This window comes from Erpetoichthys calabaricus, chromosome 11, assembly GCF_900747795.2.
Source record: "Erpetoichthys calabaricus chromosome 11, fErpCal1.3, whole genome shotgun sequence".
Classification (NCBI taxonomy): domain Eukaryota; kingdom Metazoa; phylum Chordata; class Cladistia; order Polypteriformes; family Polypteridae; genus Erpetoichthys; species Erpetoichthys calabaricus.
This window is the reverse complement of record NC_041404.2, coordinates 138,643,767-138,715,855: the sequence shown is the minus strand read 5'-3', so window position 1 is coordinate 138,715,855 and position 72,089 is coordinate 138,643,767. Positions and strand designations below refer to the sequence as shown.

The window sequence follows — 72,089 nt, the reverse complement described above, 5'->3', positions numbered from 1 at the left end:
CCTTACATAATACGCTTACTCACTGTGTACTTAAAGCATTCGAGGCCAACTGTACAAAGAAAAAAGAAATGGAACATTTCTTAAATCAAATGATGGAAAGATGTCATCCATCGGCCTTTATTTGTTATGGTCCCTTTTACAAGCAGTTCTATCAAAGCAATCAAGACCACCGTTATAAGTTGTGAGTGCCATGGAGGACAGACGAGCATCCCGGCTGGACAACGGCACGACCACTTGCCAAGATGGAAGGTGCCAGGGGCAGAATGAGCAGAAACTGGAAGCCAGGAGCAGTTCTGCCCACCATACGTTAGGTGGTAGTGGTCCACTGGAGGCATCCCAGCTTGGACACCCGCAGGGGTTCGTGGGAAATAATGCCACCTCGCCGCTGCCACAAGAGGGTGCTGTCGGTGGAGCACTTAGTGAGCACCAGTTCTCATGAACCCCTGCAGGTGTCCAAGCTGGGACGCCTCCATTGGACCACTATCACCTGACATAAGGTGGAATGGAAATGCTCCTGTCCTCCGGCTTCTGCGTGCTCAACCACTGGCACCTTCCATCTTGTCAAGACGCCCGTCTGTCCACCAAGGCACTCACAAAGTAGAAGGGAAATGTTACACTGATTCAGAATTTGTTAAAATTGATATGAAATAAACAAGTTTTTGATTCATATTTTGTTTTTTATTTCGCCTTATACAATAAAAAAATTGTATTAGGAATTTTGGTAGCTGTCGCGTACCCCTTGGGGTCAGAGCACAGGGTCAGCCATTGTACAGCGCCCCTGGAGCAATTGAAGGTTAAGGGTCTTGCTCAAGGGCCCAGCAGAGTAGGATCTCTTTTAGCAGTGACGGGGATTCGAACCGGCAACCTTCTGGATACCAGCGCATATCCTTAGCCTCAGTGCCACCACTCCGCCCAAGCGCCTGTAAGAGCCAATCTTAATGCTTTAAGTTAAACTCATACTACTGTTTGCTTACTTTGAATAGAATATCATTTTCTTTCATAGTCATAAGACAATTTTACCCCCCGTAAGGTAATAGAGAGAACTTCCTTGCTATAACTAAGATACAGGGTGTTGATGGAGTTGGTTAACTGTTAACACTGTTGTTGTTGTTAGTGCAAGGTTACACCTCACCTGATGAAGGGGCCTTACCTGCCTCGAAAGCCTGCATTTGTAACCTAGTTAGTTAGTCAATAAAAGGTGTCATTTCACCCTAGTTGGCACCCTGTCCGGGATTGGTTCCTGCCTTGTGCCCTGTGTTGGCTAGGATTGGCTCCAGCAGACACCCGTGACCCTGTGTTCGGATTCAGCGAGTTGGAAAATGGATGGATGGATGGATTTCACCCTATTTTCTCCTGTATCAATCTATGGCTAACACGGTACAACACTCTACTGCTGTTGTTAGTGCTAGCAGGGGCAGCATGAAAACGGGATAGGCATAGAGTTTTAGAAAAAGTTCAACTGTAAGCAAACTTAAATTACGATTAACATCATGATTATATCTCGTCTGAAGAAGGGGCCTAAGTTGCCTCCAAAGCTTGCATATTGTAATCTTTTTAATTAGCCAATAAAAAGGGTCATTTTACTTGACTTCTCATTACATTCCTAATGGCTAACACGGTACAACACCCTAGTACAGAAAACTTAAAGAAACGAAACAAGCTTTAAAAGCTTTAAAACACAACTTCTCTTAAGCAAGAACTTTTCATTTTAATTTTCTCTTTTTTGTGTGAACTGTTTTAATTTGAATTTTTACTAAAGCTTTTGCATTTCGTAATCTTTTTAAATAGCCAATAAAAGGGGTCATTTTGGTTGACTTCTCACTACTAAAAAATTGTAATTTTTGTGACTCAGGTGCCGCCGAGAGTGGCAGCCTTTTCAGCAGCTCCGTGTATGTGAATTTCCCCTTGGAATTAATAAAGGGCGGCATGGTGGCACAGTGGGTAGCGCTGCTGCCTCGCAGTTGGGAGATCTGGGGACCTGGGTTTGATTCCCGGGTCCTCCCTGCGTGGAGTTTGCATGTTCTCCCCGTGTCTGCGTGGGTTTCCTCCGGGCGCTCCGGTTTCCTCCCACAGTCCAAAGACGTGCAGGTTAGGTGGACTGGCGATTCTAAATTGGCCCTAGTGTGTGCTTGGTGTGTGGGTGTGTTTGTGTGTGTCCTGCAGTGGGTTGGCACCCTGCCCAGGATTGTTTCCTGCCTTGTGCCCTGTGTTGGCTGGGATTGGCTCCAGCAGACCCCCGTGACCCTGTGTTGATTCAGCGGGTTGGAAAATGGATGGATGGATGGATTAATAAAGTATCTATCTATCTACAGTATCTATTTATCTACTAAAGCTTTTAAAAACGAAGATAATTTGTCTGTGGAATCATTTCAACGCATCACGCTTTTGCTGAACCCCATTTGTAAACCAGAGCTGCTGAACTTTGGCCATTCTGGGTAAGCGCAGCTACAGCGCCTTTCACCAAAAACCCGATGACAGTTTTGCGTAAAGCAGTCAAGATAAAAATGAATAAAGGAAGGAAAAAGGATACCCCGTATTTCTGAAAATAAATAAGTTAAAGAGGTCACCTGTTAGTCTTGATCTTTATATGGCGCCTTTCACAGTGAGCTCATTCACCGCGTATTTAAAGCACTCAAGGCCTTGAAGGGTGGTGATATCACAAACGAGCCAAACTTGCTTACCTTGAGAAGGGTGGCAGGGAAGATGGCGCTTATCCCAGCCAGCATAGAGCACAAGGCAGGAGCACGCCCTGGAGAGGGTGCACACACACACACACACACACACACAGTGGGGCCGGATGGACTGACGTGTCTATGGGCTGTAGGAGCCTGCAAACTCCATGCAGAGAGTACCCAGGCCTATGTCACCCTAAATACAAACAAGAGGATTGTAACTGGTAGTCAGGGAATCCCCATTCCGTCAGTGAGCATTGGGATAGTTCCCAGTGTCTGGTGCCCCCCCTTCCTCCAGCATGGGTGGGCTGCCTGTGATGTCACTTCCAGCCAAGGTGCTAATGCTGCTCTCCATAAGTGGAAACCAAAAAGAAGGAGTGGGGGAGGGGAGGTCTTCCTACCTATATAAGCTGGCTGCCTTGCTGCGCTAAACTCCCCCCCTTCCCCCCCCCCCACCCAATAGGGGGTTCTGGGGAAATAAGATAAAGAGGAGGTCAGAAGGAACAACAAAAGGGAAAAAAAAAACGTCTTATCTTCAACTTTTTATTTTACGTCCTCTGCAAACCCACTAATGATAATTAAAAAAACGCAGGCCTTCTTCCCGGGGCAACAGAGAATTGCCAGCCGGCTGTACTTGTTGACCATATAAGGTCAGGTTATCTCAAGCTGACAAGGCAGACAACAAGGACGGCTAATTTCAAAACAAAGCCCTTATAGGGAATGATATGCCTCCGCATCCTACGCAGCCGACCGGGACTCCCAGCAAAGAGAGAAGGCCAAATGAGAAAACTGAGGAGCGAGCAGCGGGCACCCTGGCCTTCTAGGAACAGCCGAGCAGAGCCAACCTGGCATTCTCGTGAAAGGGAGTGGCACCGAATGTATTCCTGGCAAAATGGAACAAAAACAAGAAAACAGGTCAAATCAGTAAAATTCAGCCTCTGATGCCAGGTGTGCTCCTCACTTCTTGGCATCCTGCAGAAGAGCCCAAATGAGTTCAAGCCAGTACTGCCGCTTGGCCAAAACATCCGATTTCCACGAGCCTCAAAAAAGACCCCATGGGTATAACCAGTGAAGTCCTGTGCATCCTTGAGTCAATGGCTGTGTGGCCCTGTGGGTAAAATGTTGACAGCCAACGTCCCATCACTCCCTTGTACTGCTCAGTTGAGACAGTATGACCTCAACTCATTAGGACTGCTAGCTAGGCCCTCTGTTCCAAATCAAGCCCCCTAACAAAGAAATGGGTGACCATAAAACACGCAGGATGCCAGTCCAGGTTCTGTCTACCTCCTCATCATTTCATGGCTAAAACCTCTAAAGTGTTTTCCACCGCCGAAGGCCTCTCACCCTTTTACGTCCTTAGTATTTTAAAGAAGGACACTCCTAGTTTTGCCCCCTAATCCATGTCAGTACCCACGTTAAAAGGAATGGGTGGTCCCCCCCACAGGAAAAGGGCATGGAATTCAGATGATACCAATGACCTCCTCAACACCTCATTACGTCATGCCTAAAAACTCAAAATTGTGTTCCACAGCCAAAGCCCTCTCAGCCCTTTATATAATTAGTAGTTTTAAATTAGAGGACTGCCCATGAAGCCGCCAGTTCACATGAAGTACCCAAACTAAACAATGGATGGCCCGCTGGGTACACAGCATTAATTCGGGGGCTGACACCAGACACCAGGGGTAAAAACTCGGGAAGGTATTTCAACGCCAAAGTCTCATCACCTCCTTGTGTTGTCCTGGTGAGGCGGTATGGCCTCAATCGGTTACAAAAAGCGGACTGCTAGTTAGGCCAATGCCCCGTGTTGCATTGTGTAACTAACAAATATGGGGGGGTAAAGAGTGCCAATTCAGAATCTGACTACCTTCATGTCAGAAAGCTGAAACTCAGGATGATATTTCAAAAGCCGAAGGCCTTGCACCCCCACGTGTTGTCCAGAGAAGGCAGTATGTCCTCAAGTTGTTAAAAAAAAGAGGACTGCTAGGAAGCCCTAAGTCCATGTGATGTTCCTAACTAAAGAATGTGTGCCCATGGGTAAAGGGTGCCACTTAAGACACAGACTACCATCTTACCTATAGGAACAAACCAAGAGCCTTATTTTGAAACCCAAAGTCCCGTCACCAACTTGTGTTGTTCAAATGACATCTTCTGGGTCCCGAAGTAAACAGAAAATGGTTTAAAGTTCCAGTTCCTTACCCACTTGGCTACGCTGCAGGACTCTCTTCTGATGCCAGGATGAGTGACCCCAGTAACCCTGACCACCTCTGACTCCAGTCCTTTAATGTGTCAGGTTGTCTCTTGCTGATAATGCCTATTTTTTGAGGCTCCCATCCTGACCACTGAGCCTTCAGCGTGTGCAGAACACTCTGTGACTTTGGTGGGCTGTCTTATCAGCAACATGTCCTCTGCATGTCTACTGACACCATGATATCATGCAGAATAGCTTGGACATCTTGAGCATGTGTCCTAAAATCAACTGCAGAGAAGGTCCAATGGCTCCAATAAGCTCAAACTTTGGAGGTTCCCTTCTTGGCTCTTTGTCTTGAGTGTGTCCATACAGTGAGTCGTAACCTCTGACCTCCCAAGCATCTTGCAGAACATGCAAAGTGGCACCAGTAAGCCTGGACTTTCAAAGCTCCCATTTTGTCCACCACCCCTCAGATGTGCCCAGAAATCAAGTCACTTCAGGCTTTATGTTCTGCAAGGAATGCCTGATGGTTCCAGTAAACCTGAACTTTGGTGGGCTCCCATCTTGATCACTGACCCTCTGGTGTGTCCAGTAGAGGACATTATGTGGCTCCAGGAAGCTTGGACTTTTGAGGTTCCCATCTTGATCACTGATAATCCAATGTTGTCTATAAATCAACTCACTTCACCCCTTGTGTTCTGTGGGGAATGCTTAATGGCTCCAGTGAACTTTGGGGGCTCCCATCTGGACCACTGATCCTCCAGTGTGACCTGCAGAGAACATTGTGTCGCACCTTGGACTTTGGGGAGCCAACCTATCATTAACTTGCCCTCTGCACATCCACAAGTCACGTCTTCCAATTCCTTGATGTCTTGCACATTGGCTCCAGTAAGCCTGGATGTCAGAATCTCCCACAGTTAAGTACATGGAACCCAATTGTATTCTGCAGACAATGTTTAATGGCCCCTGTAAGTTTGGACTTTGGGGGGCACTTATTCTCTCGGAGTCTATAAGTTGCATCCTCTGCCCCTTTGTGTCCCAATGAGCGACTCCAGCCTTCTCGTAAAACTCTGGTCATTTCATTGTATGGATTTCATCTTGATGGCCGGTGAAGGCGAGATTGGGCAGGAAGAAATCTTATCATATGTGGATAATTTAACATTAAGGGGGCCGGGGGTCCAAATCCTGGAATGATTCAAATCCCTCAACCCCTTTACTGCTCAACTGGATAACCCCACAGGAATATTCTAGAAAGGCTCCCCTTAAAACTGCAGGGCCAAACTGACGCAGTGGCAGCCCAGCTTCTCTGCAGAAGAATGCCGTCCTCTGGTCCGACGAGTTCAGATGCCCATATTTGGGAAAAGTGCTTTTCTTTGCCTTTTTTCCATATTTACAGTAGTCCTCTTTGTAAACAGAAATCCGGCTGAGCCGGAATGTCACCTCATCCATCTTTTCTATACATTACATGACATTTAATAAACTTTCTAAGCTATTTCTAGGAATAATGTTGATCTCGAAGGGGAAAACTGAATGACGGTGGACGAGGGGCTCACCTAATGGAAGTATAGAAAATATAGAGACATACGGGACGGAATACTCGAGTCCTACAAAAGTCTCATTCACAAAACAACTGTTTATTTCAATAAGAATAAAAAAACCCAGGGCATGGAATGGATGGGCCGCCTGGCCTTGGGATCAAACTAACAAATGCAGGAGGAAATCAAATGGAAAGTAATGTCCAATAAAGAGAAGAGGGAAGCACTGACAGACAAAGGGGGGCACTTCAGGATGAGCAAATGAAGAGGTTGGGATTCGGTGAAGAGGCCATTTGAGCAAGAAGAGCTCTGTCACATCTCACTCAGCCTGTCACTCCCTCACACGCATGTATGAATCCAACTAAACCAATCCATCCATCCATTTTCCCAACCCACTTATCCAGGGCAGGGTCACGGGGCAGCTGGAGTCTACCCCAGCATGTATAAATTCATTGAATCCAAGATAAGGTCAAGGGTTCCTACATTGGACCCTGAGCAGGATGGCAGTTCACCTCAGGGCTGACTCGTTCAGAACTGCCAGTTAACCTGACCTGATGTGGGAGGAGAACTCACAAGGCCAAAGGGAGAACATGCAAACACCACATAGGCATGTCTAGGAGTCTAACCTTATCTTGAACGCTGATCCCTGGTTTGTCCTAAAATCAGATCACTTAACCCCCTGCAGAGAAGGTCTAATGGCTCCACTGAGCTCAAACTTTGGAGGTTCCCTTCTCAGCTACTTGTCCTTAGTGTGTCCATAAGTTATGTCCAATGGCCCCTAGGTATCTTACAGAATATACAGAGTGGCCTGGATGTTTGAAGCTCCCTTCTTGATTACTCACCTACAATGCATCTAAAAGTCCAATTTAGAGTTATGTAGGCTCATGGGGGTCTCTGTACTGGACCCCTGGACTGGATGCCAGTTCCCCTCAGGGCTCACACCAATTCACCCAACCTGCATACCTTTCAGATGTGAGAAGAGAACTCACAAGGCCAAAGGGGAAACATGCAAGCACCACAGAGGCATAGGTCAGGCGGAGATTCTAACCACATAACTGAACTGTGCTTTTCTTAGAATTAGTTTATGTATTTAGCTTCAATGAAAACCATCCATCCATTATCCAACCCACTATATCCTAACTACAGGGTCACGGGGGTCTGCTGGAGCCAATCCCAGCCAACACGGGGTGCAAGGCAGGAAAAAAACCCCGGGCAGGGCGCCAGCCCACCGCAGGGCTCGCACACACACACCCACACACCAAACACACACTAGGGAAATTTAGGATTGCCAATGCACCTAACCTGCATGTCTTTGGACTGTGGGAGGAAACCGGAGCGCCCGGAGGAAACCCACGCAGACTCGGGGCACATGAGAAACTGAATCTGAAAATGAATAATTAAATGGTTTGTCTAGTTCTGTAAATACATCCATCCATCCTCCAACCTGCTGAATCCAAACACAGGATCACGGGGGTCTGCTGGAGCCAATCCCAGCCAACACAGGGCACAAGGCAGGAACCAATCCTGGGCAGGGTGCCAACCCACCGCAGTCTGTAAATACATTTGAATTGTATTTCCTTGTTTTACGATGATAAGGTCGTGTCATGACGACACGCCAACCATTCAGCAGATGGTTTCAGTCCAGAAAAGCTGGTCGCCTGCCAAACATCTTTAATATAAAGTCAAGGAAATGACAAAAATATCAGAGAAGGCTTCACTTATATATAGCTTAGAATAACAGGAGGCTTCTCTAATATAGTGCCTTTTGCAGCACCTTTCATTAGAAGGGTTTATCAGTGCTTCAGTGAAACACACAAAGTACCTGCAAGTATGTGGGCTGAACAATTTAGCAGTCCACCATATGAGGCGCTCCGCATCCCCTGGCAGAGGATCTAAAGCGGGAGAAGAGACAGCCGCCTTCTAAAAAAGGAAGAACGGCACAGAAAGCACATCCTGCAGATGTCGGGAGATGAAGCAGCAGGAATTTGTGAGCTTTCAGCCTACACTGGACCCAGGACGGGATGCCAGTTCAAAACAGAGCATGTGAGAAGGGACAGCTAAACAAGGTGGTCAAGCACAGAATGAGGAAGGTAGAAGAGGATCAAATTCGGAATTCACAAGGCATCACATCTCGTAAAAACACAGAAAAAGACACCAATGAGCCTCTGAGAGGAATACGTATAGTCGTGTGTGAGAGAGAGAGAGACATGCTGAAACTATCTGTGACATGTGATAGAGGGATAGACAGATGGATAGATAAGGAAAGGCACTATATAATATACTGAACACAGGCAGATAAGAGAGGTACAGCGTGACAGATAGCTTTGAAGGACACTATAACAGAAAGATGAATGGGTGTGAATAGGGATGCACCGATACCACTTTTTTGGAAAACAAGTACGAGTACGAGTACTTGCATTTCAGTACTCGCCGATACCGAGTACTTAATAAAAACATGATTTAAATTTACAGGTAACAGCTTTAGTCATATAATTTAACAAAAAAAACAAGAAACTCTCGTCTATCCACTGGGAGGTTAGGCTAATTAGCGACACGGGGCTAACACTGCTTGTCCAAATATCCGTGGTGAAACTAAACGCAGAGGAGGCTTGCAGTAGGCTGTAGATATGTTTTTTCACTGAGTCGTGTAGTTTAGGCAGCTCCGTGTCAGTCATGTAACGGTGGCTTGGGACATCATATCTGGGCTCCAGAACATGGAGGAGACGCAGGAATCCCACATTTTCTACCTCCGAAAGTGGCTGGTCACTCAATGCAATGTACTCGATAATTGCCTGTGTTATTTTCACAGCACATGGATTGTCTCTGGACATTTTCTCTCATCTTGCAAGAGTTTGCTGCAGCGTGGGTTGTGTTGGTTTAGAAGCGTGGGTAAACTCTTTGTACTCGTTGTCGTGTTGGGATTTTAGGTGCTTGATTAAATTACTTGTGTTAAATGCGCTACCTTTTGAGCCTCCTCTGGACAATTTCGCTGAGCACAATTTGCAGTCTGCCTTTGTTTTGTCGTCTTCATTTACTTTGAAATAGTTCCACACGGCTGACATGTCTCGCCTCGCCTTCTCCCCGCTCTGAGCTGCAGCCGGGGCCTGGGGGCGGGCACTCGGCGCCTGTGATTAACCCCTTACACGCCGCTCAAACATAGACATTTCTCAGACCGTGGTATCGGTCCCCGGTATCGGGGGACTTTTAACGAGTACGAGTACTTTAGAAAATGTGGTATCGAGGCCGATACCAAATACCCGTTTCGGTATCGATGCATCCCTAGGTGTGAAAGACACTATGTGTTAGATTTGGAAGACTCTGTATAATAGATCTAGATTTCAAAGGCACTGTATAGTAAACACATATGAAAGGCACAGTATGGTATGCAGATAATGAAAGGCACTATATAATATACCGCAAACAGACCTAACAAGCCTGCTATCACACTGAGCCACTTAATGTGTCAGTAAAAATGCTAAAAGTGCTCTGTGCGTCTTTTAGTGTTGACCTTTTTTTATAGCACCTTTAACAGCCATTGCACTGCCGTTTTTCACCCGTACAGGAACAGAGCAGATGTCTGTCCCTCCGCAATTACTGAAGTTATGTCACTAAAACAGGAAGGAGCAATTCAAAACAAACTCAAAAGCCATCCGAGACCCGTTTAGATGAGTCATGCAGACAGGCAGTGCGAGGGTAGAGGAAATCAGAAAGACAGATGAACACCCGGGAGGAGCCGAGAGACAGAAAAACACTTCTTTTTTTTTTTTTTTAAAAATGTTTTACATTTTATTTTTTTTACCCTTTTCCACATGTGGGTGTGGGTAGGAGCCGAGCAGAAAGAGTTAAATCCCTAGTCCAGAGCAGGAGAAGAGAAGCTTGCTAAAAGGCACTGATCCCCAAAGCCCGAGAGGCACACAGGTGAGCAGAAGAACCAGAGAGTGGAAACAAGCCAGAGGATGTCTGGCCGGCCGGCCGGCTGAGGAGATGGATACTCACAAGAGTGGCTGGCTTGGCTGGGCTTGGTCTGAGCAGCTGCAGATTTGGACAGCCTGTTCCACAGATGAACAGTCCAAATTATCATGTTGAGCTCTCAGTCGGGGTATTTCAACAGGGGAGGGGGCGGGGCTGAGGAGGGGGCCCCTCCCACCAGAGGAAGCCAAGTCTGGGCTAACATGCCGTTACTGTATCAGCCCCTAAGCCGAGACTCTTGCTGCTTTCTGTGAATGACATTTCAACCCTGTAAGGCACTATATCATCAGTCTTAATAGTCTTTCATTCCTTTTTAACTGTAAGACGTTTTAAACTTCACTATACTTCAAAAAAAAAAAAAATCAAACCTTTTAATTTCTGGTCATAAGAAAAAAAAATCTAAAATTATATGTAGTAGGAATGGAAAAAGACCTCCGTCCTGCCCTGTACTGGCTATAAGAACTTTGTGCTGCCTTACCTTGACATGCTAGAATCTTCTCTGTTTGATTCCCCTCATTCAGGCTGACCACTCCATCCTGCCCTGTATTGTTTTTGGATACAAGACCTTTGCATTAATTGCTTTGTATGACGACTGAAAGGCACTATATCATAAGTTAGCCACAATAACACATTGGCTTTCTGCTGTCTTTCTTTACAAGTAGGGCATTTCTTCATTTCAACATTGTTCTGAACCTCTCCATTCTTTCCACCGTTGCCACCCCCAAATATCAACTTTATGAGATTACGTACATCCAAATATTTTTATACTGGTGTGTTGCTTCTGGACCCAGTAACTCTGGCTCGTGAAAGGCACTATATACAACACAACCACAACAGTAAACTGATTTGGTGTTGCTATACCTTGACATGTTAGAATCTTCTCTGATTCAACAATACGGTGATTCCCCTCATTTGTACTGAACACTCCATCCTGCCCTGTTTTGCTTTTGGATGTAAAACTTTAGCATCAATTGTTTTAAATGACTACTGAAAGGCACTATAGTATATAAAAAAGACACAACAATAGCTTGGCTTTTTGGTACCTAATCTGTATAAGTAAGGCTTTTCTTTATTTCAACAAGATGTTAATTCCTTTCATTCAAACTGACCCCTCTATTTTGTCCAACCTCCAAATGATACCTTTTTGGGTTTAAATACAAATGCTTTTGTATTTGTTGATGCTTGTTGCAAGGCACTATATATAACACAACCACATTAGTATACTGACTTTGTGCTGTCTTACCTTTCCATATTAGAATCTTCTCTGTTTCAACGATACGCTGATTCCCTTCATTCCTACCGACCTCTCCATCCTGCCCTGTGTTGCTTTTAGACACACAATCTTTGCATGAATTGCTTTGTATGACTACTGAAAGGCACAATATCATAACTCAGCCACAATAATGCTTTGGGTTTCTGCTGCCTTTTCTTTATTTCAATAATATGCTGATTCCCTTCATTCAAAATGTGCCCCTCCATTTTTGCACCGTTCCCACCCCCAAATATCACAATTTATGGGTTTACGTACATGCAAATATTTTTCTACTGGTGTGTTTCTTGTGGACCCAAGAACTTTGACTCCTGAAAGGTACTATGTACAACACAACCACACGATACTATAGCGATTTTGTGCCACCTTACCTATACACGTTAGAATCTTTCAATACGCTGATTCCTTTTCATTCATACTGACCATTTGGATTCATGCATCAATTATTTTGTATGACGCCTGAAAGGCACTATATTATAACACATAGACAATAATGCTTTGGCTTTCTACTACCTAATCTTTACAAGTAAGGCTTTGTCTTTCTTTCAACAATATTCTCATCCCCTTTATTCAAACTGACCCCTTCTTTCTGTGACAGATTTCTGGTTTGTAAATGCAAATGATTTTCTACTGGTGTGTTGCCGATGAATCCAAGAACGTGGACTCCTGAAAGGCGCTATATACTGCACAGCCACAATCCTGTACTGATTTTACATGTTAGAATCTTCTGTGTTTCAACAATATGCGGGTTCCCCTCATTCATACTGACCACTCCACCACACCCTGGATTAATTTTGGATATTAGACATTTGAACGACTCCAGTAAGGCACTATATTATAACAGAGCCAAGTGCTTTCCTAATCTTTAGAAGTAATGCTTATTTTCTTATTTTTTTTAAAGAACGATTCCCTTCATTCAAACTGACCCCCCCCCCCACCCCCATTCTGTCCAAAGACACCTTTTGGAGTTTATGTGCAAATGGTTTTCTACTCTTGTGCTGCCTGTGGGTTCAAGACCTCTGACCTCCAGTAATTTGACTTGGGATTTGTGCCGTCTCCGTTTCGGTGTTATTCAATATACGCTGATCCCTCCATCGTATCAAACATTGGGGTTGAAGTTCTGATGTTATCCTATTTCTCTTTCTTTTCTCTGGCTACTTGACTGAACTCCCATCTCTGCTCCTCACCCTCCTCCATTTCTCTCTAGCGGGATAGGGCAGGCTCATCCCTCCTATATAAGGGAAAGGCTCCCGTTTTTTGCTATAAATCACCCGCAGATGTTTGTTTTTTGTGTGCGTGTTTTATTTTTTTTTTTTTCCAACACTCCAGGTATGTACTCAGAGAAGCAGACGCAGCAGAGAGGGAGAAAGGGCAACGATGGAAAGCATCGGGGATGTCTGGTCCTTGTCATGGTACGATACAAAGGGAAGATCCTGCCTGTGGAGTACCCATATAAGGGAAATGAGGGCCGACAGAGAATCCCTCGGCATTCTGGCAGCGGAGCAACTGCCTAAATATGGTGTCACTCCTCCGATTCCTTCACTCTTGTCGCCTCAATGCCTGCCTGCCTGCCTTTCTTTCTTCCTTCCTTCTACCCCACAAGCCAGTAGCTCCATGCAAATGAGCGTGCAGGCCATGGCCTGGGGTCATGTTACACGGTGCGGGCACCCCGGTCTCTCTAGTTAACAAATGATGTGCAGAGACGTGGGAAGACTTGCCAGCACATAGCACGCCCAAAAACGGCATGCTGGTGGCAGTGGCACGGGAGATGGAAAAGCCGGTGATCCCTGTTCAGCTACTGACCCTCTGACTAAATCACTCACTACTCTTGTGCCCTTCAGGAGTTCATTAGAGCCAAAAGGTGAAGGGTTTAAGACCTGACGGATCTCGGCTCAATCACAGACCATTTCTATACCTGACCAGCTGAACAGTTTTTGATTGCAGGTTTGAGAAGCCCCTCACCATCACTCAGGAAATCAAACCATCTGATTGATCTTTCTGTCAGTCTGACTGCACCTCAGGGCCGTCTTTACAGCATTATAGCCCCCCGGGCAAAGCAGTGCACTGGGGTCCTTACTACACAACCACTCAGCAATCCCCAACATATATAGATTAGCATGAGGCCCTCTATGCTTGTGGGGCCCCCGGGCAACTGCCCAGAGTGCCCATGTGTTAAGAAGACCCTGCGCACCTCCCTTCTCCAGATTTCTATGCATGAAGTCCATTTGCTCTTCTGGAGACAGAAATATCATGAAACTCCTGGTCTGGGCAACATTTCTCCCTCCGCACTAAAGGCTGATTTGTCTGCGTCAAACCTACACAGTCAAAAGCAGTTTATACTTCTGCAAAGACACAGGCCTGAACCTTGTAGCGTGCAACAAAAGTGAACGATCCATTATAATGCAGGCACTTTTCGCCCTCCAGGATCACCCCCCTCTCTTGCTACACATTTTCTTCCATAGGCAAACGTGTTTGTCCCTCACCTTTTTGCACCTTTTCATAAATTTGCCAACTTCCAAACTGGAAGATGAACAAAAATGCATTTCAGGAAAGGCGTAGTTACCAAACTGGCCAATCAGAGTGGTAGGGGCCTGTGTAAGGTTTGCATTGATGCTACACAGAGTCATATTTTTGAGAAGATGCGCCTCAGGCTATGCCATAGACAATGCAGACTACGGTGCAGGCTCGACACAGAAGTATAAATCAGCCTTTATACATTGTTGGCTCGTGTATTTGCAGAAATTGTCACTCACTCTTTGACTGAATACAAACTTCCTACCTGTTTTAAAGAAGCCACAATCATCCCTGTACTGAAGAAGGAAAACACTTACTGTACATGAGACCGCAGTCATAATGAAGTCATCTGAATGTCGGATTCTTTAGAGCAGGGGGTTCTCAATCTCGGTCCTGGGGACCCCCTGTGGCTGCAAGTTTTTGTTCCAACCAACTTCCATTTTTCATTGGACTCTTAGCCTAATTAAGTGAGTCGTTATTTCCCAGTTTCTGTGTTTTGGAGTCAATGTAGAAATTACAAAATAAGTTTTGGTAGATTTTTATTAAAATGTAATAAGCTCTTATATATGGGTGTGTGGGGGGGGCGGCACGGTGGCACAGTGGTAGCGCTGCTGCCTCGCAGTAAGGAGACCTGGGTTTGCTTCCCGGGTCCTCCCTGTGTGGGAGTTTGCATGTTCTCCCCCGTGTCTGCATGGGTTTCCTCCCACAGTCCAAAGACATGCAGGTTAGGTGCATTGGTGATCCTAAATTGTCCCTAGTGTGTGCTTGGTTTGTGGGTGTGGTGGTGTGTGTGTGTGTGTGGTGCCCTGTGGTGGGCTAGTGCCCTGTCCAGGATTTGTTCCTGCTTTTTGCCCAGTGCTGGCTGGGATTGGCTCCAGAAGACCCCCTGTGTCCCTGTGTTAGGATATAGCGGGTTGGACAATGACTGACTGACTGACTGTTATATGGGGAATATGTAGGTTTTTTTAAGTCGTTAACAGTATTTTGAACTTAATTTTCATTCTGGTTATTTCATTGATTATTTACTAATTAGCAGGTCTGACACTGAAGTCGTTGCAGCTTTCATCATCCCAGGTGTCTGCTGTGCTTGTCGTTAATTGTCACTATTAGGGTTAAATGAAGGGAGCAAACTACACAGGAAAAGGGAAAATAATAGGAAAACAGCAAAAGAGAGTTAAGTATTTAATAGCTTTAGAAAAAAAAAAAATATTTCTAAATGTCTTATAAAAGTGAAAACCATACTGTTGTGTTTTTCTGAATGCAGAATAAGAGAAGAGTAAAAAAGACCAGCTAATTAATGAGATCAGTTGTCATCGATTATTATCACCAATTTGGTGAACCTGGTAGGAACAAAAACCTGCAGTCCACAGGTAACCACTGCTTTGGTGTATAAGCCTGTCACAGATTCTCTGCTTGACCCCCCCCCCCCCCGTTTGCTTACCGTGCCGACAGGTTGAAGATGCAGTGAACATGGATCTCCCACTCCAGCTTGTAGAATTTAGACACCTCATCTACTTATGCCAGGGTCTTACTTGTGGATTTCTGTTCTGCATGTAACCCAGTCAGACCAGAGCTTCTCCATAGCCAATTTCTCAGGATGAATGTGGACGATGCCACGTGTCCTGGATCTCTGACTCTAAGGGGATGAAATATATATATATATATATATATATATATATATATATTTATTAATGTATTAAATAAAACTTGTAATTTTTAACTTGTGGGCGGCACGGTGGCGCAGTGGGTAGCACTGCTGCCTCGCAGTTGGGAGACCTGGGGACGCTTCCCGGGTCCTCCCTGCGTGGAGTTTGCATGTTCGCCCCGTGTCTGTGTGAGTTTCCTCCGGGTGCTCTGGTTTCCTCCCACAGTCCAAAGACATGCAGGTTAGGTGGAATGGCGATTCTAAATTGGCCCTAGTGTGTGCTTGGTGTGTGGGTGTGTTTGTGTTTGTCCTGCGGTGGGTTGGCACCCTGTCCAGGATTGGTTCCTGCCTTGTGCCCGGTGTTGGCTGGGATTGGCTCCAGCAGACCCCCGTGACCCTGTGTTCTGATTCAGCGGGTTGGAAAATGGATGGATTGATATTTAACTTGTGCATTTTTATTTTAGGATAATTTAGGTAAGATGTAGCTTTGGAGTGTATAAACTATTTGACCAAGACTATAAATAGATTATACAACACAAAAGGGGAGACTAGCATTACATTTAGCTCAGTGACATAAGCTGTCTGTGTGGCACCACAGGCCGTCTCCCCACACGAGACATAAAAGATGGGCTTATGAAGGTTTAGAAGGAAAAGTTATAGAAAACAGTATGGGCCAATTTTTAGACTACAGTAAAGTGACGTGCAAAGACCTTTTGATGTCATTTACGTTAGGTAGAATGCCTAGAGGGGGCTGGGTGGTCTCGTGGCCTTGGGACCCCCTGCAGATTTTATTTTTTCTCCAACCGTCTGTGGAGTTTTTTTATTTTTTCTGTCCTTCCTGGCCATCGGAATTTACTTTTATTCTATGTTACTGTTCTCTTATTTTAGTTCTTATTTTGTCTTTTTTTTCTCTTTCTTCATCATGTAAAGTACTTTGACCAACATTATTTGTATGAAAATGTGCTATAGAAATAAATGTTGTTGTTGTTTTGGTGGGCAGTGGCTCACAAAAAGGAGAAGCAACACTTTACAAGACAGGGTTTTTTTTTTACATTTTAATCATGGACACAAACTGGTGCCTACCTTTACTTCTATGTTTTGTTTTTTTTATTGCACTGGAAATTTGGATGCATTGATGGGGGGCCTTGGCAACAATATATGTTCATGATCATGGATTATACCGGATTATCAAAAATGACAACATAACCCTTTAATTTTCTTAATATAATGCATTTATAAAAAATAATAATAATTTAAATTCTATGCATAAATAATTTATTTTTATGCTGAATGAGTTTTAACTTAAAGACTGAATGAACAGAATGTTATGGGACAGCATTGTCATATAAGTTTACAGAATGAACAACATTTTCTGCTGCCACAGAAAATTTAAGAAGTGAATTGTTTCAGGACATTATTCCATTATGCCAAGACCAGCTGTAGGTGTAACTGTATGTCTGTCAGGCTGCTATGGCTATGTCATTCCAACAGAAAGCGCATCACAAACATGTGTAAGAATAAAATGTATTACTAAAAATCATTTTTATTGTGCCATCTGTTGAAATCTCTGTTATATGCAATTTGGTATGGGATTCATAAAAACTGTGTTAATGTTTATGCTGTCTCTTGGAATGGCAAATACAATTTGTTTTATTATTACAAATGTTTGTGATGCGCCATCTGCTGAAATGACAGAGACATAGCAAATGGACAGACACACAGACATTTATCCTTTTATTAAGGTGGACTTGCTGTGCTACCCGTCTAAGATGGGTGGAATCTACATAATCAATGCTAACTCAACAGTAATGCTTGCAGTGCACTATTTTATGTGCATGTCATAATAAAATGCATTGCATTTGTCATTCCAACAGATGGCACATTACAAACATCCATCCATCCATTTTCCAACCTGCTGAATCCGAACACAGGGCCACGGGGGTGTACTGGAGCCAATTCCAGCGAACGCAGGGTGCAAGGCAGGAACCAATCCCGGGCAGGGTGCCAACACACTGCAGGACACACACACACATACACACCCAGACACCAAGCACACACTAGGGCCAATGTAGGATTGCCAATCCACCTAAGCTGCATGTCTTTGGATAGTGGGAGGAAACCCACACAGACACGGGGAGAACATGCAAACTCCACGCAGGGAGGACCCGGGAAGTGAACCCAGGCATTACAAACATTTGTAGTAATAAAGTGCAATGCCTATGCCTGAAAACTATGAGGACTGATTTAGGTCATTTATGTTAGGTAGAATGGGGGCTGGGCGGGTGGTCTCGTGGCCTCGTAACCCCTGCAGATTTTCTTTTTTTTTTTTCTCCAGCCCTCTACAGTTTTTTTTTTTGTTTGTTTTTTCTGTCGTACTGGCCATCGGACCTTACTTTATTCTTTGTTACTTAGTTTTGCCTAATCTTATTTTTATATTTTTGTTTTTTCCTTTATTTAACTAGTAAAGCACTTTCAGCTACTTATTTTGAAAAAAAACATGCTCTGGAAATAAATGTTGTTGTTGTTATATGCAGTTTGGGATTCATATAAACAGTGTTAATGCCTGTGATGTGCCATCTGTTGCTTGAAGTTCTGGTACTGTATGTGTTATACTGATGTATTAACATGAACAGCAGTAGGCGTGCACAGCAGTAGCTTCAAGTGTCGCAACACAATTTCTGTGGCTTCCCCATTTGAAATTCTAGCAGCACAATCTAAGACCAATGTTGGGTGTTGTGAGATTTAAGCTCCCTGATCGGGCTTGGTCAGTCCTTGTTGTACTGTAGTTTCAGCGCTGTGACTAGGGGCTGGAAGTCTGCAGATCAGAAAAGATAATCAAGATGAGAGTCGGTATACATCTATGAGTGTCAGCAGTGAAAGCAAAAAAAACTGCACTTGCTTACCATTGAGCTTTGCATCTCCCTTGAGCCTCGCCAAACTCCTTCCATTTCACGACGTGATCACGTCTTCCCCCCACCCCCGTCTCAGACATGGCCCCGCCTTCAGGCGTCTGCCCTCCCTATTGGTTAGTGATGATATTCGTGTGGCCTGTCAATTACCTCTGCTCCATCCTTCATCTGCATAATGCCCCTTTTCAGTGCAGGGCATGTATGGTAGTGTAATATTACTAAATGTTCATAAAAGAAACATTTACAAACAAAAAAAAAAAAAACATTGCTGGGCTAATTGTCATTTTTCTATAGCACTACCAAACTTCAGTCAAATCAGTCAAAAACAGTTTTGAGATTTTGGGGTATTTAGTTTTTCTTTTGTGCAGGTTACCCCCAAAAATTGTCCTTTCTTAGCAGATACCTACTGACTTGGATGTACCATCCTGACAAATTTCAACTTTTTAACTAAATGGGAAATGGTGTTCCCTGCGGTGGGCTGGCGCCCTGCCTGGGGTTTGTTCCTGCCTTGCACCCTGTGCTGGCTGGGATTGGCTCCAGCAGACCCCCCGTGACCCTGTGTTAGGATATAGCGGGTTGGATAATGACTGACATGACTGGGAAATGGTGTTTGTGTTGAGTGAGTCAGTCAGCCAGTCAACTTTGCATTATTTATATATATATATAGATTAGAATGTTTATGTTGGAGCTTAGATAAACTAGCCAGTGTGTATATGTTTGTGAGAAGATGTGAAATAAGTGCTTCAGGGGACTTTGTTGTTTAACTTACATCTCATAATTAGCCTAAAATAACGTCAGGTTGACAGGTAGCAAATACAAAGGGAAATTCTCAATCGTCCGATTTTTGACTGATATAACTTACGAAAAATATTATCTCACTGAAACTTGCCATGTTTATTGATATCATCTGCCGGAGTGTGCTTGTTCAAGTGATTTGTTATTTGTTTAGCTCTTTTAAAAGGTAGTGATCAGGAAAACAACTTGACAGGAGAACGTCCTGGCCTTTGTTGGAGTAATAGGCCTTACCTGTTTGTTCAGATGCGAGCCGTACTTGTTCAGCTAGATTTGTGCAGCCTGTTCAGAGGTAGTGATCTGGAAATGGAGCATCACATCCGTGAATTCCCGCAGGATGGCAGTTCTTGAAGCGACTCTTGGCCTGTGCTATGGTAGATTAAAGTGTAGCTGTTTCACGGGAAGCGATCTGGAAAGTCCCAACAGAAGGGTGGCTTGTGAGTGGGACGACTTCTGGCCCTTGCTAAGGTACCAACACTGAGATAGGCAGCCTCAGCCACTGCAGCATTTGATGAGAATGAGTGAGGGGTGATGTCACATACAGTAGGTATTTATTCCGGTTAATAATTTAGTCATTTCCAGTATTAACATGTCTGCCAGTATAAAACTTTCATGAACATTTTCACATGATAAAACACTGATTTTCTGAGGAACAGATGCCTGACAGTGAAGATTTTTTTTTTGTTCTTTATTTCACCTTATACAATTTCTTGTATTAGGAATTTGGTAGTTTTCGCATACCCCTTGGGGTCAGAGCGCAGGGTCAGCCATTGTACAGCACCCCTGGAGCAATTACAGGTTTAGGGCCTTGCTCAAGGGCCCAGCAGAGCAGTGACCTTTTTTGGCAGTGACGGGGATTTGAACCGGCAACCTTCTGGATACCAGCGCAGATCCTTAAGCCTCAGAGCCACCACTCCGCCCAAGATGGGCAAATTCCAATTGGAACCCGAGCACAGCGCCCACTCTGGCTGTGTTCAGTCTCCCAAACCAAAGTCTGCACCTTCCAGTGACCCAATCTGTTAAACTGCTGAAGTCTATTGATGACACCACCCTGATCGGCCTGGTCATAAATGAAGATGAGGTGTTTTATCAGTTGAGTGCCCTGCTGAATGCCGGTCTCACAGTTCTGATATTTTCTGGTGTTCTTACTGTTCTCAATGATTCAACAAACACATCCTTGCAGACTATCAGGAGATTCAAACTTATCAAATCACTTTGAAATCAAATTGTCTTGAGAGAAGGAATTTGTCCACACCAAGGGGCATTAAACTTAATTAAACAATCTCCTTTGCACCTCTAGTACAGATTCACTGTATTCCATAATGGTGTATATGCAAAGAGGCACCCCAAAAATCATCACAGACACCACTTGTGCCTCCAAAGTTCTTTTCCTTTTGACATTTCAAACTTGGGCCGCTGATGCTTCACCAATCACCTCATAAACCTATCCGTGTTCTTCTTGCCCCTCTCTCCCCTTCCTTAAAAGCGTCTTTACTGTCCGTTACCTCACTTTGAACGTTTCACTGTTATACTTACTAAATGTTCATACCACAGAAACAAAAGCTGTTATGCGACAGATCGCATGATACGACCGCAGTAAACAACACTCTAAACAAGCGCGGCAAAAATGGCGTCAGATTTGGAGACACGTCCCGCGCGCGCGAAAATGTTACAAACTACACGGCGAGGCCTACTGGACGGCGGTGTCTTCAAAATGGTCAATTTCAAGGGGAGGGGAGGCAGGTTACGCGGCTGCCAGAAAGACGAACGATGGGCTGAATGTGACGAAACGGGTCATCAAAACGCAAGGGAGACACACAAAAATATTTAAAATGCGCCCTCTCGTCATGCAGCCCCCCACACACGAGAATGTTACACTCGCCCTTCCTGCACCGCTTTTGGTCAATAGGTCTGATGAGCCTCCATCGTCATCTTTTCTTCCTCTTAAAGTCACCAACAGCAGGCACAACTCTTCTTCTATCAGCAGAGTCCCACATCCTCTGCTGTGACATTATAAGCTATGCGACACTGACCAAACACTGTCACTTATTGATAGGAGACTGGCCGCAAGCACACAATGCTCGCGCGCCGGCATCACGTGGTAATTATTAACTCGATTAAACAGACAGAGGCCACAGAATTCGGGCTGGGACAATCTCGGCAGTTTTCACCACACAAGCAGGTGGCGACCGTCATTACCTGTCCGCGACCATTTAAGAACCGCTGCCATAAAGCGCCGCGCTCCCCGCCCCGCCAACAGCGCCGCTCCGTGCACCTTTCCCGCTTCACACTTAAACGATTTGTTAATAATAACAAAGAAGGAATACTAACCTTGTCTATGCAAACTTTCAGGGTGTTACAAACTACTAATCATGGGAAAAGAAAAAATGTTTTCAGCCATTTACCCAAAGATGAAAGCTGATAAACGAATGAAGCACCCCATACCGTTAATCTCCATCGGCGTCTTTATCACAAATGGGGGAAAAGAGCGGGAGGACGCTTCTGATTGAGCCTAGCAGGCAGAAGTAATCGACCCCTATCACACCGCACAGGGCAAAGACTTAGGATTAAAGAAGACATCAATCGTGCATCCATTACAAAGTCACTCTGGTTTAACTCTGCCGCTTCCTGATTTCTAAACCCCTCCATCCAAATTTAAATTCTGTTTAATTTATAAGGATTTACTTCATATATTACTAGGCAAGAGTGCCATTACTTTACTATATTGCTTTACTAGGGGGCTCTGCTCCCTGCTCACTTCACTCGCACGTTTGTGCAATATTACTACTGTATATAGATAGATAGATAGATAGATAGATAGATAGATAGATAGATACTTTATTAATCCCAAGGGGAAATTCACATACTCCAGCAGCAGCATACTGATAAAAAACAATATTAAATTAAAGAGTGATAAAAACACAGTGTAAGTTAAAAAGTGCAAGGTGGAGAGTGCCAGGCAGGTAAAACAGACAATAACTTTGTATAATGCTAACGTTTACCCCCTCGAGTGGAATTGAAGAGTCGCATAGTGTGGAGGAGGAACGATCTCCTCAGTCTGTCAGTGGAGCAGGACGGTGACAGCAGTCTGTCACTGAAGCTACTCCTCAGTCTGGAGATGATCCTGTTCAGTGGATGCAGTGGATTCTCCACAATTGACAGGAGTCTGCTCAGCGCCCGTCGCTCTGCCACAGATGTTAAACTGTCCAGCTCCATGCCTAAAATAGAGCCTGCCTTCCTCACCAGTGTGTCCAGGCGTGAGGCGTCCTTCTTCTTTATGCTGCCTCACCAGCACACCACCGCGTAGAAGAGGGCGCTCGCCACAACCGTCTGATAGAACATCTGCAGCATCTTATTGCAGATGTTGAAGGACGCCAGCCTTCTAAGGAAGTATAGTCGGCTCTGTCCTCTCTTGCACAGACCATCAGTATTGGCAGTCCAGTCCAGTTTATCATCCAGCTGCACTCCCAGGTATTTATAGGTCTGCACTCTCTGCACACAGTCGCCTCTAATGATCACGGGGTCCATGAGGGGTCTGGTCCTCCTAAAATCCACCACCAGCTCTTTGATTTTACTGGTGTTCAGGTGTAGGTGGTTTGAGTCGCACCATTTAACAAAGTCCTTGATTAGGTTCCTATACTCCTTCTCCTGCCCACTCCTGATGCAGCCCACGATAGCAGTGTCGTCAGCGAACTTTTGCACGTGGCAGGACTTCGAGTTGTATTGGAAGTCCGATGTATGTTGGCTGAGCAGGACCGGAGAAAGTACAGTCCTTTGTGGCGCTCCTGTGTTGCTGACCACAATGTCAGACCTGCAGTTCCCGAGACGCACATACTGAGGTCTGTCTGTAAGATAGTCCACGATCCATGCCACCAGGTATGAATCTACTCCCATCTGTCAGCTTGTCCCTAAGGAGCAGAGGTTGGATGGTGTTGAAGGCGCTAGAGAAGTCCAGAAACATAATTCTTACAGCACCACTGCCTCTGTCCAAGTAGGAGAGGGATCGGTGTAACATGTAGATGATGGCATCCTCCGCTCCCACCTTCTCCTGGTATGAGAACTACAGAGGGTTGAGGGCGTGGCGGACCTGTGGCCTCAGGTGGTGAAGCAGCAGCCGCTCCATGGTCTTCATCACGTGACCTTAGAGCGACAGGCCGGAAGTCATTCAGCTCACCAGGACGTGATACCTTTGGGACTGGGGTGATGCAAGATGTTTTCCAAAGCCTCGGGACTCTCCCCTGTTCCAGGCTCAGGTTGAAGATGTGCTGTAGAGGACTCCCCAGCTCCAACGCACAGGCCTTCAGCAGTCATGGCGATACTCCATCTGGACCTGCTGCTTTGCTGGCACAAAGTCTCCTCAGCTCTCTGCTTACCTGGGCTGCTGTAATTATGGGTGGGGGGGGAACTCTCTCCTATGCTGGTGTCAGCAGAAGGATGGGTGGAGGGTGCAGTACTCCGAGGTGAGAGTGGGTTAGGGTGGTCAAACCTGTTAAAGAAGTTGTTCATCTGGTTTGCTCTCTCCACATCTTTCTCGATGGGTGGCACCCCACTTTCGAGCTGCAGCCAGTGATAATCTTCATCCCATCCCACACTTCCTTCATGCTGTTATTCTGCAACTTCTGCTCCAGCTTTCTCCTGTACGCCCTGAGCTGGACTCAGAGTTCCTTCTGCACGCGCTTGAGCTCTTGCTGATCACCACCTTTAAAAGCCCTTTTCTTCTGGTTCAAAAGGCCCTTGATGTCACTTGTAATCCATGGCTTGTGTTAGCATAGCAGCGTACTGTTCTTACTGGAACTACAATGTCCATACAGAAGTTGATGTAGTCAGTAGTGCAGTCAACAACCTCCTCAATGTTCTCACTATGTGACCCTGCAGGATATCCCAGTCTGTAGTTCCAGTCTCTCAGAGCCTGCTCTGCCTCAGGGGAGCACTTCCTGAATGAGCGTTGGGGTTGTAGGTAGGACCCTCACTCTTGGTTTGTAGTGAGGCTGAAGCAGAACCAGGTTATGTGCAGTATTATGATGGTGTCATGTTTTGGATATTGTGCGGATTAATTATATTTACCTTGTTACAGCTATGGATGGAAAGCCAAAAGAAATTCTAAGCAAATACAGTTGTGTGCAAAAGTAAGTACACCCCATGGACTCTGTTGACGTTTTGATCAGGCGGACAGTAGATCTTCCTGCAGACAGTTGCCTGAAGATAAAGGGGACAGACCTGAATGAATGACACAAAGAACTGACCTTCAGTATTCACTCTCCTAATGTAAATGAGCAAAAAAACACATTTGTCACATGGAAGAAGTAAGTGCACCTCAGTATTTATCACAACTCCAGGTCCATCAAATCACAATCAGGTGTTCCAGATGAGGTGAAACTGATTAGAACTTCTTTGGGGGTTGAAGGTGGACCTTGTCTTACTCAAACCAGAGCTATTGAGGGGTCTGCTGGTCTCTTTGCTGCTGATGTGTGTGGTGTCGTCACATCAAAGGTCAAAAGGGCTCTCTAAGATCTTCAGGAAGAAGGCTGTGCATCCCTAGGAGTCTGGCAAGGGGTTAAAGAAGTTCACCAAATTGTTTGAAATTTGTTATTCCACTGCCAGGTCAGGTCAGGTCAGGTTGGGAGGCATGCACTGGTACAGTGGATTGCCGTGCCCACCACACAACGAAACAGCTTGGGATCCTACTTGGCAAACCCCCCCCCCCCAAGCCGACACGGAGTGCAGTCCCACCCACCTATCTGCCGCAGCCAGGTGTTACGTGGGTGTCCTCTTGGCCTGGTCCAGCCACTCGAGTCCTCAAAAGTGAGCCGGATCACCCTGTGGGAATCGCACCACATGACCGTAGAGCCATAACTGACGCTCCCTCACCATGGAGGTCATGTGCCTCATTCGGGACTCCATGAGCATCATAAAGTCAAACCAATGGTACCCAAGGATTTTCCGGAGAGACACAGAACCAAAGGAGTCCAGTCTTCGTCTCAGGTCACTGGAGAGCGTCCATGTCTCACAAACAGGCAGCACCAGGACTCTAAAGACTTGGACCCCTCGTCCTTTGCACAGATATCGGGGGCACCTCACACCCCTTTCCAGCAACCTCATGACCCCCATGGTGGCCTGGGCCTGGTCCAGCCACTCGGGTCCCCTCGGGGTAATCGTGCCACATGGCCGTAGTGCCGTACTGACGCTCCCTCACAATGCAGGTCACATGCCTCATTCGGGACTCCATGAGCAACACAAAGTCAAACCAGCGGTGCCCACCTGCTTACAAGTTCAAAGCATTAATGAAGAGTACCAGTCTGATTTACATTTGTGCTTTTGATATCTTTACTTGCCCGCTTACATATCTGCATCCTTTTAGGCATTTATACCTGTGCCTATCGACTTACATGTCCACAAGTGACAATGTCTATGCCACCCTGCTCTCTCCTTCAGGTTGTTGAGGACCTGTGCCTGCCTTGTATGCAGGGCACCCAACTGCTTCCAGAACCCTGGTGTCAATGCCAGAATGCACTTGCTCACATGTCCACGGTGCCAAACCCTGCACCTTCCTAAGGTGACTATAGCATGCCACCTGTTTACATGACCAGAGTGTCCTTGCCTGGAAGTGCCTGCTTGTATTTCAAGGGTGGCATTACCTTTAGTTTCCTGCAAACACATCCAGGGTCTGTCTCAATCCCTGTACCCACCTGCTCACATATCTGTGCCACACACTTACACATTCAATGCCAACACCAGCAGCCACCTGCTTACACGCTCAGGATGTCAGTTCCTGCGTCTGCGTTGTGAAACGTGTCAGGGAACTTAAGCTTCAGCTCCAGAGTGCCAGACAGCGCCACCTGCTGGAGCGCACCGGCTATTGAAATGTTCAGGCAGGGCAGCAGCAAAAAAATAAAAAGTCTGATCAGTCCAAGTCCTTACTGGCCTGGTGTGCAAAGCGATGTGTAAGGCACCATCAGCCGAGCTGTAGATACATCAAGGGGGCCAGGAAGAAGACAAATACATAAAGAGCCAAAATACTGAGAGCACAAAGAGCAGCAGGTGCCCCCCACACCTCATTTAACCAATGACCCCCATAATCAAGAGAGCAAAATGCAAATGGCAAAGCACCAGGACCAAATAATTAAAGGGAGTGGCGGCCCCCCACAAGCTCCTGCACGGTCCACAAAAAATGACATTGGTCAATAAATGAATTAAATAAATCCCAAGAAGCACCTCTTCGCGACAATCTGGGACTGAGCGGGATGGAGAATGTCACGAGTCGGAAGAAAACGGACAGTGAGTGCCTCCTGGTGGTCTCCACGGCAGTACAAAGGACGACTACGCGCACCCCAAAACCAACAGCAGTCAGATATCTCTGGAGCTTCCACCCTGGAGCTCCAAGTAGGTGGAGCTGAACACTAGCTGAGTCAGGTGACCCTCCCACAAAAAGCTTATCTTGTCCATACTCTAACTGGGGGGTCCTTTATTCATCTCAGGCTTTCTTGTTTATAATTTTTTAAAATTCTTCTGAACTGTAGCTGTGATATCTTTCACTTGGATGTTGGAGGTGGCATTGAGTAAGTAAAGCTGGGAAGAAATATTAGTGTGTGTGTTTACATTTAAGGCTGTAAAGCAAAAAAAATGAGAATATTTCAAAGGGGGGGTTCTTTTCTGTACCCACTGTATATAAATACATAAAGAAATATGCAACAAGGAACATTGTAGCACCTTTATTTACAGTATACTCATAGTACTGTGCTTTTATTTGTGTATTTATTTATTTATCGCCAAATTCAAGCCTTCTGCCCGCCTACTTCTAGAAAACACTTTAACAGAGTTGAGCTGCAAGGGCCTGCCAGCCACCTGGCGAGCAGCGATGCCCGCCTGCAAGGCGCTCACTTCGGACTCCTCATTTTTGGCATGAGCTTATAAGGGAACAAAACCCAAGCGAGTACGCGAGGCGACGCCGTTCCCATTCCAGAAGTGGCAGAGGTCGCCGTGACGGGCTCGGCTCTCTATTTAGGAAAAATGATTTGGTCTTTTGGGCCGCTCTGCTCCTCCCCCACTTTTTCCATTCAGACTTCAATTTGTAAAACTGAAACCTTTTTCTTTTTTTAAATTTTTCTCAGCGTTTATTTATATAAGTCGTGACATCCAGGAGTGCATTCAAAAAATAAAAAAGAGAAACGCTGTACAAAACCAGTCTGGTGCCCGGGGCTTCAACAAGTACGAGGCGACTGAAGTGCAATACCACATCCTATGAGACACACACTTTATAGCACTTCCTTATCCAGATCAGGGTCTCCGCTGGGGGGCTACCATCCCAGACAGCACTGGGCACAAGGCAGGAACAATCCTTAGAGACGAGTGCCACTCCATCTTAGGGTGAACACACAAGCACTATGGCCAGTTTAGCATCACCTTGCCGCCTAAACGCAAATGTCTTTGGACTGTGGAAGGAAACCCACAAGAGCACAGGGGGAACACGCAAACCCCACACCGGAAACAACGTGCAGTGAAAAGCTTCTGTGATGTATTTCAGTGTGAACGTCGTCAGGCAACTCTCGCTCGTATCTGAGGACAACTTCTACTCTCTGGGGCTCCACCTGAGGAGAGGTAACACATGAGAGAGACAGAAATAAGACATTAACGGGACGCCCTTCGAAAATAAACATCAATAAAATCCAGCTGAAATGGTGCACACAGACCACCGGCCACTATGAAGAGAGGCAGCCCGGAGGCTCCTTAGGGACCCGCCTTTCATCTTCATGTTGCCTTAAAAAGGCCCGTCCTGTGGAAAGGGAGAGGCAGACAAACAGGGGGCTGGCGGGAAGGGCGCTCCTCACACCAAAAGAATCTGCGGCCATTATGTGATTAGGGAGTCATGAAGTCGCTAATGGGCCAAACTGGAATGCCGTGAAGAATGTCACCCAGCCGTGTCACAAAGTGCCAACTGCTTGGACAGTCCTGGGATTGACAAGACAGGCAATATATTAGACATAGAGATGTGAAAGGCGCTATATAACAGATACAGACATGACAAAGGTGCTATATGATTGAGAGAGAGACGTAAGAGACACTATAAGGTGGACGGACAGACAGACAGACAGACAGACAGATGTGAAAGGCGCTATATAACAGATATACGTGTGTGTGTATATATATATATATATATATATATATATATATATATACACACACACATAGTGAGAGATATGAAAATTAAATAAAGAGCAAGATAGACAGCTGTGAAAGGCACTATATGGATATAAAAGACAACATATGTAATGATATAAATATTTGATGTACTATTAGAAAACACTTAATATATATTTAATTAGAAAGGTTTTCAGTCTTTTAAATTTTTTTATTCTTTCTTTCTAATCTAAATAATAAAAGGGACTACAAGATAGATAGACAGATAGATAGATAGATAGATAGAAGGCACTATATAATAGATAGACAGATAGATAGAAGGCACTATATAATAGATAGATAGATAGATAGATAGATAGATAGATAGATAGATAGATAGATAGATAGAAGGCACTATATAATAGATAGATAGATAGATAGATAGATAGATAGATAGATAGATAGATAGATAGATAGATAGATAGATGAAAGGCACTATATAATAGATAGATAGATAGATAGATAGATAGATAGATAGATAGATAGATAGATAGATAGATAGAAGGCACTATATAATAGATAGATAGATTAAAGGCACTATATAATAGATAGATAGATAGATAGATAGATAGATAGATAGATAGATAGATAGATAGATAGATAGATAGATAGATAGATAGATATAGATAGAAGGCACTATATAATAGATAGATAGATAGATAGATAGATAGATAGATAGATAGATAGATAGATAGATAGATGAAAGGCACTATATAATAGATAGATAGATAGATAGATAGATAGATAGATAGATAGATAGTGTGACGGGTGGTCTTGGTGCCAATGGAATGGAAGAACCATGGGAGAGAGGATCGCTGAGGTGATATCTCCCATGGGACACTAGAGGGCAGCCCTCCTGGGCGGCTGTGACACCATAGTTTCCCACAGGGCATGCTGGGAGCTGCAGTTTGTTCCAGCCCTGTTGGGTTCTGTGGGGGAGCTGCAGAGCCATTCAGTGGATTTCCACCACACCAGGAAGTGATTCCAGGTAATCCGGAAGAAACACCTGGAGTATGCCCAGGTGCTGAATAAAAGGAGCTGCCACACACCATTTGGAGAGTCAGAGTCGGAAGGATGTGGAGGAAGCTTGCCTGGAGTGGAGGTGGAGGTGGAAGAGAAAGAGGAAGAGGACTGTGTTTGATGCCCTGTGGTGGGCTGGCGCCCTGCCCAGGGTTTGTTTCCTGCTTTGTGCCCTGTGTCGCTGTGATTGGCTCCAGCAGACCCCCGTGACCCTGTAGTTAGGATACAGCAGGTCGGTTAATTGATGGATGGACTGTGTTTGATTATCGATGCTTTGGACTGTATTTTGCTGTGGGGAGCAGTAAACAGTAAATAAAATATGTGCTTTCTGGCACAGTCGTGTCCTGTCTGTCTGTGTTGGGTTAGGGCGGCTGTACGCACCCCTAGGCTTCACAATAGATATGTGAAAGGCATTATATATAAGATAGCTAAAAATGAAACACACTATATGATATAGACATGAAAGCACTATATAATAGACATAGATACGAAAGGTGCCATATGATAGACTGACAGACATGAAAGGCGCTATATGATATCCTAAGAACTTTAAACTACATTGTTGTATGAATATGCTCCATATAAATGCTGTAAATGTTGCTGATGTTGTCATTGCAATGATTTCTGCTCCAGCTGGCCACCTCAGCTACTATCAGAGCCCACGGATCTCCTTCTGTGAATTAAAAGCTGACCTGGGAAACTGCAGCACTGTGTGCCCTTTAAAGCAGAGCTGGCATCCAAAAGCCAAATGTCAGACCCTTTATTTCCACTTGGTCACGATGTGCCTGTGTTTATGTATGGCTCCTTTCACACTGATTTTCATAAACAGGCGCAGGGTGTGCAGTGAAGATCCCTCACCACATTTCAAATGAAACTCATCTCGTGGCAGACAATTACAGAGTTGCGGGTGGCTGGAGCCTCTCCCAACAACTCTTGGTTCAAGGCAGGCACCCGCCCTAGCAGGAACTCTAGACCAATGAGGGTCACCCTCAAGCCATATCCATATTGGGTGACCAATCAAACAAGAAGACACACCTTTGGGATGCAAAGTCACAACCTTGAGCATGGGAAAGGCACAACTTAAATAAAATGTATTATTATTATTACTAACATGCAGAATCCTCTTAATGACTTAGCCAGAACGTGACATCAGGCCGCTGAAGTTGTGACGCAGCGCCGCTAACAGATTAACGCCGATTCTACAGCACATCTCACACTCACACACACACACCACTAATCAGGCTCTGGTGTGGCCACAGGTCTTTAGAAATCCAGTTGTTTCATGAACGTGACCCGAGTGTGCAGTTGGGGTGGGGTGACACAGGAGTACAAATGCAATACACTCAAGTGACCCACTGTATGCTATTACAGCTACTTATGAACACAACATCATGAAGACAAAGAAGCATTCAAAGAGATTCTGGGATCAATGAATGCAAAGGAACCCTTGGACTAAAGTCAGAAATGCTAAAATCCCACAAAAGCACAGGGAAGTTCAGAAGGCACAACATCCTGGCACTAGTCTGGGTGGGCTATGGCAACAGTAAAACAATTCCACCACTCTGGGACAAAGAGGGCAAATGCTAATAACCTCCCTGGAATGTCACTTATCTGGGCTTCATGGGAGAGCAGAAAATAAATAAATAAAAACAAAATCCACGTCAAATGGGAACTACAGTTTGCCAGAAAGTGTGTATGGGTCTCTTGTGACCCACTGGAGCAAATTCCATAGCTTGATGATGCCATTTTATTCTTATGGTTTGCCTTCACATGCCCTGAAGATTTCCAGAGTTACCCCTTGTGACGTCTCACTTTCCCACTTCTTTCTGCTCCCTTGATTGAGCAGCTGGGGTTTTGGGAGAAACTGAAGGTCACTTTTACTTTTACTATGTGGTCCACACCAAAGAAACTAAACAGGGAAGCTCCTTTTACAAAAAAAAAAAAAATTCAATACCACCATGCAACCACATACACAAAAACAAAATAAAAAAAGACGACCTTCCAACTTGATAAAAGGACCTATGTGTGTGTGTGTGTGTGTCTGTGTGTGGCACATCCCAAACATTAGCACTGCTTTTTTGAATCCTATATTAAAGGGCATAGAATGGAGATCTACGCATTGGATTTTTCATTTCAATAGATGGCACATCACAAACATTTGTAAAAATGCATTTTATTACTACAAACGTTTGTGATGCGCCATCTGTTGGAATAACAACTGCAACGCATTTTATTACTACAAATGTTTGTGATACGCCACCTGTTGGAATAACAACTGCAATGCATTTTATTACTACAAACGTTTGATGTGCCACATGTTGGAATAACAACTGCAATGCATTTTATTACTACAAATGTTTGTGATGCGCCATCTGTTGGAATAACAACTGCAATGCATTTTATTACTACAAACGTTTGATGTGCCATCTGTTGGAATAACAACTGCAATGCATTTTATTACTACAAAATTTTGTGATGCGCCATCTGTAGGAATAACAACTGCAATGTATTTTATTACTACAAAAGTTTGTGATGCGCCATCTGTTGGAATAACAACTGCAACGCATTTTATTACTACAAATGTTTGTGATGCGCCATCTGTTGGAATAACAACTGCAATACATTTTATTACTACAAACGTTTGATGTGCCATCTGTTGGAATAACAACTGCAATGCATTTTATTACTACAAAAGCATGTGATGCGCCTATAGGGGCCAGTGTTCACTGCCAGGGGGCGCCCAGACACCTGAGAAGTCCTGGACGTCAGCACTTCTGCCACACCCAGAGATGCTGGCGGAAGGAAAACCAAGGACACCCGAAGTGCTTCCAGGTGGACTTAAAAGGGGCCGCCTCCCTCCATTCCTTAGCTGGAGTCGGGTGAAGAGGACAGAGCTCGGAGAGGAGGTGGTGAAGGAAGGCAAGAAAGGCCTGTTGAGAGACCCAGACTGAGGGTGTGTGGTGCAGGGGCACTGGGTTGTGTGTGGGACATTGTAAATAGTAGAGATGAACAATAAACGTGTGTGGTGTTTTAAACCCTTGGGGTCTGCCTGTCTGTGTCGAGGCTGGTCACCACAATATATATAAATGTATATATATAAAAATCCAACGTCCGTCCGTCTGCCTGCTTTTCACGAGAGAACTACTTAACGGATTTCGATCAGGTTTTTTTTCTGTAATTTGCTTGAACACTCCGGTTGATTTTGCGACTTCTCTCATTGAGTATCAGAGTTCGCTTGCATGAGTGATGTGTTCGCACTAATCCAAGGAGTGGGGAGACAGACGGGCCCCTCCTCACTCACCAGCCTCTGTTCGAATCGCTTGTTTATTGATCTTTAAAGTTTGTCCTGTTTCAGCATTACGCGGGCGGAGCCACGGGGGACGGCTAGTTTAAAAGACCTGTACATCTCACACTGCTGCTCTTTTCTAAATGCAGAAGGAAAAAAAAAAGTGAATTTAACAATGAGATCAGAACAATGGTCAGTGACTGATTGGGAAAGGGGTTAAGACAAACACCTGGGGTCCCCCCAGGACTGGGACTGGAAACCACTGCCCTAGCCCATTTATTTACGGAGGATTCTCCCAGTTTTTTACCCTTACACGTTTCTTATGCCTTCTCAGGGGGAAAAAACTCAAAACTTTTTACCTTTATGGACAAACCTCTTCCTATTGCTGTCTCTACGCTTTCTCCAAGTCCCTCTTTCATTCTGCCTCCACCTAAACTGAAAGCATGCTGAATATGTCCAGATGGTCTGTACGAGAGCTTCGACAAAACACAAGTAGAGTCATTAAGAAAAGGTCCATTTCCCTTCATCTCATAATAATAATAATAATACATTTTATTTATATAGCGCCTTTCCCATGCTCAAGGTACTTACAGAATATAATAAAGAACGGCAGCATATACAGTATATAGCATTGTACAAGCCAGATAAATAAATAAAGAAGATTAAGACAGTGAATTCTGAATACCCTGCAAAAAGGCATATACAAGTGAAAGTCGACAAACTGGCAGCAGAGATTTTTCAGTTCACCTTACTTGGTCATTAAAAATGCTGTCCAGCTGACATCTCATTCTAGACTCCCAGTGTCTTCCTGTTGTCCATCTCCAGTGGGACACCCCTTTGTTTCAGGCTGCAGTGTCATTAAGACAAACAGAGCAAGTAAATGCACACCAAAAAGAAAAAAAAAACAGCTCCACCTTGTGGATTACATTTGCCGGTGCTGCTACAGTTGACTACAATTCTTCACTAGGATTAATCAAAATGGACAAAGCAGAATGAATGAGTCAAGTACGCAGGCCGAGGGTTTGGGCGATACCTTAATTTGTCCTCAAGCTTGGTAAATTCTTCCTCGAACCAGTATAAGAAAAAACTGAAAATGTGCCTACAACCTAACCCTAAGAGAAATACCTGGGAAGCAACGGAGTTATGGTCCTCCCTACGTGGAGTCTGCATGTTCTCCCCGTATCTGCGTGGGTTTCCTCCCACAGTCCAAAGACATGCAGGTTAGGTGGATTAGCGATTCTAAATTGTCCCTCGAGTGTGCTTGGTGTGTGCATGCCTTGCAGTGGGCTGGCACCCTGCCCGGGGTTTGTTTCCTGCCTTGCTCCCTGTGTTGGCTCCAGCAGACCCCCGTGACCCTGTAGTTAGGCTATAGCGGGTTGGATAATGGATGGATGGGCAATGGAGTTAAGGTAATAACAACACCTATTTATTTCTTGTACAAGTCAAGTTGGGGAGCCTGCACTGATACATTGCGCTGCCGCACCCACTACACGACGAGACAACTCGGGATCCTGGTTGGCAACCCCCCCAAGGCAAACAAGTGGTCCAGTCCCACCCTCCGGAAATGACCCTCTACCTGCTGCAGCCAGGAGTTACGTGGGCGACCCCTTAGCCTGGTCCAGCCACTCAGGTCCCCAACAATGACGATCTTACGAGCTGATCACCCTCGGGGAAATGCGCCACATGGCTGTAGTGCCATAACTGACGCTCCCTCACAATGCAGGTCATGTGCCTCATTCGGGACTCCATGAGCAATAAAAAGTCAAACCAGTGGGACCCCAAGGATTTTCTGGAGAGACACACATGAAGGAGTCCAGTCTTCATCTCAGGTCACTGGATAGCGTTCATGTCTCGCAACCATATAGCAAGACAGGAAGGTAAAGACTTGGACCTTCATCCTTTTGCAGATATCAGGAGTGCCACACACCCCTTTCCAGTGACCTCATGACCCCCCATGCTCTCTCAATTCGTCTACTGACTTCACAGGAAGAGTCACCAAAGTCACATGAATGTCACTGCCGAGGTCAGTAAACCTCTCAATGACGAGGTCGACACTCTCTCCACGATAGACACACAGCTGATGGCCGTGCCCAAGAGGTCATTAAAAGCCTGGCTATTGGTTTTTATCAGGACTCTCACAAGCCCAGACACTCAGACCCCTCACTCAGTCTCTCAAGTGCCCCGATCAGAGCCTCCATTGACTCCGCGAAGATCACAGCATCATCAGCAAAGTCAAGATCAGTGAACCTTTCTTCACCAACAGATGCCCCACAGCCACTGGACCCCACCACTTTGCCCAACACCCAGTCCATACAAGCATTGAACAGAGTAGGAGCAGAACACACCGCTGACGGACCCCAGAATCAACTGGGAAAAACACAGAGGGTCTGCCAGCACTCACAGTACCAGTGGACAGGCCGGCCATGATATCCAGCAACCTCGAGGGGATCCTGCGAACCCTTAGGATGTCCCACAGGGCAGCTCGATCAAATGAGTCGAACGCTTACGAAAATTGACAAAAGGCTGCAAAGAAACTCTGCCGATATTTGTGTTTGTGCTCCTTGGGAACCCTCAGTGCCAGGATGAGGTCGATGGTAGACTTCTTAGTCGTAAAACCAGACTGTTCCAGTGGCTCGTAGGTGAGCAAGTGATCACGGATCCTATTGAGGATGACCTTAGCAAGGACCTCACCCGGCACCAAGAGCAGTGTTATCCCCCTTTATATCATCGAGAGGAGTCGCAGCACACGGCTCAATGGCAACTCTGGTCTGTACCGGGAACTGAGAAGGATGGCTCTGAGGGCAGATAAGGAGGGATGATAAGTCCCATTTTCCAGTCAGTTGGGATGACACCAGTCTCCCAAATGGAAGCAAAGACTGCTTGTAATGCCAGGAAGACAGCCTTACCACCAGCCTGGAGAAGTTCACCCCGGATACCACAGATCCCTATCCCTACAGCCTTTCCCCCCTCAGCTGGTTCACCACCTGTGCCATCTCCGTGAGATTGGGTGGTTCACAGCTAATTGGAGGATCAGCCACAAGGGCCATGGACCCAGAGATATCCAAATCCTAGCCAGAGGATCAGCTCTGACAGGTCACAACTGCAGTGTCATCTGTGAGGACCGTTCCATCAGCCACCCTGACAGCGACTCTCCGAGGAACAGATTTGGATGTGCGTAATGCTTTGATCCCTCTGTAAGCAGGACGTGGGTCGCTAGACCACAGATGGTGTGTCACTTGCTCACAGATTCCTCTAACAAACACCTCCTTATCTGCCCTCAGAGTCGTCCTTCTCAGTCCCCGGTACAGACCAGAGTTGCCATTGAGCCGTGCGCTGCGACTCCTCTCGATGATATCCAGGGTGCCCTGCGAGATGAAACACCTCCTTCTGGGAACACCGGGAACACCAACACAACCCACAGGGTCTTGTCACGGAAAGTCTCCCACATCACATTAGGTTCGGTAGTCGTACCCAAATCTGCAAGTTCCTCACACAAACTGCAGGCAAACTCATTAGGAATAAGTTTGCATTCCTTGTACGGCCCCCCCCCCCTAAAAAAAATAAATAAAATCACACAAGGAATGCCTCAAATGAGCTTTAGGAAGACCTGTTTTTTCGATGGACCCCCAGCCTTGACCCCCTAATATGACCCCCTTGTGGTTAACGTTGGAGTTGCAATAGATGTAAAAAAAAAAAAAATTAAAAAAAAAAAAAAGGGATAAATACAACACACTAAGCAGAATGTAAGTGATCCTCTTCACTAATAAGCTTTTTTTTTTTTTTTTTAATAAAATTATATTACAAAAGCCTGTACAAATTCATAAGATTTTGTGAATGTATACTCTGAAGGCCAAAACTTTTTCAGCAGCTGGGCAGAGATCAAATTAAATTAAGGAATTGGCAAAAAAACACTAGTAAAAGTCAATGTAAAATTCTCCAAGAAATGTAGCGCTCATCTCGTCACTCCAGAATACCCGACGTTAAAAGTGCACATAAAATCTGATTCAAAGGCAGAGGTCAGTAAAAATGCACAGAACTGTCAAGTCCACCTCCTCATTTTCTAACATCTACCTCCATAAGTTTGCAGCTCTCTGGTATTTGATCCGGCGTGGTCTTTAGTCATCTGCAAATAGAAATGAAAAGAAAAATATATATATATGAACAAAGCAACAAAGTCAGAAACCCTAATGACAAAAAGTCAATTCCAGCCATATATTCCACCTGTCAGGAATCTTGTGTTGCACCATGGGATTGAAAAAGTGAAAAGAAGAAAGCACATTGAGCATGTTACCCCAATATTAGCTTCCCTTCACTGGCTTCCAGCTCATTTTCGAATCAATTTTAAGATCCTTGTATTTGTTTTTAAATCCTTTAATGGTTGTGGCCCATGTTATCTGTCGGAACTGCTGCACCCTTATGTACCGTCTCGCCCTCTCAGGTCAGCAGACCAGATGCTTTTACTTGTTCCTAAGGCACAATGCAAACTCCGAGGTGATCGGGCTTTTTCAGTTGCAGCTTCTAACTCTGGAACGATTTGCTGTTGCACGTTAGGCAGGCTCCTTCACTTGCCGTCTTTAAATCTTATTGAAAAAACGCACTTTAACCTTTGACCCCGTGTGAGATGTTGACTGTGTACTCTTTGTTTTTTTATTCTGAATTTCTCTTGCGTGTTTCAGTTTCCTTTACCTTTTGATTATTGAGTGCTATATGTTGGGTTTTTATTGTACAGCACTTCGCTCAGCCTTGATTATTTTTTTTTTAAATAAACTTTATTTTGCACAATAATAAAAAACATGAACACAGCAGTAATATGCAGTTAATAAATATGTAACAATTTCACAAGAAAGCTAATGATTGCATTACTCCACTACTATTGCCCCGTACACACCTCCTACTCCGCACATAGTTGCAGAATTGTTTATAAAAATTCATAATTAATTATACCACTACTCCCCTGTATACGCCTCCTAAACCACACAAATATGAATAATTGTCCATAATAAATACAAATTTCATAATCAGTTTACTCCTTCACTACTCCCCCCTGTACTCTTCTCCTACTCCGTACATCACTCTCCATTATACACACAGCACTGTATTCCTCAGGACGTCTCCTGTTCTGTGCTTTCAACCATCCAGGATTTAAATATTGTGAAGGACATTTGAAGAAGTCACCACCCAGTCAACAACTTGCCCCTCTCAACAGAACACAAAACCCTCCCAAGCCCCCATAAATCGCAGAAGGTCTGCATGTCTCCAATAAGGTGGTGGTAAGTGAATTCCAGCTTCAATCAGCACTTCACCAGCACTTTAAATATTAGGAGCACATCGGTGGTCTTGTAGTTTTTCTCTTTGTTCCTCCTGGTTTTGAGGATTGAGAGTTTTGCTTGGCCCAGAAGATAATTTCCCAGCACACACTTGCTTCTCTGTCTCAGAGTGTGTGTAACTAACAGATAGATAGATAGATAGATAGATAGATAGATAGATAGATAGATAGATAGATAGATAGATAGATAGATAGATAAAAATCCTGAGACAAGACTTTTTTTCAAGAGACGATAAGACTTTGGCCATTTGTTCAAGCCCCACCCTCCTCTCCACCATTTCCGGTTCACGACCTACGCCAGCAGTCCTCTCACCTCTCATTGGTGTGAATGCTTTTGTCAGTCACAGTTCCTGCTCTCTCAGCTCTTATACATTTTTATGTTTTCCTCACTTTAAGTTCCCAATTAAAGAAGATGTATTATGTCCAAATCTTACTGAAGAATTTCATCACGAAGGGCTATCAACAGAAGGAATGAGTAGACGGGCAATCCTAGCACCGAGAAACAAGGAAGTCAAACAAATTAATGGCAAAAATGTTGATCAGTTACACGGCAAATTGGTTAAAAGCGTATCAATATGCATACTTACACACATACTGTCACACACAAGTGACTAGGGAGCAGCGTGAAACCACAAGACGGGACTGTGACGGTGTGCTAACCACTCTCTCTTTATTTTAACAGGAGAAACGAGAAAATGACACCTTGAATTGGTCTCCAAAACCCTAGGCAGACGTCCGGGCCACTTCCGGGTTCCTTTGCTTCCGTCCGGTCCTTCACTGATGATGTCACCACCATCCCAAGACCCTCAGTGTCTCGTTTTGCAGCACTCCCACTTCCGTTCCCACCTCATAAAAATGTCCGTGTTCTCCCTACTGGTTGTCTTTTGTGTAACCCATGACTGACCGTATTGCTATCTTTCAGAGTGCTTTACAGTATACGGGGACGGAAATCCCAAACCTTAATCTTGGTCTCTGTGTTTCCTTTTATAATATATACATAAATAAATCAAGTGTGTGTGTGTGTGTGTGATGAACTGGCTGGCACCCTTTCCAGAGACTGTTCCTGCCTTGCACCCTGTGCTTCCCCACAATTCTATGCGGAATAAAGTGGGCTTGGAAGACGGACAGAGAGATGGATTTACCCTCTTTTGTTACCGATACACCACTCGGTGAACTTCACATATTAAGCCATGAATTTCCATCCTATTTTTCACATCTTAGCTGAATTAAAACAGAATGTTCTCAAATATCTCTTAATGGACAAGATAAGAAATCAGCGTAGCACATGCTGATCACCACAGTCAGTGCATGGGATGGTTTGATTACCTGATTGCTACAAACTCCTCGAGTCTTAGCTGCTTGGAACCCAGCCTGTCCTCGCCTCTCCCTTTCATTTTTTAAATTGTTTCTCGGTAGCTCATTTCACTCATGGGTGAATACTGAATTAGCTTCCAAAGCAAAAACAAAAATCTTCATAATTCTCTTTTCCTTTCAGCTCTCTCTTCAACTGCTGTCACACTCAAACGTTCTGCTGGTTTAGGCTTTTAACTGCGATAAAAATGTCCACTCAAAAATATTTTATAGGGGCCGTTCATTTTATCACTTGGACTTTTGATTTGTTCCTCTTCTAAAAATTTACGCCGTTGGCCGTCTGAAACTGTAGACCTCCTAGAGGAAGATCTGGCAGAAACTAGGCCAGGGGTTAGCTTGTATTTTCTGGAAACTCCTGCAGTACACGCAGCATGTCTTTGTTTGCGTTTTCTGGAAGATTCTCTGATAACTGAAGTGTAAACAAAAAGAAAATGGAATGATTACCATTGGTACAGCTCGTCTCTTTGTAAAGGAGGAAGTTGAGAATACACGGCAACTGTGAAGAGGCTTCTTCCTGGTCTCCATCCTGCTGGAGTTTTATTAAGCACAGTCCACAGGTTGGAGACTCCATTTAGTGACTCGCAGTGTACTGTGGGATAATCCAAGATCCCCTTGAATTACTTACAACCAGAAAAGAAAAGGAAGAACAGTCTGGTCTAGATAGTTCTGGTTTTTGCTACTGCAAAACGTCTAAATAAGAAGTTTAGGAAGCAAAAGGGTGCCTGACTGCCTGAGCAATACGGAAGGCTGCATTAGAGTCCAAAACAGGAAGACAAAAATTACTTGACGTAAGACATGCAGGTTAGGTGGACTGACAATTCTAAACTGGCCCTAGTGTGTGCTTGTTGTGTGGGTGTGTGTGTGTCCTGCGGTGTGTTGGCGCCCTGCCCGGGATTGATTCCTGCCTTGCGCCCTGTGTTGGCTGGGATTGGCTCCAGCTGACCCCCGTGACCCTGTGTTCAGATTCAGCCGGTTGGAAAATGGATGGATGGATGGGTGTGGATTAAGCGACATGAGTTACCCGTGACTTTTTTCACTTACATTATTGATCTTGTAAGATGTTGTTCAGTAAAATGATCACCATGGCCTACGGTTCTATCAATCCACCTCTTCATTGCAAGAAGGTTCACCGTGTTGATCTAAATGGCTCGTACGCATTTGGGTTTCTTCAGTCACTGAACATATTATTAGCTCATCAATTTATATACGTTTGTTTACTTAAAGCAACACTCCACCCAAAAATATCTTAGCATGTTCCTTACCCCGTGTGGTTTATAGGGACGGGCGAGAAAAAATGCTGAACCTCATGCCTGCTAGTATAGAATGGTTTCTTTAGAAGAGTAAATGCAGTATTTAAAAAGCAAGATAGATGTATCCTTTCTTCGGTACCATAGGTTTCTGGTCTTAGGACCTACACTGTGGTTACCAAGAGGGACATATAGGGTGGTCCATATTTATGTATACTAGGGGGCTTCGCTCGCCAACTCCCCGCCTGTGTTACGCGCCAGCAACTTCCCGTCTCTGCCGCTCGTGTATGTGGATTTCACTTTTGCCAAACAACACATTTTTTAATTCTCATGGACAGGCCTCTTCATTGGGAGGCAACACTACTTTTCCCTGATGGCAACACGAATTAGACGATCTACAAGTCTCCGACTTCAAGTTTAAAGCCAAACAATATCTACACACTTCTGACATATCACCGATATCCATATATTTCGATCTCATTTCACTTTTACCTTTTCATCAATATCGCATTGAATTTTGATTCCGTGTTTGTAATTACATCGTGACAACGCAACTTAGAACTGCCCGTGAGTGAATATCATTTCTTTCTCTCTATACAAACAGTGTCTGACAATAGCATTCACACAAATGAGAAATGACTGAACCGTGTATGTGCGTGGTTGTAAATGTTTTAGATGCAGGCGGGACTTTTCCAAATCTCTTTGTATAAAGTCTTGCCTCGCGAGGCTTGAAATTTTCTTTTGCGGGATTTCACTTTCACCAAACCGCATTAATTCTCGCAGATACATTGGAAAGAAACACTACGTTTCCCTTATGGCAACACGAATTTGACGATCTTCAAGTCTCCGATTTAAAGTTTAAATACGAACAATATATTCAATCTCTGTTATTTCACCGAGTAATAATTTCCATTTGTTTATGCTAATGTGATCTTTACTATCATTTTTTTGAGACTTTGAATTTTCGTACTTCTATTATCTCTAACCTGCTCTGCATGTGTATCGCGCCAATGTTTTTGAATTCTTTACGACATTCTACTTTGTCATCTACTCTTTATCTTTTATTTCCGGCCCCGGGCCTGGTTAAATCTCTTGGCACAAAGTCTCATCTCGCGGGACATGAAAGTGTCTCTCTGAGAAAGTCACGTCTTGTCTCTCTTCCCAAGATTTTTTTATTATAATAGAGAGATGAAATTTCACGGGCTGTAGCATTTAAACTACTGCATGAAAATTATTGAAAATGGCATCACTGTGTAGCCAGAGAATGGGAGTAATGAAGTGCTGGACCGGGCAACCCCTACTGTGTTCTTAATGTTCATGTTCCAATACTTTACTTGATAATAACATTGGTAGTTTCCTGACAATAACACCTTTTCAATCATATACCATAAATACTGACGTATAAGTTGGGTCTTGAAACCCAAAAAAAAAAAATCGATCATAAAAATCAGACCCTGACTTATACGTCTGTTCAAAAATGCGACACTCAATTTATTTTTATTTTTTTACATCTTCTCGCCTCCTCCAATCTCTCATCAGTTTCTCAGACACATCGAATTTCATTCGCCACTTCAATGACTTTTCATTTAAAACAGAGCTTCGTATTTTCTTCTGATCAAACGCTCCATCGTAGATAAGGGACTCTCTTATGATAAAGGTGTATGAGGGTGTGAGATACAAAAATACACCAAACAGTCCAAACGTCGCTTCAGAAAATAGTGCGGTTATTACCGTGTGGTCAGGTAGGCACAATACATAGAAAAGAAAAGGCCGTGTGCTCCGTGGTTCCTCTCTCAGGTGGGTGTTAGCATATTGTAATTTCTTGGACCAATAGTGTGAGCTTTCCGCATTCGATTTACATGACCGACATTATAAAATACAGGAAATTATATGATAAAATCAAGTTCTGACTTATCCGCGAGTATATACGGTACATAAATATGGGCCAACCTGTATTTCTTCAAGTATGACTGCAATTCTAAAAGAACACATTCCCTGGGAGCATGCGGCCCCGGCTGGATTTAGCTCCTCTTCAGAGATGTACAGAACTCCCTGGATGTGCTAGTCCCGTTTCTTTCATGTATCTATGTATGGAGTTTCTTCCGTCAATATGGAATCATCTGTCACATGACCAAATCTAGGTCTAATTACTGTGGTCTTAAATTTTCTCTGATGGTAGACTTCAATTCTTCAGTAAATTGAGGAATTTAAAATGATTTTATGATGTTCTCCAGACTGGTAGGCGGAGTGGTGGCTCTGAGGTAGGGATTTGCACTGGCAATTGGAAGGTTGCCGGTTCGAATCCCATAAACGCCAAAAGTGACTTTACTTTGTTGGGTCCTTGAGCGAGGCCCTTAACCTGCAGTTGCTCTGTCCTGGGTATGACATTAACCTGCATCTAGGCCCTCCAACCTGCAGGGAAAACTTGGGGATTGATGGCAGAATTGGCACTCCAGTCACCATTAAAAACCTCCCACTGGTTCCATTCCATCTGAACTAGTGTGGTGCGGAGATGTCACCTGTTGCATGGCTGCACTGGGGTCTTAATCTGGGGTCCTGAGTTGGTTTGTCATTTGGTGGGTGCAGCAATGCACTGCATGAGTTCCCGCTCCTAACCTCCAGACTGGTGAGAACTGATAAAGTTGAGCTACAATTAGCTGCACGATTAAAGGTCAAATTGATAAGGTTTTTAACTTTATATAGGAAAGGCCTCTTTAATGAGTTAACTAAATATTTAGACAAATTCCAGAATAATTATCTAAACTTAACATAATGACTGGGCTAATATATCTTGTAATTCAGTTATTTATGAACAGGAGCCTTTTTTGACCTAATTTGATTGTAGGCATTAATTCATTTGGATGTTATATAAGTTGGTGGAAATAAACCATTGTGGATTAAACTAAACTTTCATTAAAAACATTTATAAAACACTGCAACAAGTTTACATACGCAATATAATATCTGAGGAGACGGATGTTCAGCAGTTTAAAGAGCCTGCTGTACAGCATTGGTCAAACGTGCAGTATTTGTAACTCTTAATTGCATTAAGCTTCTCTAAAGTAGGGTATTAAAAGACTGGCATCTGTACTGATTTTTATGAAAGGGAGCTGTGTTTTTAGTATACCACATGGATCATGGGCATCCATTTCTTACATCCACCATTGCTCTGACTCGGCCCTGCAAAGATCCCGACTCACCATCCCGCTTCTTCTCAGTTGGCTTGCGTGATGCATTCTCCCTGGTAGGTGGCAAATATGGTCCACGGAGTAATATTCGGTTTCCTCGCTCTCCCTTTTCTTGGAGGAAATGGGCAAGCATTCCATAAAGGAGAGGTCTATGGAGACACAGATTATATAATAAGTATATTTGCTGATCTCTAGCACCACCAAAAGAATAAAAATCACTTGAACATTATTTTTTACATACACTGATCTGGCACTGGCATCTTCAGTGACATTTAGCTCATTTAAAATAAACTGTCTGTCAAGGGGCACCTCAGGTTGGCCAGACTCTGCAATGATAAAAAAAGCAATAGTGAGTATAATGGCCATTCAAGTACTCCTCAAAAATAGTTCAAGGAAATGTTTAACACTTGTGGTATATTCGGACCCGGACAGAGACAGGCAGACACCGAATGTCCCCAAACACACACGTTTATTCAGTGCACTAATCCCCAATATAATACAGTCCCCTTTAGACTTCCTTCTGCCACCACCACCGCTCCTCCCTTTGCAAGCTCAGTCCTCTTCCACCCGACTCCGGCTCCCCGAATGGAGCCAGGCAGCTTCTCTTATAGCACACCCGGAAGTACTCCGGGTGCCCCAGAATTAACATGCAGCAGCATTTCCAAATCTGTTAATTATTTCTCTCATGAAAAGCGGACAGACGTTGGATTTTATAGAAATAGAGACAGCACTGTGGTCAACTTCAATTGTTTTACATGTGTTATAGAAATACAATTTTTCCTCACTTTTCTTACTTACTCCCTTTCCTTGTGATGCTGACAGCCTGCTTGTTTGCCTTTCAAAGGATGCAAGGTAAGTAGGTGATCTTTAAATTCAAATGCCTTCCTAGAGGCTTTAACTGGAGGTATTTATTTAAACAAAAAGTTAATTTTACATAAAACACAAAGCATAAAGCAATCTGAAAACTTGTGTGGAGTTTTAAACAATGTTTGAGTGACTAGCGACCTGTAACTACCACTTAGCACAAGTTTAAAATGCTGCATTTCAATACCAACAGTGTAAAACTAGCAGTCTGACAGACCATTTATATCTCTGTCAGACCTCAAAACCCCGCAATGTGGATCAACACTGAACAGCCCTTGACTTCAGATCTTGCTTTACATCATGCTGGATTTTAAAGGAATATTTTACATTGTACCCTGCTGCAGTGTGTATCAATTTCACATTAATGTACTTTTGCTCTTCAGCTGGCCACCATGTTAAGGCAAAATTACAAATAAATATTCATGGACATACAGTGGGTTTGAAAATAACCCCCCCCCCCCCCCCAACCCCAACCCCTTGAAATATTCCGATTTTTTTTTTTGCTTTACAGCCTTAAATGAAAACATACAAATTAATATTTTTTCCAGCTTTACTTACTCAATGCAATCTCTAACATCCAAGTGAAAGATATCACAGCTACAGTTCAGAAGAATTTTAAAAAAAATAAATCCTGAGATTAATAAAGGATCACCCCCCCCCCCCCAACTCAATCAGGTGTAAGTGCCCATCATTCCCATTGCAGACTACAGTTACAGGCTGTGCTCAATTGTAATGAGTGTGATTAGTGAAGCTGTTCCTGGAGCATTCATTCCCTTGCTTGGTAGTGCCAATGACAGCAAACAACTGACTATGGGTGGCAAGTCACTTTCAAAAGATCTCAGGGACAGAGTTGTGGACAGACATCAGGCAGGAGATCTCAAAGGCTTTATCAATCCCAAGGAGCTCAGTAAAGTCCATCATAAAGAAGTGTTTGGTACTACTGGGACCCTCCCTGTATCCTCCAAACTGGATGGAAGAGCAAGGAGGAAACTGGTAAGAGAGGCTACCAAGAGGCCAATGGCCACTTTGAAGGAGTTCCAGGATTTGATGGCGAAGAGTGGTCATTAATGGTGTGCATGTGACAACAGTTTCACAAGTGTGTGGAGTGGTGGCTCTGAGGCTCAAGATCTGCACTGGTAATCGGAAGGTTGCCGGGTCAAATCCCGTAAATGCCAATAGGGACTCTGCTCTGTTGGGCCCTTGAGCGAGGCCCTTAACCTGCAATTGCTGAGCGCTTTGAGTAGTGAGAAAAGCGCTATATAAATGTACAGAATTATTATTATTAAGAGCTCCATATTTGTGGCTTGTTCAGGAGGGTCGCAAGGAAAAAGCCACTTCTCAAGAAAGGCCACATTAAGGCTCGTTTGAGCTTTGCCAGAATGCACCTTGAAGATTCTGATGCCAAGTGGAAAAAGGTCTTCTGGTCAGATGAGATCAAAATCAAACTATTTGGCCTCAATACCAAACGGTACACCAATGCAGCTCACCATACCTACAAGTAAAGCATGGAGGGGGCAGCATCCTGGGGCGGCGCTGGGGCTCTCGTTAGGGTAGAAGGAAAAATGGATGGGGAAAATACTGTCAAATTCTTCAGGAAAACCTGCTACCCTCTGCCAGAAAGATGAAGATGGGCAGAATGTTCACCTTTCAACATGACAATGACCCAAAGAACACAGCAAAATTGAGCACACAGTGGCTGGAGGAGAAAAAAAGTGAATGTTCTGGTGTGGCCAATCAGAGCCCAGACCTAAATCACAGTGAAAATCTGTGGAAAGATCTGAAGATAGCAGACCATCAACACTCACCATCCAATGTGACCAAACTTGAACAGTTCTGTTAAGAAGAGCGGGTAAATATTACTCAATCTAGGTGTGCAAAGCTGATAGAGGAGCATCCCAACAGACTCAAGGCTGTCATTAAAGCAAAAGGTGGGTCAACAAAATGACATTGGGGGGTGATCCTATATTAATCTCAATAGGTCTTGATTCTGATTTTTTATCATTTTTCTGAACTGTAGCTGTGATATCTTTCACTTGGATGTTAGAGGTGGCATGGAGTAAGTAAAGCTGGGAAGAAATATTTTGTGTGTGTTTTCATTTAAGGCTGTAAAGCAAAATAATGGGAATATTCCGAAAGGGGGGGGGATTCTCTTCCATACCCACTGTAGCCATACAATCCATTTTGCTACAGATTCTTATCTAAACATAACATTAAAACCCATAAATGTGAATTTAGTACTTCATTTTCTAAAGTGCCAGCTCGTCCAATACCTGCTGTCAGCACAGACGCCGTGTATCTGTATTTGTTAAACTCCAAATACTCTCGTATAAGCTCATTGACAAGAAGGTTCTCGTGGGACAGAGGGGGCTTTGATTCACTTTGGTCATCAAGGGCATTGAACACCTCAGCTCTGATACGGGCCTTCAGCTGGCCTAATACTCCTCTTGAATCCAGAGTCTCCTTCAAAGCTATGCAGGAAAAAAGAAATGAAACAGAAATTATTTTGATATATATGAACATTTCTTGAACCTGGCAGACTGACCAGCTATTCAAAGGCAAAAGAGAGAGGACTAAAAGTGACAATACCCTCTTGTTATGCCACCAGATTTTTAAGCACATGATGTTTTCATGCTTGGCATTCTCATACAGTAGGGGAGTTACACACATGCTCAAATCTATCCATTTTCTGAAAACAGTAAATTAGAAAGCTGAACTCACAGAATGGCTCAAATCTGTTGCCTTTTCTTGTTTTTGACAGTGTCCCAGACACTGGAACACCACATGCCACCTTAATGACACCTTACAAGACACTCTGAGCTTAAGCTCAAAAGCCTCCAATTCTAAAATCCTCTCTGAAATCTGTTCAATATAACTGTTCTTCCACTTCCCTGCATTTCAACAAGCTTCATATCTATCCATTCTCACTTTGTAGTATTCTTGGCACTATGTGGTGGGGAATCAACAAATCAACACAATAAGACATCTCTAAGTATACGTTCATTGCCTTTTCTATTAACTCTTTCAGGGCTGATGTCGACTTTTGTCAAAAGGAGGAGTTGACGGTGGTAATCAACAGTAAAGGGCGACAAAAACCGACGTTGTGTTTTAGTTGCTTGTAGGAAAGTTAGCTTCATTGGTTTAATTGAGACTCCTTGCACTCACACGAGGAGAAAACAACAGCAAAAACGGCACTGACATCTGGTAAGGGATCAGAGCAAATGACTAAAGCATTCCTGGCAAAGTGATGGCCACAGCATGCTACAACAGACATTTCAGTGTGAAACCATTGCATTGTGTGCTTTTCAGAAAAAAATTAACACTAGCATCTTAATTGGGGGGCGGCACGGTGGCGCAGTGGTAGCGCTGCTGCCTCGCAGTTAGGAGACCCGGGTTCGCTTCCCAGGTCCTCCCTGCGTGGAGTTTGCATGTTCTCCTTGTGTCTGCGTGGGTTTCCTCCGGGCACTCCGGTTTCCTCCCACAGTCCAAAGACATGCAGGTTAGGTGGATTGGCGATTCTAAATTGGCCCTAGTGTGTGCTTGGTGTTTGTGTGTGTCCTGCGGTGGGTTGGCACCCTTCCCGGGATTGGTTCCTGCCTTGTGCCCTATGTTGGCTGGGATTGGCTCCAGCAGACCCCCGTGACCCTGTGTTCGGATTCAGCGGGTTGGAAAATGGATGGATGGATGGATGGATCTTAATTGGGTGCAGTGCGCTGGTGCCCTGCCCGGGATTTGTTTCCTGCCTTGCGCCCTGTGTTGGCAGGGATTGGCTCCAGCAGACCCCCATGACCCTGTAGTTACGATATAGCGGGTTGCATAATGAATACTGATGCTGCTTTTTTTTGCCTGTTATGATTTAATTGTCTGGTTGTACCACTTTGTCCTTTAACTACTCAAATTAGCCAGCCTTTATTTTCACAAGAAGAGTGACATTGTGGGTAACACTGCCAATGTGACGGACCCATTCAAATCATACAATAGGCCATTGTCTGTGTGGGAGCTGCACATTTTCTGCACTGGTTTTCCTCACACATTCATGAAGATGTGCAGGTTAGATTACCTGGTAGCTCCAAGTTAACCTCTTTGTGAGCGCAGAGTACAATGGGCTGGTGCCAGTGCTGGAATAAAATGTATTATTAAATGTTGCTGGATGCAATGGAAAAATAATGAATTGAAATGATTTTAGCATAAGGCAGCAATATAACAAAATGTGAAGGGATCTGAATACTCTCCGATTGCACTAAATATACAGAAATACACATATATTTAGGTCTAACTTTCAGATATATTACGGTAAGGTTTAATACCGAGATAACAGGAATGCACGATGCCATCACAATCCGTTATAAGGCACAGACAACATTAAAACACGGCATCACAAATGCTCGGTGTAAGGAAGCCAAATACAGAAAACAGCAGAATTAAAAAAACACAAGAATGCCATCGTTATATACCAGGTGGCCCTTGCAAATAAAACTGTTAAACTTGTTTAAGGGCGTTTTAACAAACAAAACAGTCTGAAGACATAAAAGCAATAAGAAGAAAGTTTATTAACGTACGGGATAAACGGATTATCTTTTAAAACTTACTGTTGGACCGTACGATGGCTCAAGAGGACACCTGAAACTTGTAAATAAAGCGTTAGTGTTTAAAAATCCCTCACTAAAATAAAGCGCTCTAGCATACAAAGTATGTCTTCTAAGAGGATCGCGTAAACGACACGAAGTGTCAAGCTTGGGCTATAATGTGGCCGCATCGGCACGTCATTACATGAAAAATAAATAAACTACTTTCAAAATGAAAGTTTTAAAGATGAAGAAATTTAAAGCTTAAAAACTACAACTCACCGGCCTTCAGCTCGGCGATAGTCGCCATGGAAGCAGAACTACGCAGACGGCACAGACGCGAGCAACTGGCACTGAGTGTAGACAATCACTGTTGTAAATAACGGAAAAACCCGCCTTACTCACCTCTCCTTCCGGTTCCGGCCTCTCCGATGACGCCATGAGGAGGCGGGGCGTTTTAGAAACGTGATCAAGTCATACAAGGCACGCTGGAGAAATGACAAATCCGGGAGGACTGGAAACACATTCTGTGCAAGCCTGGAGATGGAGGCTGTTGCTGGGGTTACGGAGCTCCACTTTGAAAAACGGACAAATGAAAACACAGAGCGGTGGTCCCGAAGGATGTTTCAGGGCAAATCCCTCGTGATTGAGGGTTTTTATTCTAATCAATCTCACCATCAGCACGTGTTCTTCTTACATGTTTTTGATCTGATTGTTTACCTAGCCGCCCTTTGTTATTCTCTTATTCTAATAAACTCTGCGATTTTCGTATTTTTGCTTGAGTTTACATTTGCTATTTTCTCTTTACTTCTACTCTTTTCTTTATAATTTGCTCCCCTAATTGTATCGAAATTCCGACAACACTGAATGCTAAAGGGGAGCACAGATTTTAGTGCCAGAGGCTCGTCTGAAATGTTTTATAACGAGCAAAGGAGAGAAAACGACAGCGATTTTTGAAAGCAATTTGACTGGAAAATACTTTCGTACACTTAAGGCTAATCCATCTTTTAAGTGCACCTACAGCTAGTATACAAACCAGTAAATCCTACTAAAAGTCGAGTCAAGTTGGGGAGCATGCACTGGTACCGCACGTTGCCGCACCCATTACACAACCAAACAACTCGGGATCCCGATTGGCAACCCCCCCAGGCAGAGACGCGGTCAAGTCCCACCCTCCGCAAATGACCCTCTATCCAGGTGTTACGTGGCGACCCCTTGGTCTGGTTCCAGCCACTCAGGTCCCCAACAATGAGGATCCTACGAGCTGGATCACCCTCAGGGGAACGCACCACATGGCCATAGTACCACAACTGACGCTCCCTCACAATGCAGGTCATGTGCCTCATTCAGGACTCCATGAGGAACACAAAATCAAACCAACGGTGCCCAAGGATTTTCTGGAGAGACAAAGTACCAATGGAGCCCAGTCTTCGTCTCAGGTCACTGGATAGCGTCCATGACTCGCAACCATATAGCAAGACATGAAGCACCAGGACTCTAAAGACTTGGACCCTCGTCCTTTTGCACAGATATTGGGGGCACCACACACCCCTTTCTAGCAACCTCATGACCCCCCATGGTGGCCTTGGCCTGGTCCAGCCACTCGGGTAATCGCACCACATGGCTGTAGTGCCGTAACTGACACTCCCTCACAATGCAGGTCATGTGCCTCATTCGGGACTCTATGAGCAACACAAAGTCAAACCAACGGTGCCCAAGGATTTTCCAGAGAGACACACATGAAGGAGTCCAGTCTTCATCTCAGGTCACTGGATAGCGTCCATGTCTCGCAACCATATAGCAAGACAGGAAGCACCAGGACTCTAAAGACTTGGGCCTTTGTCCTTTTGCAGAGATATCGGGAGTCTTCTTCTTCTTTTGGCTGCTCCCGTTAGGGGTCACCACAGCGGATCATCTTCTTCCATATCTTTCTGTCCTCATCATCTTGTCCTGTTACACCCATCACCTGCATGTCCTCTCTTCACTTTGGCCTTCCTCTTTTCCTCTTGCCTGGCAGCTCTATCCTTAACATCCTTTTCCCAATATACTCAGCATCGCTCCTCTGCAGGCGTAATAGGCAAAATAGGCGAGAGGAATGCTGTACGTGTACATACTTCAGGACTGCACAGTACCCTGCGAAGATTGTTATAACGTGTAGAAACTGTGTTTTTTTTTCAATTAAATTCTTTATTCACAATTATATAAATACAAAACTATAAGTACAATAATACAATACAATTTATTTTTGTATAGCCCAAAATCACACAAGAAGTGCTGCAATGGGCTTTAACAACGGGCCTTTTAGCAGCCCCCCAGCCTTGACTCCCTAAGTCAGGGGTCTCCAGCTCCAGTCCTGGGGGGGGCGCAGTGGCTGCAGGTTTTCATTCTAACCCCTTTCTTAATTAGTAGCCAGATTTTGTTGTTCTGCGGTGGGTTGGCACCCTGCCCAGGACTGGTTCCCTGCTTTGTGCCCTGTGTTGGCTGGGCTTGGCTCCAGCAGACCCCCATGACCCTGTGTTCGGATTCAGCGGGTTGGAAAATGGATGGATGGATTTTGTTGTTAATTAACTCTTTGCCTTAATTTTAATTGATGCACAACTTAAGACTCAGGCCCCTTAATTATTTCTTTTTTCCCTTAATTAGCAACCAAACAATAATCCATCCATCCATCCATGTTCCAACCCGCTGAATCCGAACACAGGGTCACGGGGGTCTGCCGGAGCCAATCCCAGCCAACAAGGCAGGGAACCAATCCTGGGCAGGGTGCCAACCCACCGCAGGACACACACAAACACACCCACACACCAAGCACACACTAGGGCCAATTTAGAATCGCCAATCCACCTAACCTGCATGTCTTTGGACTGTGGGAGGAAACCGGAGCGCCCGGAGGAAACCCACGCAGACACGGGGAGAACATGCAAACTCCACGCAAGGAGGACCCGGGAAGCGAACCCAGGTCCCCAGGTCTCCCAACTGCGAGGCAGCAGCGCTACCCACTGCGCCACCGTGCCACCCACCAAACAATAATAAGACACAAAATGAGCCAACATAAACAACAACCTGAAAACAAAGAAAGGTGAAGGCCTCAGTGATGCTGATCTGCTCAGGTCCACCAAACATTTTGACAGCCAGCGCTCTTAGAAAAGAGAAAATCAACAGTTTTGGAAATGTCTGCCATGGCAGAATGAGCGCCATGGATTTAAATAACAGGGTTAATTATCAACGAGAAATGGCTTCAAATTAAGAAACTGAATGAAGTGAAGCTGGTTGGCATTTGAGGCCCCAACTTAGTTGGTCATCTGTTGGCTCACTTCACATCAAATTTATGTTTAGGTGTCGTTTAAGGAAAAACGAGCGTTCAAATCTGGGTTAACTAAATGTTAGGTGTTTAAGTTGCGTTTTGTAGTGGCGCTTAATTGACTTCAATATGGCATTACATTCACGTTTGTTTGCCTCTGGGAAACGCCAACCTGCAGCCCAGAGTGTAGTTTTGTGTGTTTACCTTTTGGGGGGGGGAGGCAGTTATCAGGCAGTCCAAAGTGTTTTTAATGTGTGAGGTTGAGGCTTATCTTTCATTGGATTTGCGGAATATGAATCAGTTGGCTTTATTAGACCCGAACGCACATTGCCGCCACTGCTGGGTTCACCCTCCAACTGCACAGCATGTGCGTAATCTATGAAGAAATGTGACAATTCTTGGAATCCTGTCAGATGTCAGTTTTGAGTTTTGATTGCCTGCTGCAGCTGATACAACACGATATTACACGCCAGTCAGCCAATATGCGAGGCAGGATTAGCCCTGAAGAGAGGCCACTTGTCACCTTGAGATAAGCAATTTACAAACAGCACTCACGTATGCACTCACCCTCCGGCATTAATAATCCACTAGTACCTAAAGTTACGTCATTAGCACAAACCTACAAACTGCTTTGAATTCTCCATTATTATTATTATTACTTTCTCATCTACAAAGTATAGGGAAAGTATTTGTTCTGTCTGTCCTTACTCACCGAAGAGGTGGTGGTTCTCAAAAACATGTGCAGCAGACCTTTTAGGTAACAAAAGTAAACTTTTATTTCTCTCAGACCTCAGAGATGCTTACTCTTCCATTTTCTTATTTCTTCACCACGATAAGCACCCAGGATGCATTGTACATAAAAAAAAAACAAAGTTCCCATCCCACTTTTCAGACCAATCACAAAATTAACATTTGCATTCTGGGGTTCTGTGCTCAGACATCACAGCATTGTATTCCTCCAAAGATTCGATGTTGAGATTTTGATGAATCTCAATGTTTTAGACCTCCCTGAGTCCAATTTACTTGCTCATAGGGAAAGTATTGTAATCATCCAAAAATGCGATTTCGAGATTTTGATGAATCTCAATGTTTTAGACCCCCATGAGTCCGATTTACTTTCTCGTAGGTAAAGTATTGTAATCGTCCAAACATGCAATTTCGAGATTTTGATGAATCTTGATGTTTTAGACCTTCCTGAGTCCGATGTACTTTCTCGTAGGTAAAGTATTGTAATCGTCCAAAAATGCGATTTCGAGATTTTGATGAATCTCAACGTTTTAGACCTCCCTGAGTCAGATTTACTTTCTCATAGGGAAAGTACAGTGGACCCTTGACTTACGAACTCAATTCGTTCGCGAGGGCTGGTTGTAACTCAACTTGGTTGTAAGTCAAGACTATTTTTCCCATAAGAAATAATGGAAATGTCCTTAATGTGTTCTCAACCGCCCACAGCAACACTTACTTAACTTTGTTTAATAGAAAAGGGTTGTATAATGTGCATAATTTACCAAAAACACCAATAATTTTTCTAATGTACTAACCAAAAGGTTATAAAAAGTGCCTAGCCTACCAGAAACAATTTCATACTGTACTCACCATTTAAGTTGACATCTTTGGCTTGCAGGAAGGAAGGAGGAGGAGAATGAAATGGAAGGTGGTTATTGTTTGAAAGGAGTTTCCTTATACAAATCTTTTCTTTGTAAAATTGTCGAGATGGTGGATTTCGACATGCTGTACATATTAGCGAGATCGGTCACACGAACGCCACTCTCATATTTCCACACAATTTCCTTCTTCATTTCGATTGTGATCGCTTTCTTTACCTTCGTTACCTTCGCTTCCTTCCTTAGCAATTATCGAAATAAATTATATAAATCACTGCACTGACCGAAATTACATCCACAAACACATGTATCTGGGCTCCGACTGACACTTACAAAGGCTCTCGGCTGTTTGTTTACAATCGCACAAGCGGATACACGTGACCGCATTCGGGTCGTAATGCAAGATGTTGGTCGTAATTCAAAACAAAAATTTTGGTCGTAAAACAAGTTGTTCGCATGTCAGGCCGGTCGTATATCAAGGGTCGACTGTATTGTAATCGTCCAAAAATGCGATTTTGAGATTTTGATGAATCTTGACGTTTTAGATCTCCCTGAGTCCGATTTACTTTCTCGTAGGGAAAGTATTGTAATCGTCCAAAAATGCGATTTCAAGATTTTGATTAATCTCAATGTTTTAGACCTACCTGAGTCCAATTTACTTTCTCATAGGGAAAGTATTGTAATCGTCCAAAAATTCAATTTCGAAATTTTGATGAATCTTGACGTTTTAGATCTCCCTGAGTCCGATTTACTTTCTCGTAGGGAAAGTATTGTAATCGTCCAAAAATGCGATTTCAAGATTTTGATTAATCTCAATGTTTTAGACCTACCTGAGTCTGATTTACTTTCTCGTAGGGAAAGTATTGTAATCATCCAAAAATTCAATTTTGAGATTTTGATGAATCTCGATGTTTTAGACCTCCCTGAGTCCAATTTACTTTCTCGTAGGTAAAGTATTGTAATCGTCCAAAAATTAAATTTCGAGATTTTGATGAATCTCAGCATTTTAGACCTCCCTGAGTCCAATTTACTTTCTTGTAGGGAAAGTATTGTAATTGTCCAAAAATGTGACCTCGAGATTTTGATGAATCTCGACGTTTTAGACCTCCCTGAGTCCGAAAATACCATTTTTGGAATTATGTCTGTGTGTCTGTCTGTGTGTGTGTTTATGTAAACACAATAACTTGAGTACACTTTCACTTTGGTCAACCAAATATTTGCATACAAATGTTAGGTACAAAATGTAGATTTCCATCAACTTTGGGTTATTTCTGTTAACTGGAAGTGGTACCTTACCTTTTTATTTGTGCAGCTGCAGAGTCCGATTTATTCAAATTTACTTTTATAATAATTATTCAATATATTATTGATTTGATTTGTTCTTGGTGGTTCTTTAATATACATTATATAAAAAATAACCATTGCCTTGCAGTTTACTCCTCAAATATCCAAACCCATATCTGAGAATACGAGAAAGTCGAGGAGAGAGCACTCACGATTTTTACATTTTTAATCTCCACCATTGTCAACTGGCAGTTCTTCATGAATAACTTGATGGTGGTTTCCATTTATGTGTAAGCAATGTAAGTGCCAAGCAGGATTATCTAACATCCCAGCTGAAATAAGTATGGGACCCATACCCAGATGGGAAGACAAGATAAGGAAGCAATGGGGGAAAGCTCCTAATTTTGTATATTTTTTATCACCCATCCCCTATATGGCATCATCCCAGGATTGTGGTAACCGTTTGGGACCCTGTGGGTCATGATGGGAGTTGTAATGCAGAGAGTCAGCCCTGCTGGGTCCCATGGGAGCCGCCAGGGGGTGCTGCAGGGATTCACAATCCCTACTTTTTGAGACTTCCATCTGACCTGGAAGTGCTTCCTTTGAGTTATGTGCCCTGGCACCGGAAGTACTCCAGGGTCAGATTAAAAAGGAAGCCATGCAGCCTCCTCCAGGGTGTCAGAGTCTTGTTTGTTTGTTTTTTTTTTTTTTGTTCTTTATTTCTTGCATTAGGAATTTGTTAGTTTTCGCATACCCCTTGGGGTCAGAGCGCAGGGTCAGCCATTGTACAGTGCCCCTGGAGCAATTGAAGGTTAAGGGTCTTGCTCAAGGGCCCAGCAGAGTAGGATCTCTTTCGGCAGTGACAGGGATTCGAACCTTCTGGATACCAGCGCAGATCCTTAGCCTCAGGAAGAAGGAAGACAACACTTGCTGACCCAAGGTGGACAGAGAAAGAAGAGACAGAAAAAGAAAGAAGAATATTATTTATACTTGTGCTTATGTCAGAATCAGAATATCTTTATTGTCATTGTAACAAATACAATGAAATTAGGTGCAGTCCCTGCGGTGTCAAAATATAAATAAATATAATTACAAAAGGATAAGAAAGGATAAGAAGAAATAAGGTAGAACACAAACATTCAACATAAGACCTTATTGCACAAGATGTCATCTATTGCACTGCTGCACTGGAGGTGATGAGGTGGCATTCAGTGCCCTCATAGCGACAGGGTAGAACTGTTATTCAGCCTGTTAGTCTTTGTTTTGATGCTCCTCTGCCTTCTGCCTGATGTCATAAGCGGGGTGTGAGGAGTCTTTTAAGATGTTTTCCGCTTTCCTGAGGCAGCGAGAGCTGTGCAGTTCATCCAGAGAGGGTAAAGAGCAGCCGATGATCTGCTGGGCAGTCTTATGTCACTTGGGAGAAACCTTTTGTTAGGGATTTTTATAATAAAAGCCTCTGTTTGAACCCGTGACTGCCTGGGTGTCAGTTGTTTTCAGAGTTTGTTACAGCAGGTACCATACCTATATCAATATCTGTATTTTTCTGTGTAATAGTTGTGTATTTAATCTATACTTGTAGTTTAATTGTTCACATTGCATGTCGCCTGCACTCAATGAAGAACGCTATACAAAAAAGAAGTTGTTGTTGTGTCGATTTAAGCACCAGACGTGCGTCAGAACTGAAAAGAGACAGAATGTAATTATCTGTAACGAAACAAAGCACGTTCTCCCTTTCTCTTTTGTTAGACGGTGTATGTGCTCTTCTTTTTTTAAAGATCTCATTAAAAGGTTACAAAAAAAAAAGATTGGATACAATGACCAGTAAATGGCGAATTTGGAGAGACCAGCCATCTTTGTAAGTCACCAAGCAATCCACTAGTAGCTTTGTTTCAAAACAAATATGTAGACTTGTTGGTGCACGGGATCAGATTTCTCTCACTAGTCACGCAAACCGAGTTTTCACAGCTAGGCAATTAAAAGGAAAAAAAAAACTTGGAAAGTGCAGCAACGGGAAAGAGTGCTGGCAGTCGGCCAGTCGGCTAATCTGTTAAGTAATAAAATACCAAATGTAGTGTATTGTTTAAATCCGTGAGCCCCAGATATCTGGCTTGTGTTCGGTTAAACCTTCTCTTTCAAACACTTAATCAGCTTTAAATACTTGTCTGGGGCAACATATTCCTGGAATGAGTTCTTTCCATATGCATTTCAGGAGTTAATCAAATTTCATTTAAGATGGATTTTTAAGTATTCCCTCCCCTTCCCTTCTTCATTGCTGCTAAAGTTTCAGTGTTTGCTGAATTTATCTTCTTGTGAGCCTAAATGAGTTACATAAAAACAAAAGGAATGGTTTGACAATAGCAAACCCTCCTGCCTTTGTCTTGTGATTTGGAGACACAAAAGTGGGAAAAAGTGGTTTGAGGCTCCCATAATGGCCATAGAGCAACTCAGGGGCCTTCCCTGTGTGCCATAGCAGCCGCCTACAAACTGGGCAGCTAGCTTTAAAAGTTCAAAATGCAAACAAAGTCCTAAAATATAACTCAACAATGCCTCCCAAGGGTTACAGCTGACAATGCTTGTTTTGTAAACACAAGTCAAATGATGTAATAATAATACATGAAGAATATTGATTAACAAAATAGAAAATATGTCAAAATAAAAAAAAATTGGAAGTGGTCTCCCCTCAACTTTCTTGTATGCTTAGATATGGGGATGGATATTTGAGGAGTAAACCACAAGACAATGGATTCAATTTTTATAATATGTACATTAAAGAATCATCAACAACAAACCAAATCGAATGAATAATATATTGAACAATTATTATTAATGTAAAGTTGAATAAATCAGACTCTGCAGCTGCATTAATAAAACGTAAAGTACCATTTCCGGTTATTGGAAATAGCCCAAAAGTTGATAGAAATCTACATTTTGCACCAAATACTTGTATGCAAAATTTGGTTGACCTAATTGAAAGCACACTCAAGTTATCGTATTTACATACACACACACACACACACACACACACACACACACACACACACACACACACAAAAATGGTACTTTCGGAGTTGGGAGGTCTAAAACATCGAGATTCATCAAAATCTCGTAATGGAATTTTTGGACGATTACAATACTTTACCTACAAGAAAATAAATCAGACTCAGGGAGGTCTAAAACGTCGAGATTCGTGAAAATCTCAAGGTCGAATTTTTGGACGATTACAATACATTACCTACGAGAAAGTAAATAAGACTAAGGGAGGTCTTAAACGTTGAGATTCATCAAACTCTCAAAATCAAATTTTTGGACAATTACAATACTTCCCCTACGAGAAAGTAAATCAGACTCAGGGAGGTCTAAGACATTGAGATTCATCAAAATCTCGAAATCAAATTTTTGGACAATTACAATACTTTACCTACAAGAAAGTATATCAGACTCAGGGAGGTCTAAAACGTCAAGATTCATCAAAATCTCGAGGTTGAATTTTTGGACGATTAAAATACATTACCTACAAGAAAGTAAATAAGACTAAGGGAGGTCTAAAACATCAAGATTCATCAAAATCTCAAAATCAAATTTTTGGACGATTACAATACTTTACCTGTGAGAAAGTAAATTGGACTCAGGGAGGTCTAAAACACTGAGATTCATCAAAACCTCGAAACTGAATTTTTGGACAATAACAATACTTTCCATATACTCCGTATACAAGAAAGTAAAACTAGAGGTATTAAGAAAGGCAAAAAGAAGTTGCTTAAAAGACAATCTAAGGTGAACAAATCCCAAGACACAATGCACAAGCAAAATCCAATAAGCACTAGCTGGTGGTGGTCTAATGGTGTGGAGAATATTTTCTTGGCAAACTTTGGGCCCCTTAATACCAACTGAGCATTGTTTAAATGCCACAACTGACCTGGGTATTGTTGCTGACCATGTCCATCACTTTATGACCGCAGTGTACCCATCTTCCGATGACTGCTTCCAGCAGGATGTCACAAAGTTTAAATCATCTCCAAATGGTGGCTTCAACATGACAATGAGTTGACTGGACTCAAATGGCCTCCACACTCACCAGATCTCAGTCTAATAGAGCATTTTTGGGATGTGGTGGAACAGGAGATTCACATCATGAATGTGTAGCCGGCAAATCTGCAGAACTGTGCGATGCTATGATGTCAATACGGACCTTGAAGAATGTTTCCAGCACCATGATGAATCGACACCACTAAGAATTACAGCAGTTCCGAAGGCAAAAGTGGGTCCAACCTGGTACTAGGCAAGGTGTACCTAATAAAGTGGCCAGTGAGTGGATATGGAGACACTTGTGACACTCAGGTCTGCTGATGAAAGTTGTCTGGTGATGCCATCTCTGCATGGAATCAATCCTCAATCCAGACTCTTTTCCTGTGTAGCTCACCTCGATCCGAACTGCTGAGTCCCTCGATGTGTTTGAGGAGCATTAGAAGGCTCTCCCGTCTGGTGACTCAACCTGTTAAGTGGAACTAGTTGCCATTTGTTCTGAGTTTGTCACTTCTGGTGATCAATTCTGTAACCTTGTCCTGTCACCCTTGATCCTAAACAAGACCCCCAGACTGATGTATACTTGATTAGGTTGACTTTTTTTGTGAGTCACTTTGGATAAAAACGTCTGCCAAGCAAATACATGTACATTCAGCCCACCCTCGTAGCTCATCAGCTCATCACCCTTCATCTAACTCACTATCAATCTCCATTCATCTAAAAAAGGAAACTTCATATTTAAAGATGTATAAAGTCCTATTATCTGGTACACTACTTGGAAAAGTATTCCTTACATCTGTGGTTTTCTGTGTGAAAAAAGTACTTCCTAATGCTACAGCCAAAGTTCCTCTTAGGTAACTTCCATCTGCCTCATTTTAAAATAAGCAGCTGGCATCCACCCTACAAGTTCCCTTTCTAAATTTGAACACTTCCACCATTTTGTCTTTTTAATATTGCTTACTTAACAATTTAATTCCTTAAACGTTTGCAAAGCTGCTCAAGCTCCCCCTGACCCAGAAAGGGTTAAGAGTTGACTTACAGTTGTCACCTCTTCAGGACGCTTCTTGAACATTCTGGAATGTTGCTATGCACTGCAGGCACCAAATACCAGTCAAGCACCCGTGTGCCATTTTTTCCATTTTCTGAATGGCTTTAGTTTGTGGTATTTTTGCTTCTGGGTAGTGAACTGGATTTTGTTGGTTGGGTTTGCTTTAAGGCAAAAACCTGTGTTCTACCATCTTTGTTGCTCTTACTTAAAATGATTTGCCTTTTTGATAATAAATCATACTTTTTCTAAGATTCCCAGTTTTTTATGTCACATTTTTCCTCTTCCTCTTTGTTAATATTTGGTACAGGAGATTATTAAGAATTGTTTTTTAGTAGTGAGTTTTTCTCATTGTTGTGCCTGTGTAGGCCGAAGCCTACTTAACTCTTTAGGAAGAAGCCATTTTGAATGCTAGACCTCAGCAAGCCTGGGCCTACATTTTGGGAGGCTTAGCCTCATTCTAGCATATTGTGGCAGGAAATCACAACACCAACAACCAGAATGTCAAAAAGTGAGACTTCTAAGATCCACAAATTGAAATCAAAGGAGAGACGAACAAATGTGGACAAGAGGCGATGCCTGCTAGTTCCTTATATAGGGATGGGAGGCAGTCCTAAGGTTGCAATGGCATGGCCCCGCCTCCTTAGGCTGAGTAGGGCACACAACAAAAGGAACAAATAAGCTGCTCCAAAAAATGAAAGGAACACTTTGAAAACCCATCGGATCTCCATGGGAAAAAAATTCATGCTGGCTACCTCTACTGATATGGACTGATATGGTGATGTGTTAGGAATGAAAGATGGCAATGAAAATGAGGGAGGGCTGAATTCAAAGACACCCCGAAAATCAAAGGGAAAGGCAGGCGAGTCCATTATGCCAAAATTTTATTGCAGCAACTCCAAATCGTACTCAGTAGTTTGGATGCCCCCCCTCCACAAAGTCGGGGGGGGGGGCATGTTCCTAATGAGACGACAGGTGGTGTCCTGGGTGATCTCCAGTCAGATCTGGACCAGGGCATCACTGAGCTCCTGGACTGTCTGAGGTGCAACCTGGCGGCGTTGGATGGTCCGAAACATAATGTACCAGAGGTGTTCTATTGGATTGAGGTCAGGTGAGCAGAGTGTGGGGGCCAGTCAATGGTATCAATTCCTTCATCCTCCAAAAACTGCCTTCATACTCTCACCACATGAGGCCAGGCATTGTCATCGTGCACCAGGAGGAACCCAGGAGCCACTGCACCAGCATAGGGTCTGACAATGGGGCCAAGGATTTCATCCCGATACCTAATGGCAGTCAAGGTGCTGTTGTCTAGCCTGTAGATGTCTGTGCATCCCTCCATGGATATGCCTCCCCAGGTATACCATCACTGACCCACCACCAAACCGGTCATGCTGAACGATGTGACAGGCAGCATAACATTCTCCACGGCTTCTCCAGACCCTTTCACGTCTGTCACATGTGCTCAGGGTGAACCTGCTCTCATCTATGAAAAGCACAGGGCACCAATTCTGGTACTCTATGGCAAATGCCAATTGAGCTCCACAGTGCCCATTAGAGGACGTTGGTCTCTCAGAAGTCTGTTTCTGATTGTTTGGTCAGAGACATTCACACTAGTAGCCTGCCTGCCTGCTGGAGGTCATTTTGTAGGCTCTGGCTGTGCTCATCCTGTTCCTCCTTTGCCCAAAGGAGCAGATACTGGTGGGTCCTGCTGATGGGTTAAGGACCTTCTACGAGGGGCCCTGTCCAGCTCTCCTAGAGTAACTGCCTGTCTATCTCCTGGAATCTCCTCCATGCACTTGAGACTGTGCTGGGAGACACAGCAAACCTTCTGGCAATGCCACGTATTGATGTGCCTGCCATCCTGGAGAGGTTGGACTACCTGTACCAGTTCTGTAGGGTCCAGGTATCGCCTCATGCTACCAGTGGTGACACTGACCGCAGCCAAATGCAAAACGAGTGACAAAACAGATGAGGAGGGAAAAATGTCAGTGGCCTGTTAACCCATTCATTCCTGTTTTGGAGGTCATCTCAGTGTTACCCCTCTAGTGCACCAAAGCAGCTGAAAGTGATGAACAAGCCCGTCTGCTACTTCACTGAGCAGATCAACAGCCCACAAGTGTCATTGATGTGATGCTATGCTCTCATTAAAAAGTCTTCCTTTAATTTTTTGAGCAGTATATATATATGCTATCAATATGACATTGATAAGCAAGATATTCAGTAAGACACAATAATTTAAATAAATTATGCATAAAAATATGTCCTGGGTCCTCCCTGCATGGAATTTGCATGTTCTCCCCGTGTCTGCGTGGGTTTCCTCCGGGCGCTCCGGTTTCCTCCCACAGTCCAAAGACATGCAGGTTAGGTGGATTAGCGATTCTAAATTGGCCCTGGTGTGTGAAGAACAATAAGATGATTAAATAAAAAAGTGAAAAATGGCAGAATAATAAGAATGGAAGGTGCACTGCATCTCAAGCGTCAGCCCCTATGCAGTGTGAAGAATGAACTCAGCCTTCAAGGTGAGTCACATTCATATAAGAGGAGATCTTGTGTAGCTTTCTGAAATATCTAAATGAAACATTTTATTTCAAAAAAATCAAAAGAATGTCCGACTGAAATGGGTGGCATGTGACAGCCTCGCTGCCTGTTGCGTGCTTAGGAACCTCTTGGGAAATAAGCGGAGGTCCCCAGACGACTGCTTGCTCTGCTGATTGTCACCTCTCGGCCTGCTGTGTGCCCGCTCTGCTCTTTACCTCACTGTATCTCTTCATTATAGGCGACAGAATGTTTCTGAGGTGGGCCCAGCGATTCACACACCACGGCTGAGGAGGAACCAACTGGCAAAAAATAATAATAGTTGAGGCAAAGCAGGGGTGGATGGGCGGCGGAACTTATGAAAAGAACTTTTGTATCAAATTAGTGTAAAGCTAGACAAAGCTCAAATGTATAGTAGGCAGTGGAGTGCAGGGGTTAAGCCCTTCAACTTCAAACCCTACAGTTTTGGGTTGAAATCCCAAAATCCCCTGTTTTCCCTGATCATCCTTGAGATGTTTCTGCAGCTTCATTGGAGTCCACCTGTGGTAAATTCAGTTGACTGGACATGATTTGGAAAGGCACACACCTGTCTATATAAGGTCCCACAGTTGACAGTTCATGTCAGAGCACAAACCAAGCATGAAGTCAAAGGAATTGTCTGTAGACCTCCGAGACAGGATTGTCTCGAGGCACAAATCTGGGGAAGGTTACAGAAACATTTCTGCTGCTTTGAAGGTCCCAATGAGCACAGTGGCCTCCATCATCTGTAAGTGGAAGAAGTTCGAAACCACCAGGACTCTTCCTAGAGCTGGCTGGCCTTCTAAACTGAGCGATCGGGGGAGAAGGGCCTTAGTCAGGGAGGTGACCAAGAACCCGATGGTCACTCTGTCAGAGCTCCAGAGGTCCTCTGTGGAGAAAGGAGAACCTTCCAGAAGGACAACCATCTCTGCAGCAATCCACCAATCAGGCCTGTATGGTAGAGTGGCCAGACGGAAGCCACTCCTTAGTAAAAGGCACATGGCAGCCCGCCTGGAGTTTGCCAAAAGGCACCTGAAGGACTCTCAGACCATGAGAAAGAAAATTCTCTGGTCTGATGAGACAAAGATGGAACTCTTTGGTGTGAATGCCAGGCGTCATGTTTGGAGGAAACCAGGCATCGCTCATCACCAGGCCAATACCATCCCTACAGTGAAGCATGGTGGTGGCAGCATCATGCTGTGGGGAACTGGGAGACTAGTCAGGATAAAGTGAAAGATGACTGCAGCAATGTACAGAGACATCCTGGATGAAAACCTGCTCCAGAGCGCTCTTGACCTCAGACTGGGGCGACGGTTCATCTTTCAGCAGGACAACGACCCTAAGCACACAGCCAAGATATCAAAGGAGTGGCTTCAGGACAACTCTGTGAATGTCCTTGAGTGGCCCAGCCAGAGCCCAGACTTGAATCCGATTGAACATCTCTGGAGAGATCTTAAAATGGCTGTGCACCGACGCTTCCCATCCAACCTGATGGAGCTTGAGAGGTGCTGCAAAGAGGAATGGGCCAAACTGGCCAAGGTTAGGTGTGCCAAGCTTGTGGCATCATATTCAACAAGACTTGAGGCTGGAATTGCTGCCAAAGGGGCATCGACAAAGTATTGAGCAAAGGCTATGAATACTTATGGACATGGGATTTCTCAGTTTTTTTATTTTTAATAAATTTGCAAAAACCTCAAGTAAACTTTTTTCATGTTGTCATTATGGGGTGTTGTGGTTAGAATTCTGAGGAAAAAAATGAATTTAATCCATTTTGGAATAAGGCTGTAACATAACAAAATGTGGAAAAAGTGATGCGCTGTGAATGGAGAAGTTTCTATTTTTGGATTCCTGACTGACTCTTCAGTTTATTATTCTTGTATCATGTCGATACCCTAATGTCAACTCCGGCATCGATTAAAGTGCTGTTTTTAGTTTGTGTTATTGACTTTTGCTGCATTTGTCATACGACGGAGCTGGGAAGCCAGAAGTCGCAGTTGTATCATTTGTGACCTCTGCAATTTTGCGATTCTTGTTGAAGCAGGCAGACACATCAGGGGCACCCTCAGCCCCAAAGAAAGCACTCTGAGTCTCAGGACAGGCAGCAGAATCAGGCTTTATTGTACGGTGCGCATACAGACTCAGCTTAGATGGAACAATGAGCGACCAGCCATAGGCACTTACCTGGGCTGCTGTAATTATGGGTGGGGGGAAACTCTCTCCTATGCTGGTGTCAGCAGAAGGATGGGTGGAGGGTGCAGTACTCTGAGGTGAGAGTGGGTTAGCGTGGTCAAACCTGTTAAAGAAGTTGTTCATCTGGTTTGGTCTCTCCATGTCTCTCTTGATGGTGGCACCCTGTTTCGAGCTGCAGCCAGTAATGATCTTCATCCCATCCCACACTTCCTTCATGCTGTTATTATGCTACTTCTGCTCCAGCTTTCTCCTGTACTGCTCTTTCACCTCCCTGAGCTGGACTCGGAGTTCCTTCTGCACGCACTTGAGCTCTTGCTGATCACCGCCTTTAAAAGCCCTTTTCTTCTGGTTCAAAAGGCCCTTGATGTCACTTGTAATCCATGGCTTGTTGTTAGCATAGCAGCATACTGTTCTTACTGGAACTACAATGTCCATATAGAAGTTGATGTAGTCAGTAGTGCAGTCAACAACCGCCTCAATGTTCTCACTATGTGACCTCTGCAGGATATCCCAGTCTGTAGTTCCAAAGCAGTCCCTCAGAGCCTGCTCTGCTTCAGGGGACCACTTCCTGAATGAGCGTGTGGTTGTAGGTAGCTCCCTCACTCTTGGTTTGTAGTGAGGCTGAAGCAGAACCAGGTTATGATCTGCTTTCCCAAGCGCAGGCAGCAGGGTGGCATTGTATGCATTTTTAACGTTTGCATACAGTAGGTCAATAGTCCTATTTCCCCAGGTGTTACAATCCACATACTGGGAGAAGGCAGGTAATGTTTTGTCCAGCATCACATGGTTAAAGTCTCCAGTGATTAGCACAAGTGCCTCGGGGTGCTGCGTTTGCAGTTTAGCAACAGCAGAATGGATGATGTCACCCACTATCTCCATGTCCGCCCGAGGAGGGATGTAAACAATAACAACAATGACATGTCCAGAGTTACACCACCTTGTATTGACATAGACAGCGAGTCCTCCTCTTTTCCGCTTCCCGCAGGTATTTGCGTCTCTGTCCGCTCTAACTGTTCTAAACCCGGGTAGCTCCACGTTAGCATCTGGGATGTTAGTTGTTAACCACGTTTCACAAAAACACAACAAACTGCATTCTCTGTAGGTCCTGACATTTTTCACCAGTGCGGCCAGTTCATCAATCTTATTTGGTAGTGAGTTCACATTTCCCAGTATCACAGATGGCACCGAAGGCTTGTAACGCCACTTTCTCACAAGGCGCTTTGTCTTTAGCTTAGATCCGGCTCTGCTGCCACGATACCGCCTTTTTACCTCGTCAGGTAAATAGTGAACCACACCGGCGTGGGCATTTGTCCTCAGCGCTTGAAGTTGACTAACTGAATAGACGAGTCTCTGCGTGTAAAAATCCATCTCCAAGTAGTAAAAAGTGTCCAGGGAATGAGTCCACATAAAAGAAAGTGGTAGGAGTGATCAGTGAAATAGATAAAATAGATAAAAAGGTAGAAAGATAAAGTTGTACACGGAGTTGCTGGAAAGGCTGCCACTTGCGGTGAAACCTGAGTCATGAGATATGTTGTGCTATTTAGAATTTAAGGGTCTTGGCACCATTTGGGGGACTGGGCAGGCTTGAAGCCTGTCTTTTGAGTTGGGGCTAGGCTGCTTGGGGTGAGTTCTAGTCTGGGAATGCAGACCTATAAAGAAGACAGGACTGGCCTCTTGTGGCTTTTTGGAGGCTGGCACCCATGTTTGAAAGGCAGGATCACACCAGCGGTAGTATTATGGCATAAGCTATACATTCTTTGTGCTCTAATTATTTTTGTATCTAAAACATGTACAATATGCTGCGGAATTATCATATAAGCACATCGCAACAACTATCATGCAACAACTCACCAAAGGCCTGGATGGATCAATCAGAAGCAGTTGCCAGGATGGTTTAAAGTATGGTGTTATCAGTTGGCCCTCTACCAGAGGTTGATGTGGCCCCTAAAGATATGTGAAATCGCAGCAACAATAGTGCCGAGGATGGTCTGCAAGGCCAATAATTACTGTACATCAGGAAGTGGCTCGGCAAACCATGGTGCTTTTAGAAACGGCATTCAACTGCCACTAAAGTCAATCAACCTTAGCTACAGCCAGGAGAAGACAAGGCTGGTGATGAGACAGACGCCTAATCAATCAGTGCGAGATGCAAAGGCCCAGGTTAGAACAGGTCGTAAATGGAAAGCTGTACCATCTGTCGACCAAGCTGTTAGCAGACTGAGACTCCAACGAGTGGTTGACAGGACGCAGAAAGGGAGAAGTGGTCTTGGCTTGGCTTCTGGTGTGGTGTACTGCCTCAAGAAAGGAGAGGAAAAAACTGGTGATCTCTGAAATAGCCAAAATGGAAGATGAGCTCTACAAGCTGAAAGCCATAACTGAGAGTCAACAAGCAAGCTGGACAACCTAGGAAGGAGTGGTCAACAAGGAACTGACCTGGAATGACAAGTGGAGGATACCACAAGCCAGACTTAGTTTCCTTATAAGATTGACATACGACACTCTCCCTAGTCCCTGCAACCTGTGTCTTTCATACAGTTCTTCTGAAGGCTGCCCACCCAGTAATGCCCCAAACCCCACACAGCAGCATGTTCTATCAAGCCATAAGGGTGCACTGGCACAAGGTCACTATATAATGTGAATTTCCCCTTGGGATTAATAAAGTATCTATCTATCTATCTATCTATCTATCTATCTATCTATCTATCTATGGCAGCATGACCAGGCATTAGCGGAGATCTTGTAGGCATGCTGACAGGGGGCAAAAGGAACTCATCCAGCACATAAATAAATAACTGTTGATTTGCTTCATTAGATCAGGAGATGGACGACAGAACATCCCTTGATTAGCACCAATCCTATCATCTAGTAACTACTGGAATATGATAGTGGACCTTGACAGGAAGCCTCAGTTTCCCACTGAGATTAGCTATGGTGCACTGTCAGTTATATTGACTGAGTTGCATGGGAAACAGGTATAGAGGCAGCCCACAGGAGGAATAAGTAAGTCACGAGAAAGCATAATTCATATTTTGAAACCAAGGAATAAAACACTCATTATTTCTGGATTGGCAAAATGAAAAAAAATGAAGATTAAAAAATATATATGGAAAGGATCTTTCCATTCTAAAGCACTAATCTGTCATTTGGCAATTGGTTCAACCCAAAGCCTGTGACATTGTTAAATAACCGCTATGTTATTCAAGAGGACAGCGAAGAAGAACCGGCCGGCTTCAGGCAGCTTCACTCACGTGCCAGAATGCGCGTCTTCGAAGTTCTTCAAAAAAGCGGTCGACTCGCGTGACGGAGGGGCGTTCCCTGCTAGTGAAGGAGGCGGGCATTATAGGCGACTGGACGAATCCGCCTCAGGGGCAGTCTTTTATTGGCCCAACCGCGTAAGTGATGGGACGGGAGTTTGTCGGTAAAGAATGACTACCCAATGAAAAGACGAGAACGGTGAATGACGTCATGCAATCTGCGTAAATGAATGGTTAGAAAAATGACAAGTCGTCCCTCCTTCCCTCCCTTGTTCAGAATACGACGCCGGTGTCTTTTTAATCTTCGGCAGGCCGTTAGCAAAAGCAAGTCTGTTAGGGACGCGTGAAGTGGTGTATTTTTACACTCTGGTTTGGCAAGTCGGGACATGAAGTTGAAGGGGAAGCTGGACTTCCACTCGTGGTAGCGACAGTGCTCTGCTGATAGCCATGGGGCTCGATGAATTCTGCAGCCTGGACGGCTCCGATCCTTTCTGGGTAAAACATTTTCTTGTGATTGTTTGCCGTCGCCGTCGCCTTGGCTTGTTGTCTCGCGCAGTTGCCTGGTAGGCCCCATGAGGCAAACGTGAAGTCCGCTGTTCACCTTTACGGTACTGGATGTTGAATGGAGGTTGCCTATTAAGGTCCCAGGTAGAGGGTGATGCGCTAATAGTATAATACATGTTGATACTCCGGAGTTCTTGTATACCTTTTCTATTAAGTCATGGTCATGGCTACGAACCCAGGAAGCAACTCTGGACGGGACGCCAGCGCTTTGATTACACATCCCAGTATAACGACTTTGCTTAACCTTTCATATTAATCACACACTATACGATATGTGTGTAAATACCCTCGACATTTTAATAAAAAAATTAGCATGGACATCTTGCATTTGGGGTGTAAGTGGGCCCTGGGGAAGCCGTCCCATATGCTAACAGTTCTTAACATTATCCCTGGCTGATGTAATGAAACATAACTTAGTTTTTGTTTTCCTAAAACATTGTGCCAGCCCCTGAAATGACCACCCAGGAATGTACCAGTTCTTTGTTTTGTCCACAGATGTAACGTCATTCTCCTTATCTTGGTTTCTGTCGTGTCCGGTTCTTCCATAAGGGGCATGAGCCCCCGAACATCCTATGTGTAGAGAAGGGACAGATTTTAGGTAGAAGGTTTTGTTAATGAATGCTGATGCTTGTTAAAATTAGAAAAGGAGTTTGACAAGGGAGAGGAAGACCTTTCAGCCCAGCAAGCACGTGATGAAACGCCACAGAATTCTTTTCATTCATGAATCTGAGTCATCACTTTTATTTCATCTATGCGCTAACTTGGAACTGTTCAGAAAACGTCTCTCTGGTGATTCAGCTGTTTTCTGTCAAAAGTACATTTTTGCTTGTGCGGTGTCACTTTTTCACATGACTGTACATAAAAAAAAAAAAGTGCACCCTAATGAAATGTGCTTGTGTTTTATTATTAATTTTTTTTTAATAAACCATATGATACAGTTGCCATGTAAGAGGAAGGCCTAAGAGAAAGTTTATGAATGTGGTGAGTGACGATATGAAGGTGGTGGGTGTAACAGAGAAAGATGCCGAGGACAGGAAGGTTTGGAAAAAGATGATTTTTCTGTGGCAACCCCAAACGGGAGCAGCCGATAGAAGAAGATGTTGACCAATCAAGATCTGATCTTCATTTAAAACATTATCTTTAGTTAAAGAAGTTGTAATTGGGGGGGAGTGGAAATTTCTTTTTGCAATGATTTATCTAACAAGTGAACAGATATGCTATTTCCATCATGGTGGTAAAGTCACCCCATGGCTCTAACGGCTGGTGTTGTCGTCTCAGATAAGCGTTTCCTATAACTGTCAACTGGACTTTTAACATCAACTAGGGGAAAGTTTCTCTCAAACCTCCTTTCAACCGTGCGGTGTCTGAGGGGTGTCATGCATGCACAGCCCATTTCAAACCCCCCAGCAGGGTCTTGGACATTGCAGAACCCTCCATTTCTTCCTTTTTAGTGATTCCTTGGTGGATTTCCTGGTGTGTTTAGGGTCATGTTGGAAAGGTAACTGTCGTCTGAGCTTTGTTCTTCTGACAAACGGTCTTGCATTATCCTAAAGCTGCCTCTGGTACAATGAAGAATTCCTAGTGGATTCTATGATGATGATTTGCTCAGGCCCTAATGCTGGAAAGCAGCCCCAAACCACAATATTTCCTTTACGTTTACAGCTGCTATCAGGTTCTTCTAATCAAATGCTGTCTATCCTGAGCACTTCATTCTAGAAATCCTGGCTGTGCCCTGATGTTCTGTCTGAACAGCAAATGTTTCCTCCTGGCACACCTCCCATGTAGATCTAATTTGTGCAGCCACTTTCTAATGATAGACTCTGGCACTTTGACATCATCAACAGTGACCACAGAGTTATCTGGAGGTCTTGTGATGAAATTCTGAGCACTTCTTTCAGCATCATATGTTCTGCTTTAGGGCTGAATTTAGGATGGCCTGGTCTGGACAAGCTGGCAATTGTTAAAATCTTCTCCACGTTTAGACGAGTGGTTGATTTCTAATTGTTTGACAATCCCTTTTAAATCCCATCCGCAACTCCTAGGCGTAATAACCTACTTTGTGGGGGCCTCAGAGAGGTCTTTGGATCTCGGGCATGGTAATAACACACACTTCAAGAAGAAATAGCAAACCGGTTTAAATCGGACTGGTGCAGGCGAGATCCCCTCTAATGAAGTTCTAATCATTTGCACCCTAATTTGAGGCACCTGAGGTAGTCATAAATGTAGGGGTGCATTTACTTTTTCCACGTGTGAAATTTGCATTTGTTTTAATTTTCTTGTCCTTTTGTATAATTAAAATAAACGAAGCGTAATGTTTGGTATGTTACGTCACCCTTATCTATATACAGTCATATGAAAAAGTTTGGGAACCCATCTTAATTCTTTGGATTTTTGTTTTCTCATTGGCTGAACTTCCTTTTAATATCTGACATGCCTTATGGACACAGTAGGATTTCAGCAGTGACATTAAGTTTATTGGATTAACAGAAAATATGCAATATGCATCATAACTAAATTAGACAGGTGCATAAATGTGGGCACCCCAACAGAGATATGACATCAATACTTAGTTGAGCCTCCTTTTGTCCTCTCGACGCTGTCCTCCTATAGCCTCTGATGAGTGTCTGATTCTGGATGGAGGTCTTGTTCACCATTCTTCATACAAAATCTCTCCAGTTCAGTTCAATTTGATGGACAGCCTGCTTCAAATCATCCCATAGATTTTCGATGATATTCAAG

General features: G+C 44.0%; 3 protein-coding genes across 8 annotated transcripts in view; 1 reads left to right on the top strand and 2 right to left on the bottom strand.

The window, feature by feature from the left end:
• myh11b (myosin, heavy chain 11b, smooth muscle) overlaps nt 1-10,221 on the bottom strand; it is a 76,696-nt gene extending 66,475 nt beyond the window's left edge. For all 4 annotated transcript variants that reach the window (XM_051933997.1, XM_051933994.1, XM_051933995.1 and 1 more), the window contains exon 1: nt 10,195-10,221. In XM_051933997.1, coding sequence (XP_051789957.1) covers nt 10,195-10,206 — 12 coding nt within the window. In that variant the 5' untranslated portion in view covers nt 10,207-10,221. The remainder of the gene's footprint in view (nt 1-10,194) is intronic.
• A 26,513-nt stretch (nt 10,222-36,734) lies between these two features.
• On the bottom strand, nt 36,735-49,944 carry cep20 (centrosomal protein 20). 2 transcript variants are annotated; one of them, XM_028814087.2, is made up of 5 exons: nt 49,815-49,943; nt 47,241-47,438; nt 44,348-44,432; nt 44,119-44,255; nt 36,735-37,097 (listed from the first exon to the last, which is right to left on the bottom strand). In XM_028814087.2, exons 1-5 carry the CDS (start codon nt 49,840-49,842, stop codon nt 37,090-37,092), a joined length of 456 nt encoding a protein of 151 aa, XP_028669920.1. In that variant the 5' UTR covers nt 49,843-49,943; the 3' UTR covers nt 36,735-37,089. The 2 variants fall into 2 exon arrangements, with proteins under 2 accessions (XP_028669920.1, XP_051789961.1); XM_051934001.1 differs by lacking the exon at nt 36,735-37,097 and adding an exon at nt 39,756-40,080 and having other exon boundaries at nt 49,815-49,944.
• A 19,111-nt stretch (nt 49,945-69,055) lies between these two features.
• The window catches only part of abcc1 (ATP-binding cassette, sub-family C (CFTR/MRP), member 1), a 76,497-nt gene continuing 73,463 nt past the window's right edge, over nt 69,056-72,089 (top strand). For both annotated transcript variants that reach the window (XM_028814086.2, XM_051934000.1), the window contains exon 1: nt 69,056-69,281. In XM_028814086.2, the coding sequence (XP_028669919.1) occupies nt 69,234-69,281 (48 nt within the window). In that variant the 5' untranslated portion in view covers nt 69,056-69,233. The remainder of the gene's footprint in view (nt 69,282-72,089) is intronic.

Coding starts and splice junctions, on each gene's coding strand:
- cep20 (XM_051934001.1), bottom strand. CDS start 49,842: ATGGCGACTATCGCCGAGCTGAAGGCCG. Junction 47,439..49,814: donor TATCGCCGAGCTGAAGGCCG/GTGAGTTGTAGT, acceptor TTTCCTGCATAG/CTTTGAAGGAGACTCTGGAT. Junction 44,256..44,347: donor GATGCCAGTGCCAGATCAGT/GTATGTAAAAAA, acceptor GTGTCTCCATAG/ACCTCTCCTTTATGGAATGC.